Below are 72089 nucleotides of genomic sequence, written 5' to 3' on the forward strand. Positions count from 1 at the left end.
ATGTTGAAGCTCTCGGCTGGTTCTCGTCTGGATGATTAGTTTTTGTTTTACTTTTACTTTTTTGTTTATTGATGAAAATAAGAGTTTTTCAAAATTGGTGATGTAATTGCAAAATGGTACACGCATAATTGTCACAGGAGAGAATAACATTTATGAACACTTGGGGGCGCACTTCGCTGCCACTATTTATTTACACGGCGCTCAATGGGCGGGCTAGTATTTTTGGAAAAAGGATGAAATATGCGTAAAAGGGATTCCTGTAAATTCACATATGTGTTCTTTGAAACTTTTCAATAAATCTTGGCCATGAACCAATGTGATCCAGGTATGAGCCCAAAAAGATATTCGTGATTGTTTACATCGACGTGTGAGCATGCTTGTATTTCTGTTTTCCAAAATCGAAGGGCAAGGGTTATTTTCGTTCAACGTAATTGCAATATTTTTTTGTTCGTACTACGTAAATTGAAAAAATAAATTCCGTAGTTCTGTAATCACAGGCTAGACGTACAACGTAATCGATCAAATATTTTTTTCGTACACTGTAAAAATGTGTAATTTTTCTCGGTTCGTACAAGAATTTACATCCAAATAAAAAAATCGTAAAGAATAATCCAGGGAAATTACATTTTAGAAACTGTAAAACGACTAGATGACACAATTCACTACAAAATTGAATGTCAAGACGTAAAAGGCCCTCTAACCGAATGAAGAGCACGAGGGTAATATGCGCATGCGTCTCTACACACGGCGCAGCAATGGCGGAGAATTTGAGCCGGAGAGCTCTTCGGACCATTCAATGTTCCTTTTTTTAACACTGTAAACTGTAAAAACGTCTTTTTTCCCTTGTAAATTGTAAAAAGCCCTTTTTATTTCCCGTAAAACCGTACCAGCTACCCCCCTTGCCTCCCCTCATGAAACCATAGACCTTAGAAAACAGGGACATGCAACTTCTGTCTGAGACAAAAGAAAATTCAGTTTCCTGTGTGCAACGTGGGTTATAATCTCCTGTATAGATAATCCCATTGATACATATACCTATACATCTGAAACATTTTTAGTTCTTACCTTTCTACGCTTTTTTATATGTTTGATAGGTTATGCTGTGCCAATATTCATATTTGTCAGTGTATAACGGGTGCACTATGCTATATCTGTTCTAAATATGAAGAAAAATCCACTAGTTATAATGACACAAATTTTGACAGGTCATTGTTTACTTTTAGGCAGTTTTGTTTTCTTGTAGAGAAAACTGACCATTTTTATTTCCCGTTCCTGTTTTCATAGTGGAATAAAAACTGTTAACTTTGAAATTTTTAGTTTCACCCGTATCAATAGAATGGACTTGGCTATTCAGTTTTAATCAAATGTAATTTTTCTGATTATAATCATCAAGTTCTAACTACAAAGTTGGCTCATTCAAGTTTTGTGTAGCTACTCCCTGGCAGCCATTTTTGGCTTATGGAACAAAAGAGGATGTAAAAGTGGTGTTGACATAGCTTTATTGTCAGTTTCACTAAGGTTACATGAAAGGGATACCTACAGTAGCATGTTGTCGGAGATTCATAATATATATTTGTATTCGTTTTATATTGCTATTATTATTCTTATTATGTCATTTCGCTATAGTTAATTCGTTTACCTTTCGCATGAAGGATTCCTCTGAGTAATTCTCGACCAATTAGAATCATTTAATTTCAGCCAATCATTTCACTCTGTATTGTATCTTTTTCTCCCGCGTACTTGCATTTTGTATTTCCCGCTTACGTGTTTTCTCTCACGTTCGATACGCACCTATATAAAGGGCTAGTTTCGGAGTTTCGGGGCTCCTTATTCATGTGTTACATGTTTCTATGCCAGTTTATCCACCAATAAACCATACCGTGTTTTGCATCCACATTGACTGTTTATTCTGCCATCAAGTTCAACTGAAGCGTATTATTATACCCCACATAATTTGGTGACCTAGACCAGGATATCTCAGCTCAACACGATGTCAGAAGAGCAGCCACCACAGAACGCCGCTGCTGATGCCCAAGCAGTGGAGACGACAAACGCATTGGCAAAACTGAAATTGAAGCGAAGGAGTCAACGAGGGCAGCTCACACGACTTTTCAACAAAGCCGAAACCCAGAAGAAGCAAATCGCCGACGCGGAAGGCCGGGAAAATAAGCTTACAGAGATTGAACAACTCGTCGCGCTCCACTCTCTCCTGACCGACCGCTACGCAACGCTCATCACGCTCGAAGAACAAATTCTCGAACTCACTGAAGAAGCACTCTTTGATTCAGTCAGCGAAGAGAGCTCCGAATATACTGACGACGTATTCTGCAAGAATCACGCTCTGAACGTTTTCATTAACAAGATGAAGAGAGAAAACGAACCGCTACTTGACACCGCAAGCATCGCGTCCGCCAACTCATCTAGAGGCACCTCATCGACAGGTACATCGTCTACCTCCTCAACAAAGACCGTCTCGCTACCCAAGATCGTCCTACCACAGTTTGAAGGTGACGTACTGGAATGGGCTAGCTTTTATGACATTTTCAGATCTTCGATTCATTATGATGACACTCTCAGCAACGTACAAAAGTTCACCTACCTACGCACCATGCTAAAGGGCGAGGCAGCGCGAACTATTGCTGGACTATCTCTCACTGATGGTAACTACCACCACGCTATTGAACTGCTCTTGGAACGATACGGACGTGATCACCTAGTTACCGAAGCACATATGACTTCGCTCTGGCAATTACAACAACCCACCAGCGACATCGAAAGTCTGCGTAGATTCTATGACGCGCTGGAAGGACATATCCGTGGTCTACAAACACTCGGAAAACCGGAAAGTTCTTACGGCGACCTCCTCGTTCCGATCATCCGCGACAAACTACCGGCAACCATTCGAAAGCAAATCGCTCGCGAAATCGGGGGAGAAGCTTGGAGTTTACCTAATCTACGTAAAGCACTGCTACGCGAAATAACCGCGATCCAATCCGGGAACCCGCTCGACGAATCGTCAATCAACAATTCACGGTATCAACCGGACATTACTGCTACATTTCATACAAATGTGCGATCTCCGAAACGCGATCCGAAACCGCGTAACGCCAGTGCCAAATGCACCTACTGTAAAGGAACACACTTCACTTCTGCATGTCGCGTAGTAACGGACATAAACAAACGTTGGGAAATAGTCAAACGTGACAAACTTTGTTACAATTGTTTGGGAAGACATCGAGCATCGGAATGTAAATCTAAGTTCAACTGTCGTACATGTAAACGAAGACACCACTCAACACTACACCAAGAAAGCCAACCCGCGACGCACGTTGCAACATCTGATACGAATCCAAATTCACCGATTCATGTGACATTGACAAAACTCAACGACACCCACAGGAACTCGCCAAGTAATACATGTCTGCGTCCCGTACTTCTCAAGACTGCTATTATTCCGATATCTGTAGGTAATAGCCAGCCACTACAAGCTAACGTACTTTTCGACGAAGGGGCAAGCCGTTCATTCATCTCTCGTAAGTTTGCTAACGATTTAAACTTATCTCCTACACGCACTGAACAAGTATTTCTTTCTACATTTGGCGACAATACTGATCACTCACGAGCGTTAGACTTTGCTAGTGTCACAGCACACGATTTGTCGGGACATACTTCGAATATTGACGTACTGTTCATCTCCGAAATATCGACTAAACTGACAAACCACATCACTGAATCTATTCACCATGTTGATTATTTGCGCGGACTAACATTTGCGCATCCAGTCACAGAAGATAAATCATTCTCTATTGATTTACTTATCGGCGCTGACCAGTATTGGAATTACGTCGGGGATAACGTTATCCGCGGCAATGGTCCTACAGCGGTTTCGTCCAAGTTCGGATATTTATTATCAGGGCCAGTTGACAAGAGTCAAAGGTCAACGAACGCAGATGTAAACATACTACACGTGTCTACCGAATCGCAACAACTCGACAGCAAACTCCAGCGTCTCTGGGATTTAGAAAGTATCGGTGTGACCGACGACCCCTCCGCAGAAATACGTATGGATTTTGAAACTTATCGTGACACTCATTTGCAAATTGAAAACAAAAAATACATTGCGAGATTACCATGGTGTGATAACCACCCACCGTTGCCTACCAATTACGACGTCACAGTTAGTCGAACGCGCGCCATGCTCAGACGTTTGTCTCCTGAGTTACTCGACGCATACAACTCTATCATCGAACAGCAACTCAACCGCGACTTCATCGAAGAAGTCTACAATGATGACAATACTGTCGGACATTATCTACCCCATCGCTCGGTAGCAAAGGACTCTACTACAACCCCGATTCGCATTGTGTACGATTGCTCTTGCCGCCGAAACGCCAATTCCCCGAGTTTGAACGATTGTCTCCAAACCGGGCCTTCTATGATTAATGATTTGCCAGCCATCTTAATGAGGTTCCGTGCTAACAATATTGCGATCTGTAGTGATATTGAGAAAGCATCCCGATGAACGGAAATTTACCAAATTTCTGTGGCTGACAGACGTGAACAATATCGACAGTCCACTCAAAGTGTATCAATTTAAATCTGTGCTGTTTCAAGTTGGTGCTGTGTGCTCACCTTTTATCCTGAATGCTGTGATCAAAACTCATTTGGATAATAACTGTGATATTAATACTGCCAATCAAATGAAAGACAACATCTATGTCGATAATGTCATTGATGGAGTCTATTCGGAAGCAGATGCTGTTAAATGCTACAGTGAATCTACGAGCCTCATGAATTCTTGTGGATTTAATTTACGTGCTTGGTCATCGAATTCTCCTGATTTGTGTGAACTTGCTACCCGAGATAACAAATATGAGCCCGCCGACGAAGTTTCTGTGCTTGGTATGCGTTGGAAAATTACACCCGTCGTGTTGACACATTCTCGTGTTAACAGTCAACCTCAAGTCGCGTCGTTTATTACAAAACGTGACATTGTAAGTTTCACAGCGAGTGTATACGACCCGCTTGGATTAATTTCACCGGTATTGGTACGCGCCAAACTATTTATTCAACTTTTGTGGAAGTTGAAATTGGAGTGGGATGAACCACTAAGTCCTGAACTTTACGAACAATGGATCTTAATTGCTGAGGATTTAACCGCTGCTCGTGATAATCAAATCAACCGGAAATATTTTGACAAGACTTCTCCAGGTGATACCTATCAAATGCACACTTTCGCAGACGCGAGCACTTCCGCGTATGGTGCTGTTGTGTTTCTTCGTCGCCAGCACGAAACGGCTCTTGTCATGTCAAAGACACGAGTCGCCCCTAAATCGGAATTATCTCTGCCGAAATTGGAATTAATGGCTGCACTGATCGCTACGAGACTCAGTAAACTCGTACTGAATGCTTTATCGGACAAATTCAATATAACTGAACATTTCCTGTGGTCCGACAGTCAAGCGACCTTGCATTGGATTAATAGCAGTAAGAAGTTGCCAGTATTTGTTCAAAATAGAGTGCAAGAAATACGCGACTTCACACAAGAATATAAATACTGTCCAACCGTGGACAACCCCGCTGACTTACTAACGAGAGGTATATCAGCTAATGACCTCCGTTCAAACCCCAAATGGAATTATGGGCCGTCATGGTTACCAGATCAACAAATGTGGCCAACATGGGATGTGAACAATGCTACTCAACTACATGTCAACATCATGAAGGAAGATGACGACCTCGTCAACCCGGATACTACTTCGCCAGTCATCAACGCACAAACCGCTCGTGAAGCGACTGATGAAAGTGACAACTCCGGCGTTCAACGCATTATTGACATCATCCAGCGATGACACAACGCAACCCACTGCCACAGATGGTATCACTAACATACATGATGAAATCAACATGTCTACCAGTGGAAGTACAGATGATGACACACCATTGCCACAACGCAGATCACATCGTGACGCCGCAGCTGCCGCCAACGTCAGACTCAAAGATTTAATCTGAACTTTAGTGAAAATCGCACTAGATCAGAAGTTTACAAGTTCAATTTGTGTTCCCCTGAACTTGAAAAAGTGAACTAGTAATTATTAATGAACTCTTTTATCAATCGTTATTCGTTTATTCACACACACATATATATATATTATTCCTGAATGTGTACTTTTTCTCAAAGTCGGGAGAATGTCGGAGATTCATAATATATATTTGTATTCGTTTTATATTGCTATTATTATTCTTATTATGTCATTTCGCTATAGTTAATTCGTTTACCTTTCGCATGAAGGATTCCTCTGAGTAATTCTCGACCAATTAGAATCATTTAATTTCAGCCAATCATTTCACTCTGTATTGTATCTTTTTCTCCCGCGTACTTGCATTTTGTATTTCCCGCTTACGTGTTTTCTCTCACGTTCGATACGCACCTATATAAAGGGCTAGTTTCGGAGTTTCGGGGCTCCTTATTCATGTGTTACATGTTTCTATGCCAGTTTATCCACCAATAAACCATACCGTGTTTTGCATCCACATTGACTGTTTATTCTGCCATCAAGTTCAACTGAAGCGTATTATTATACCCCACACATGTCCCTGTTTTCTAAGGTCTATGTTAAAACATACATGTAAAAAAAAAAAAACTCTTGTCTCTCTTTATTTCAATACAAAAATAAACAAATAACAAATACTTACACTGCCATACTTCTCGGTATTACTTCAGGTGCAAGTTGTATACTTTTGTGTTTATCGATGAAAATAAGAGTTTCTCAAAATTGGTGATGTAATTGCAAAATGGTAGACGCATAATTGTATGTTTACAATCTCTCGCCCTCACCGACGCAATTCCTAACCACGCTCGTTTTTTTAGCCGGACGAAGTTGTTGAGAAGGGTTATGCGCACGCCACATTGGGTCGTATCTGGGAGCTCTCAAATAGGACCTCACGAATACGACCTACTTTACATATTACCCATATTGCATTATACAAAATGGCTGGTAGGTTAGTTGTTAGTTTTTTTCGGTTTCTTCGCAGTGTGTACTCGATGTTTTGCGTTTACCAGTAATCGTACGTTTTCCTGACGCAGTATTTGAACCAATATCGCCTCGCGAGATAGCGATTCAGTTTGCATGTTTATTCATGTTTATGAACGTAGGATTTATTGGAATATTTATTGGCATCGGACTCGTTGCGTTGACCCGAATCTTCGACAGCTTGTTAAACGGAAGAATAACAAATAGATTTCCATACTCTTCAGGAGTAAAACAGAGCTGTAACTTAAGCCCAACATTATTTAATCGTTTTTATTTTATAAATGCTCTCCAGACATTTTTGCTATGAACACTTGTGACCCTCCAACCAGTCGGAGCCCAGGAACTTTGATCAACTGTACGCAATCCCTATGAGCGGGGGGGGGGGGGGTTATCGGCTGGTATCTAGTTTAAGAAATAAGGGATGAAGGCTCCAGCCAGCTCATATTTTTTAAACTCGAAAAAACAGTCAAACGGAATGAAAAAATAAAATCTAAAAAAAAAATACCAGCTTGAAGAATATTGGTTGCTGTTTAAAATTTCAAATTTGATCATAGTTCCTGTGCTCCAACACGGGGGGGGGGGGGCTCCTTTTACCAAAACCACCACCCCATACCACTCCTAGCCCAATTTAATTGCGTATGTCCCTTCTAAGGACGCCTATAGTTATCTAGAGGGGGTATAGGGAAGAAGGCTTATTACTGAAACAAACGTACACTAGTACAAGTTCGTACTAAAACAAACACTCAATTCTGTCTCAAACCTCAAAATAAGCATAGCTCTAAACCTATTTGATAAATTGATAGCACCCATCATTAGCTATGGGTGTGAAGTATGGGGAGAGGAAGTCACTAAAAATAGCGATATTATTGAAACTGTTAACTATTCTTTCTTCTGATTACTCCTGAGGGTTAAAAAGAATGCTACTAAGCTTGCAATCTTAGGGGAATTGGGAAGATACCCTCTTGCCATAAAAATTATCACACAAATAATTAAATTCTGGCTCAGATCAAAACTTCCATAGACGCCCAAGTTAATAAAAAGCACCTTTGATGAGGTCAATACAGTAAAAACTAGGTGGACAAGAAATGTCGACAAAATAATCAGTGACAACAATCTTGATAAGGCAATAAAACAACAAATAAAAAAAAAGAAACCACACCAAACCAAGACTATCTCTGCTTTACTGAAAGAAAATTATAAAATAAAATGGAAAGAAGCTCTATTTGATGACAACAGAGCAAATGGTGGAACAAACAAATTGGAAAATTATAGAACATTCAAAACACAGTTTAAAATGGAAAAATGTTTAATAACAATGAGTAATATTAAACTGAGACACTCCCTATGCCAGTTCAGAATCTCTGATCACAAACTTCATATTGAAACTGGCAGGCATTGCAGAACTCCAAGGAATGAAAGGGTCTGTAAACACTGTGCTAAAAAGCAGATTGAAGATGAGATACATTTCCTTATGGACTGCAGTCTGTACAATACACACAGAATTGAATTATTCAAGTACTGTAAGGAAATTATACAAAATTTTAGGAAGTTAAATGAACTAGAAAAATTCAATGCAATCATGAAATATTGTTCAGGAATAAGAACTGCACAATACATACAAAAATGTATGCAAATGAGATGTGAGCAGCTCCACCAAAATTAAAAATATTCTTTCCACCATAATTATGACTAATGTGATTTTAATGTGATTTTGTTACCTCTTAATAATATTAGCTAGTGTATTGTATTGTACCGTATAAGTTTATTATGATCTTTTGCGTGTTTGTAATATTATTTAGCTTTATTTAGCATTCTGTGTAGTTGATTAACATTACTGTATCTTAGTGTAGTTTATTTTATTTTATCTTATCTATTTTTATTGTTATATGACCATAGAACAACTCACTGTAGTTCGTTTTAGTGTTGAATAAATAAATTATTTGACAAATTAATTTATTTTTTAATTCAGCTAATCCTTGTTTGAGGTAGTGATGTCTGGGGGCATTGAAGCATGTACTGTTCCAATGTACTATTTAACATCTAGTATGTTAGCTTGTAGCATTTAACTGGTACAATTGTATAAAACCAGTTTAATTCCTCTCCAGGAATTTGACATGTTTCAATAAATGTAAGGTTATCCTGATATTACTTGTTCTAGACCTGAGTGTTTTTGGGTAAATTTTTTTTCTAAGATTGGGGAACACAGCATTAAAGAACTGGGTAATATTCTTTCCACATTAGACGTAAACAAATTTCACTGGCTAACTCAGGTGACTGTGTATTATTGTTGTCGTTAAAACAATACTTCATACCTTTGTAATTTTTAAACATTATTATCTTGGTATAGTAGTGGTTTATACCCCGGTATAAGGAGCAGTATAAATTTGATATCTTAGAACATAACATGTTTCTGTTTTAGCATGTTTGGTCTTATATTGCTTCAGTGATCAAAACATTCAATCCCATTCCTATACACAAGACAGAACCTATATTTCAAAACTGTGATTGGAATAAACATCTTTCATGATGTTGAATAGTTCCTTAAAATAAAAGGAAGACAGTGATTGGTGTGCTTACTACAGGCTAATTACTGCAATGTATTTTACAACAACTTTCTTTTGGTAACCATCAGGTGCTACAATTTTTTTCTCAATAATGATCAATGTATGTTTCTAATTTGTGTTTATTGAAAATCAAATTATTTTACTAATAGATGTCATCTCTATTACTTATAATAAATAAAATGTGGCTAATGATTTTTATCAAATTTACCGCTGCATGTACATAAATCAGATTAAATTATTACCAGTAGCTGATTTGGATGGCTGATAGACAGTATGAACCTAATAAAATGGTCCATGATTTAACAGTAGAATGTATAGTTACCTTTCTCAAACAAGTGAATTTTTAATCTAATGAATATTTCTATTTAGTATCCGCTGGAATTCAAACCAGTGAATGTTTTTTAAATACACAGTGCCCTCTATGGGTTGCTTGGAGAAAGATACAAAATAATGTGAACTACCCCCAGTAATTGAAATTGAAGATTACATAGCAATTGTTAGTTTTTTAGAAGTTCAAGAAAGATTAATGTCTGATAATTTTAAATGTAGTTCCACCTTGTTCAAATTCTACCATTTAAAATCATGAAGTGAAGAATATCATTTTTCAGGCATGCCTTAATATATTGTGTGCACCATAGTTTTGGAATCAGCTGTCCTGAAAATTCATTTATTTAATATTTTAATCATTCATATTGTGAAAGGTGCAGCATTTGAATATTGCATAATATTGCATATATAAATACAATACTGTATCTTATTGTTCACATTTGTCCAGCCATCCCTTTGTGCTAGGCAGCATTATTCAATTTTTGAGACTAATTGAATCCCACATCCCAAATGCCTGGGTTGAGATTTCTCATGGAAGGAATATTGTTTTGAAATAGAAAAGTGATTGTGTTTACAAATCATTAACATACCATTGTAGCTATATAAGGGGATTATTAGGTTTGGGCCAATTGATATTTAAGGTAGAGATGCAGTTTACCAGACAGGTATTTTAATTAGTTAATTAGGCAACCAAGATGACCTCCCTTGTCCACATAACTATATATTTTTAGAAAGCTTATTGTATGAATTTTAAAATTTTGTAAGTATTTTTTTTATGGACATTGTAGTTTGAAATATGCACAAAAATGTTTTTTTTTTGGTCAAAAGTGATTTAAAACAAATTCGCCTTTAAACCATGTCTCTGTTTCCTGTCAAAATTGGTTTACGGGTACATCTGTTTACTATGAAGAAAGTTTCGTCTTGAAAACTGTCTACCTGGGCAGCAGCTCAAATTTCACTAATTCAAGTTTATGCATAAATTAACACCCAGGCTAGTTGTCTGTACGATTGTTGTAACACTGTTCAACCAAAAACAATGCCCCTACGGCGTTTTGAAGATAAACACATTGTCAATCATTTGTGAAAATTTCAAAACAAAAGGTCAAAGCGTAAAGTTTATAAGAGACAATTGCTAATTTGTATATTTTATAGTTAAGTAAAAATATATGCTGATTTACATTGCTATTGGATTTAACAGAGTTCCACTAAAAAATGCTCGGCACCATCTAAAAAAAAATTGTTATATATATATATCTGTCAGATTTGTTAAATTCGTGTAAAAATATGGAAATTTAGATTTTAAGTGAATATTTTTGTCATTTTTGGTAAAAAATGTTATTTTCGACAACTAGTTCGAAACCATAAGTCCAAATGCTTTCATATTTCCAGCAATGATACGTTGGATGGTCAAATTTGTTAAACTGGTGTCAAAATAAGCAAATTTGGATTTTTAGTGCACATTTTTCTCATTTTTGATAAAAAATGTTATTTTTGACAACTGGTTCAAAACCGTAAGCCCTATTTACAGAGAGCTTTCAACTAAATATAAAACATAATACAGCTTTAAAGTATACTTTGAATATGTAATAGCACAAGTGAGTTAAGTAACTGGTATTTTTGATGAAAAATGCGATGATTATTCTGCTTATATCAGGTCCCTTAAATTGCACACATAATAATTTGGACGGTCATTATAAATAGAACATTGATACAGTCATTAGAAACAACTTTTAGATCTTCTCAGCTTATTTCAGAAGCCACCACATATATGGCACAACAATTGATCTTGCATTCAGCAATGTCTTATGTAAAACTGGAGTACATTTGTAATTGACTCTTTTATACCTGATCATAAGATTATTACTGCACAGATTTATTGAACATTTGTTCTTGGGTGTAACAAAACAATTACATATATGTACAACGTATCAGGAAAGATAACATTTCAAAAACATGACCACAATTTTCAAACAAAAACATATTTTTTTTTTCTCGACCATTTCTCAGGTTTTTGCACATCCATGATTTCTTAAGTTTAGCCTCAATGATGTTTGTCCAATGAAATGCACTATCCTTATGAACACTATAAAAGTTCATAATTGCAACTGCAAGAAACTGTAACTGCAATGTTTTCTAAATGACTGACTATGAATATTACAACCACAACGCCACTTCACTGATTCTTGTTCCATGATAATGAAGACAGCGGACCTATTTCGACCGTCAGGTCGCTTGGTTTTCAGTAGATTAATGATTTATTTCACAGCACAAATCATCACTGTGTACATGGTATGCTATCAAATCACATATGCAATCTATAAACGACAACCATTACAAGTTCTGAGTATTAGGGTAACATCCATGTGAAATATAGGAATCTGAGTCTTTGATTTGCACAGAAGATCTGAAGTTTGTGGACTCCTAGTGATACGTCACTCAAAATAGGGAATACTATATAATAGCTTGTGTTGCATGCTCGTTGAATTATGTTTCTTTATTATTTTACCTTTTGATCTTAAAAATTATATTATGTTGTTCCTGATAATAAAATCAACGAAGATCCCATAAATTTGCATGCACAAAGTTTCTTAAAAGTGGGAATAAATATAACCACAGTTTGGCAGTGCCATATTTACAATTAAATAATTGTATTTAATGTATTCATGGTCATTAAAGCATTGCTGCGCATTCCCTGTAAACAAATGTGTATTTTACACGTATTGTGTATGTCATGAGTTCCATATTGATTAGGACAAGTAGTAGTTTGACCAATCATTTTCATAAACAGATTAAACAGCAAATACAGTGTTTATGTTAGCAACATATTTCTTAAGAACATTTCCCATCATTTCCAATGCTACTACCAGTACTGCAGAATTTACAGTTGATGGAAAATGTTACTGATATTAAAATATACAATCAATAGAGTTTTTCTCTATTGGTGCATTAAAATTGTTGTTCTCTATTTCTTTTCTCTAATTTTTTTGGAGTATAAAGAAAACTGGTAATTTTTTTTTTACAAAATTGACCATCACATTAAATGTTTGCAGTTTTCCCCATAGACCACCATGTAAACTGAAAAAGGGTGTATAGTAATGAAACATTTTATTTAGCCATTTCTGAATACAGTCTTGAAAATGTATTGGTCACCCTTAATTTCTGTGCAAATGAATTTATTCACTGATTTTACCTCAAATTTGGTTGTTTTCCAGACTTTTACAAAATTGTTATATAGGCTTGTACATATGACTTACATATGAACATCCATTTGTGATACAGACTTATTTAACATGGACAAACAGTGGCAATTTTAGTGCTAAAAATACATCAAAATTCCCTGTTTTGGCCATTTCAGAAACAGATCTTGGTAATGCATAGACTGATTACATTCAAACTTGGTACAATGAAAACGAATAGGACCTTGATGCACAAGACATGCAGATATAATTAAAAATGGCTTACTGGTGGCCATTTTGTTTTACCAAATACAGTTCCAGGTCTCTATATTGGAAACACTGGAATGGTCAAGTTCAAACTTTATACAAACACCATACAACATGTGCTACTACTTGATTCAAGATTTAGTACTAAAAATGCATTAAACTTATTTAAATTGGCCTTTCTGAACTAATATTGAACCTTGATGCGCGTCCTTTCCTTTTGATTTAACAAATATAATTCTGGTTCCATATCTTGAAAGTAATTGGATAGTTAACCTGAAACTTTAAACATGCACACAACTCGGGATGCATATTTTTTATTCATATTTGTTTTTGATTTGTTTTTTATTTTTAGAATAGTGTGTTTTCTTTTTTGTTTTTTTTTAAATTCTAGTTTTTAAATTTCTTTTTGTAAGACCCTTTTTATTCTTCCCTGAGGATTTTATGCATCTAATAAATATTATTAAGATGACTGCAGAAGGCCCCATCTTGGATGGATTTTGTTTTTTATGCAATGACTTAAACTTCATAACCAATGAGGACTGTATAACTTGTTAATAGTATTTTTGGGCAGGCAATACAGTAAAACTTGGGTTTTATCTATTTATAGCAGTTTAATTGTACCACAATAAGTCAAAGGTGACATTGTACACTCTTTGCCCAAAAACAATGTTTCTGGCCAAATTATTTTTTCAAAATTGATGCATTTCTTTACTACCATGGCCAACTACAAAAAAAAACATTTGACATGTAATCTTTGAGTGATGTGAAGGTGATCTGAAACATTATTTTGTTTTGTTGAGCTTTAACTATATATAAATCTTAAAAAACATGGCTAAGAAAACAGAAATTCTGTGGAACCACAGATAAATCATCCTTGTATATATCATGTGTGTTTGACATTCTGAGTGCATGCTTTTCTAGTTTGTATGTTACATTAGTATAGGAAAATGCAGAAAGTATTTGGTGTCCCTTGATGCCCTATTTTCACAGGTTCGTACAGAGTCCTGTCAAGAGCATTAGTGCATATAGAGATAGTCACACAGTGTTATAATGAAGACATTGCACACTAGACCTGATTAACCTATTTAACAAGTTTATAATTCCATAGTTTGTAATAAAATGTTGAGATGACGATGACATAAGTATCCACCACATTCCAGTATATTACTTACATGCACTGTAGGCAACTTTAATACAATTATGAGGATATTAGTGACAACTGATTTTCATTGATGTCAGTTCAAATTTAAATAGCTAATTATTGCTACTGCAGAACTGACACTTGCCATATTAGTCATCTAGAAGGCAGCACATTTACAGTTTTCAATTTTTTTGGAAAATTATCTTTACCTACTTAAGATACTTGATGAAATTTGTGGTGCAAATTTTCACTGGCCCTTTAAATTAGTTGCTCATAATTGTGGATGTACAGTTATTTATATTTTGTGGACACAAATCTCAATTGTCAGTTTTGCGCCTAAAATGTCACACAAATCATATGGACATTCAGAACCAAGTTTATTTAGTATGGAATAACACTGCAACCATTTACAATTATTATAAAACAAATTGTGTTTTATTAGAGAACCTATATAATATAACTGAGGATGCTGATAAAGAATGCCATATTTTTTCCTTTATATTCTTTAGAACAAGCTGTATGGAAACCAACATTACTGCACTGTATACTGGATATAATATAAATTAATGCTGGCTAACCTGGAATTATCAACATTGTTTAGATGTGGGTGCAACGTCAGGACAGACATTTTGCCAGATTATTTCAGTTTATAATGAAAATATTTTTTTGATAATCATCTTATAAGCTATTTTCATTTGTTAACTTGAGTCTCGAGTCCAGGAAATAATTCCCTTTCCTCGATGGGTTAAATAAAGTGACACTGAAACATTACAATGAAAAGAAATTGTTTCAGATGATATTTAAATGTTTTTCATATTAAAAGTGCTGATAATACCATGAACTAACAAACATTCATTGTCAGCTGGCTACACATGAAGCTCCATGCAATACATAACCCCCAAAATAGCTTACTGCGGAAGCACCCAACACTGTTCTGTACACTGTTCTAATACATTTGGAGTTATTGCTATATACCGGTACTGATAGAAAATTGCGTATTTCTAAAGATGCAATACAGTACAATTTATTAACTCGTAACAACCTACTGAAGGAGGTTAAAGGTTACAACAACAACAAAAATTACAGAAAAAAAATTAATCAAATTACAATGGCTAATAGTTTAAAGACAACCAAAAACAGACTAAAAACAGAATAAAAGTTAGTAACGGAAATATATAATAAAGTAAAATAAAACACAAAAAAAAACTATAAACTGAATATAAAAACAAAAACCCAATGAATAGGTGTAAAAAAAAATAAAAGAAAAAGTCAATGACTAAGTACCAGGGGTAGGTGCTGCTGTCTAATAGCAAAGCTGTATTTCAGATATTGTGCCAGAGGAATTGCTAAGTTATTATTTGACATTATTTTTATGAATTTATTTTCAGGTGTGAGATTAGTAAAGTCAGGAATAATCTTTTCAGCTTCATTGTATAAAACGACCCTCTCTTTACTATATACTGGGCATATTATGAGGAAGTGATGTTCATCTTCAATATCATTTTTATTACACAATTTGCAGATTCTGTCGCTACTTTTGATTCTGTTGTGTCTTTCTTTTTCAATTTCTAAACTGATTGCTCAGTCTGAATTTAGTTAGGGTACTTTTCAGTTCTTTATTTTTTAGCTTAATTAAGTAGTTTTCCAAAATGAAGTTTGTTTTAAATTTTTTGTAAGTCCTCAGTTTGTTTTTTGTATTAGTGTTTTGTCTGTTATCATCATTAATTGAGTTAATCCAATACTTTATAAATACATTTTTTATTTTATCGTATATCCGTGACATTTGTGACGATTTTAGCTCATTATTGTCAATATCTGATAGTGTTGTATTTGTAGATTTAAATACAGTTATTATTATTATGCGTCTTATATCTACTTCAAACAAAAGTAGCCGCTATTCATGATGAGAACTGGAAAACCAACTGTAACTTGGGTAGCTGGTAAACTGACCTAGCTGATGACAAACCACTATCAAAAAAACTTTCGACCCCATGTAGCCACGTACGGCCGTCAGCTATATGAACTGTACTCCGTCTACAAATGTTCATCTGCCGACACGTTATTGGACTTTCCCACCCACGATGACAACCAATAAATCATGTTTGTGACGTCTGGTCTGATTACACCCAGCAGCACAAGCTCTAAATCAGGGTCATATATTGCAGATTTGTATTTGAACAAATAATCGTGCATGGGCATCCTGTCTTCTAAGCTTTGTGAAAGCATAAGGTTTTGAAAGCATTGTGCATATTTACAACTTTCTAGCATTTCACACGTAATGCGCCATATACTGTAAAAGGATCAATTGTTCACCGGGTTTTAATTTGGCTTATTTCGCTGAATGAAAAATGCGCTAAATTAAAACCCAGTGAATATGTACAATTTAGCATAGAATACATTATCTAAATGACAAAACCGTGAATTTAAAACCCACTTAATATACCTGAAATGGTAAATCAGCGAAATTTAAACCAAGTGAAAATTAGTCATTTTACAGTATGCGTATCGATGTCGCCATGCCAACGTTTCGTTTCGTCCTAGTTGTGATATTTATCTGTAAATGTCAGACCATTGGTCTGAGGTTCATTGCAGACTCTATTTGAAAGGCTGCGGTTGAGGTTTCATGTTGATCCGTCGAAAATGGCAGTTACTTATCACACAACAAAAACTTATTAGTTACGACAATATTTTCTTAACATTTTATGGAAACAATTTGTAGTGTGCATAAACCTTAAAGAAACATAATAGACAAAACAGTAAATTTTAATATTACTTGTTCGTGCTGTTTTGCAGCACTGCGAAGGAAAATGAAAGATTACAACAATTAGCACATATGGCTGGAAGTTACATTTGCTCCGTTGTGTAGACAGGTTTCAACATTTCATCAGATAATACAATTTATATCCAATCATCTAGAACAAACTTTTCTAGAGAACACACGCGCACAAAGATTTTGTGTTCTCGTATTTGGGGGGGGGGGGGTCACAGTAATATAAACAAGGATACATTTTGCCGAGATTTTCAAATCAGTCGCTATTATGATTTACAGAGGCGGCGGAACGAAATACCCCATGGAGGGGCGAGATCTGCTCATCACCCCTCGCTTACTAGGAGGACCCAGGGGCATACACTTCCTTGAATTTTGAAATCTAGACCCTCTACAACCTAAGCTATTTCCTTCATTTTGAGGGGCAAATTGTGCTGACACAAAAGGTTTCAGCTTGATTTTCGATTGGCGGCATATTTTACGTGCCCCTGAAGTGGTTCTCGTTTTTAGAATATTAGAAATAAGTATCGGTCTTATTTCTGATCAAGATGGGTATGAATATCGGTAGTATTTTCCCAATTTGGTGTATTTATGGTTCCGTATATGAGCGAATATCTCCACCTCAGATTCCGGCCTCATATCCCTAGGTAACTGTTTTATTCGAAATAAACAGTGAGGACAGAAATGGTACTTTGGTATAAATATGGGTATAGATTTTGCCACTATCCAGTTATAAAATTGGCCACACTTTTGAGCACTCAGGGGCACTTCCCTACCCAGCTATGTATCAACTGCCCCCCCCCCCCGCGTGCATGCCCGTGAATGTGGTTATGCAATAGAAAGTAATGTCTACACGTAGGTAGGGTTATTAAAATCGAGAAAACAAAATACGGGTATATTTTTTCCGACATATAAGATAAACGGAAAAGAGGTTACTAATCAATCTTCAAGTTTTACATTTTTGTAATTTCTTCTGTGAATCTCTCCGGCGAACCTACCAGCGAATCTCCGGTAAGGTATACTTAGTAGTACGTGACGTTCAGAATTCCCCCGCCCCTGAATAATCGCGAAGAACAGACTGGCGTGTTAACTGCATAAATATGTATAATTTCCTTCCTGAATACAGAACTTAGTTGATCTAATCGTTAAGGCGTATGATACATTTTGATGTGAGTTAATTTGTAATGAATAGTTCAGCCAAACACTGAATTATATCATGATGGTGGTATGATGAATTATATTTTTTTCAAAATGATATTTCTGGATTTCATAGAAGTATATTTTCATTTTTTGGCCGGCTAATGTTGGATGTGCAAACCTCATTCGGGAACATGTATATTCGGTGTTTAGAATAAAGATGGGCAAAATGCTAACAGGGCAATCGTTTTTATTGATGTGTTGAAATTACGCCAATAGGGTATGCTTTTGATGTTTTTGTTAATTGAATGTTTTTGTTGTTGTTGTTGTTTTTAAAAAAATTGTGTACGTATTTGAAATTTATTTAAAAAGCTGAAGAACCCTTGTATCATCAGAGGGACTGTGCATCATCATAAGAATAGCGGATTTTGCAAGGAATAATGTTTACTTGCTCTCTTGACTGAACACTTAAAACCCAGAGTAAAGAATAAACTTTATAAAATAGTCGGATGGTTGAGGTGATCTACTAGTATCACATGGATATGTGTAGTATAGTCAGATGGTTGAGGTGATCTACTAGTATCACATGGATATGTGTAGTTGTAGTCGGATGGTTGAGGTGATCTACTAGTATCACATGGATATGTGTAGTATAGTCAGATGGTTGAGGTGATCTACTAGTATCACATGGATATGTGTAGTTGTAGTCGGATGGTTGAGGTGATCTACTAGTATCACATGGATATGTGTAGTTGTAGTCAGATGGTTGAGATCATATACTAGTATCACATGGATATGTGTAGTTGTAGTTGGATGGTTGAGGTGATATACTAGTATCACATGTATATGTGTAGTATAGTCAGATGGTTGAGGTGATCTACTAGTATCACATGGATATGCGTAGTTGTAGTTGGATGGTTGAGGTGATATACTAGTATCACATGGATATGTGTAGTATAGTCAGGTTATATACTAGTATCACATGGATATGTGTAGTTGTAGTCGGATGGTTGAGATCATATACTAGTATCACATGTATATGTGTAGTTGTAGTTGGGTGGTTGAGGTGATCTACTAGTATCACATGGATATGTGTAGTATAGTCAGATGGTTGAGGTGATATACTAGTATCACATGGATATGTGTAGTTGTAGTCAGATGGTTGAGGTTATATACTAGTATCACATGGATATGTGTAGTTGTAGTTGGGTGGTTGAGGTGATCTACTAGTATCACATGGATATGTGTAATTGTAGTTGGATGGTTGGGTGATATACTAGTATCACATGGATATGTGTAGTATAGTCAGATGGTTGAGGTTATATACTAGTATCACATGGATATGTGTAGTTGTAGTTGGGTGGTTGAGGTGATCTACTAGTATCACATGGATATGTGTAGTTGTAGTTGGATGGTTGGGTGATATACTAGTATCACATGGATATGTGTAGTTGTAGTTGGATGATTGAGATCATATACTAGTATCACATGGATATGTGTAGTTGTAGTTGGATGATTGAGATCATATACTAGTATCACATGGATATGTGTAGTATAGTCAGATGGTTGAGGTTATATACTAGTATCACATGGATATGTGTAGTTGTAGTCAGATGGTTGAGGTGATATACTAGTATCACATGGATATGTGTAGTTGTAGTCAGATGGTTGAGATCATATACTAGTATCACATGGATATATGTAGTTGTAGTCGGAAGGTTGACACGATATACTAGTATCACATGGATATGTGTAGTCGTAGTCAGATGGTTGAGGTGATATACTAGTATCACATTGATATGTGTAGTTGTAGTCGAATGGTTAAGGTGATATACTGGTATCACATGGATATGTATAGTGTAGTCGGATGGTTGGGTCATATACTAGTATCACGTGGATATGTGTAGTTGTAGTCGGATGGTTGAGTGATATACTGGTATCACATGAATATGTGTAGTTGTAGTCGGATGGTTGAGGTGAAATACTAGTATCACGTGGATATGTGTAGTTGTAGTCGGATGGTTGAGTGATATACTGGTATCACATGAATATGTGTAGTTGTAGTCGGATGGTTGAGGTGAAATACTAGTATCACGTGGATATGTGTAGTTGTAGTCGGATGGTTGAGGTGATATACTAGTATCACATGGATATGTGTAGTTGTAGTCGGATGGTTGGGTCATATACTAGTATCACATGGATATGTATAGTGTAGTCGGATGGTTGGGTCATATACTAGTATCACATGGATATGTGTATTATATGTACATGTCGGATATTTTGTCTTTTACGCCTTGATGAGTCTGTCACAGGGTTCACAAAGAATCACGTGTAACTGCCCCTTAAAAGAAAAATAACATTGCATACTCCGAGGTTAGTATTAAAGCCAATCGGCGATTTTGCAGGGGCTTATTGCCAGTAGCCCATATTCTCGAAACCGTGGTGAAATGAAACATTAAGCTCAGTGGTTAGTTTACGCATCTTTTAAATGTGTTTTGATTCACAGTGCATTCGGCAATCAACTGCAAGTCAGTTATGTGAATATGAATTGCATTCACTGGCAGCCGTACTAATGAACATGTTGAAATCGCATTTAACGGTAGAAATATGATAATTCTTAAAACATCTACATTTCTATGAAAGGCCTCAGTACTCTATATTGTTTTAATTTGTATGTAGCTGTTGTTGTATTTTCTGATTTAGTAGTAAGTGCAATGTATATTTCATTAAATGAGTGAAACAAAGACGTGGAATTCATCACCTAAACTGAGTATAATAATTTGTCAAAATAGCAATAGAAAATAATATTTCTTTGGCATTACCCAATCTCATTTAATATACTTATTAGACAACAGAAAGACAGACAATATGCAGGGTTACATCCTTAAATGACGATTCACCGTGAATGGAAGGGGTTCACTGCCAAGTTGAAGCTCCTTGTGTTGGAGAGGTATAGGTACATTCTGCGCTACGGAGTTCTCATTTCAAACTGTTTAAGCCCTCTTTTCAGTGTAATGTAGAACTATGTCTTATTATGACAACACATCTTCATCAAAATGTCGAAATTTGAATATCCATTTTAGTACAATTTACCCAAAATGGAGCCTGAGTTTTAAGACCTTTTCTAATATAAATAAGAAGTGGAGTTTAGAACACCTATTAAAACATACCATCTTACATATTTCGACATTGATTTTGCAAATAAAACATTCGCTTGAATGGTATCATCACACTGCTGTCATTTGAAATAAAATTTGCACTCTGAGAGAATTTATAAAGCGTTATTAGTGTACTGGAAAATGCCATTCTCTGTAATAGCACGGACTGTGACAAAACCTGAAACCGTGAGTTCTATATAAGTTTGTTGAACGTAAATAATTCCATTACAGCATAAAAACATGAAACTTAGTGCTGATGGTCAATTCAAATAATGGGTCAAATATTTTTTTAGTCTATGAAGACGAATCATGTATATTTTATGTAATAGATTGAGAGTTTCCTGTCACCCAGATTATTTGGAAATCTGTTTTTCAAAGCTAAATTTAGATAGCACCGCAGTTCTATTCAACCCACACATTTATAATTATAAGCAAACGCTGTTTTATTTTAGAATTATCTTGCGAGCATCATTGTTTGTTGTCATCAGAGTACTTCGCTAGGACCTACAGGACTCTATAGTAAACGTGTCGCTCTCCATGACCAACTTCTACAAAGTACCGAAAAATCTAATTGTTGAAAACATCACTACCGGTAAGTTGAAGATTATGAACTGGAACTCGAAGGCCTCAAAACACATTCTGTGCCCAGGAATATAACGGCACACGGCGTTTGAATCAGTCACAGTACCGACCGTTACATCGCGAGTCATCGAATAGTAGCACCGCAAACCAAGGGTCATTCAATAACCAAACACTCCCTTGCTCCCTTGCTCTGTCCGACTGTGTGCGACCCGAGTCCACGTCGCGAGCTCAGTTTCTATTTACGAAATACCAAATATATTGATACTAATGGGCCCGGCAACGTTAAATTATAATGTGCCACAACGCCATTGAACAATCAATACGTCACTTCCTGAGTCCTATTCGTGAGGTCGTATCTGTGAGGTTCTATTCGTGAGGTATATAGCGTGCGCATACATCAATTGGAGTTGTTACCATTTACCATTGTTGACAGCGTGTAGTTCGATCTTGTAAGGACAGCGCCCTCTAGTCATTTTGTCAGTCTTGTTTCGGGTTTCTTTTTCATTTAAGACCAACATTAATAAATTTAATTTTAAATTCCATCCAGTAATTGTGTAATTTAGCCTTTTCTTCGTCCTCCTCTTTCAGCTGTACCTATTCATTAATTCAGTATTGATCACAGTCAGCTGGCATCGGTGTCGCTGGGTGTATATGATAAAGGGAAGTTGTGCAACCAAATTTGCCGAGTTCGCAGTTTTTAGCCAATAAAAAAATAACTGAGGCAAAAACTCACGGGTTTTCAGTATTTTTGTAATAAAGACATTATTCTCTATCAATAATCTGCCCAAAACAGGAACATTTCTACTAATTCTTGTGTTTTTTCGACGTTTTTCGAAAAACCTGCGATTAGGCTGCGAAAGTAGAATATTCCGGAGGGAGTGAAACTGCGAACTCGGCAAATTTGGTTGCACAACTTCCCTTTATCATATACACCCGTACCCAGCGACACCTATGCCAGCTGACTGTGGTATTGATCTATCTTTAAAGGTTTTTAAACAATACCTAACAGGCCAGAGTTCATAGTTCAACCATCTCCATCTGTCCCCCGCACTTGACCAGTCTACACACGGTGTGATCTCATACACGCAGGTAAGCGTCGACAGTCAATCTCTTTACAATTTTGTATAGTAATTATCACACACATGAACAAATTACACGATACAGTTGTAGTTGTTCACTACCACTTGTACACAAATCAGGACAACAACGGAAGTGATCTATGGTTGTGCCGAGTTTAGGTTTCAGTCGAGTCATGCCATGGGTGGGCGGTTACCATAAAAGTTCGGGCCAATGTGTATACATAATTTGAATTGTTGCTTCTTCATTCCATCCTGTTTGTCACATACTAGCTTCAAACCAATTTAATAAAGAATTAAGGGTTTGGCCATTGGAAATGATGGGTGGGATGAATTTTGAGGTTTGACCTGGGTGCGACTTGCACTGATTACCGCCGGTGACTCCTTCGATACCTTCCAATCACATGAAAATTACCTAATTAAAGCTTGGAAACGTGTCAGTTCGTACTCGTTGATCTGCGCAACAGTCAAAGTCGCCATCTTTGTTTATATGAGACCCATATATCTCGCACATGCGCAGCGTGACGACTACCGCGCTTTAACATGGAGTCACGGTTACTAAAAAAAACCGGTTAGGAAACGAATCATGTTCTTTTCATTGGATGCGTGTCGCGGGTAAACATTTGAAACAAAAGACGTACTAATCTGTGATAAATCATTAAAGGGGCACCTTCCAGTGAAGCTTAATTTCACAACAAATTTACTTTCTGGATTAAAATAACAATGGATAACAAAAGATAGATTAACATTGTAAACAACATAAACAATAGTGTCCCATGATTCTTTGGTGCAATCCAAGGGATTGAGCGGTTCCCCTTTAACATAAAATGTAGACAGGAAATCACGCAAATATGACGTCATTTTCCCCAGAGTTCATTGCAATCAACAACTGCACGCCATTTTATTGTGTCTCTGTCGATACTTTCGGTAATACTAAAGTGTAAGTTGTTAGAGTGAATCCTGACAAAACCTGTCGCTCGGTTTAAACTCAAAACAAATTTGCCTGTCGTGTATGGCATTTTTGTTTCTAAATAACAAGATCGACAGAAAACTGAAATAAAAAAACCAACAAAACATGATCAGAAAAAAAAACGTCAAAGAAACCATACAAGTGTTTATATTTCAGCCAGGCGAAAGTTTTAATGAGGAGCCATGATACCACGTACATCTTTTTTAGTAACCGTGATGGAGTATATGATCAGAGATATTTGAAATATGAGTTTTGTTTTATATTTTTAGACATAGATTTTCCAAAACCTCTTTGTTATCTATAGCATTTGTATATAGATAGGGCAGTCGTCGCTGCGCAGCGCGTGTTCGAATTTCATGTAAATAAACAATGTATTTTACACACGTTGTGTACATCGATGTGAGTCCCATATCGAAAAGACGCAGCGCGACAACCACTGCCATTTAAGGTAGAAGCCTACTCATGATTTCAAATACCCAGAATTTATTTGTGTTTTAATAAATTGTATTTCTGGGCAATATAAAAATATTGACTTAAAAAAAGTTGGTGGTCACCAGCTTAATTTTCAAGAAAATGATGGTTTTATTTTAGTGGATATATAGTGGTCATTTTGGCAGTATTATAGTGCTTTTACCATAGGTTACTATGACAGAGATATTATGCCATATCTCAAATTGTAGGCTGGTGACATAGGCTGAAAAAATCATATATTGTTAATGATGGGGTACTTTTTGTTTTCCTGAATTATTTTCAACATCTGGGTTTTAAAAAGTTTTGTTTAACATTTTTGAAAAATACTAGGACCAGTTTCCCCCAAAACATCACTGTATTACACAAAAGAATGCTATTTCACTGTGTAAGACAATAGCTTCATGATTTTACACAATAAACCAATGAACACTGTCATGCGACTATCTAAAAATTATGAGCCTTCTACCTTAAGTAACATCTGAGATTTTTTAAAAATGAGTGTCTGCAAATTATGTATTTATATTTATATATTTCTCACCATTAGGGACACAGAACTGAGTGAGATTATTGCCGTATTCAAAAAACGAAATTAATACACTTGTGGTGAATAAACAAGGTCATAAGCAAAGCAATCAGGGATGAATAAAAGTTCTATAATTTTGTTGTGGGTCTTCAATTTATTTGACATACAGTACATACAGTACATGCATACCATATCACTTGCCTACCCTCATCGTATAAAATCCTTGGTACATATATGTTTATATTTAAAATAAAAATAGACACAGATAGCTAATCCACAGAAGTCAGCTAAGACCTGGATATTTTTGTTATAAATTAAAGCGGGAGGGTCGTCACCTGCACATGAGAATTGAGTCTCAAACGACGATAACAACGCAAGGTAAAAACGCAAAAGCTCATGGGTAGACACTTGTTTGTAAACAATGACACCTGACGCATGCGCAGGTGAAGATTCCCCCGCTTTAACATAAATATTTATAAACACATACAACAGATACATGTACTTTGTTTTGACGTTGGACGTTCTAACGCATTCAAATGTCTGTAGTTAATCATAGAGAAAACAAAGACAGATACATTTGTATAAAGAGAAAAAATAATAATAATAATAATTTTTTTTATTCAACATTGAAATCTACTACAGAGAGAAATGAGACTTGTCTTGCCTACAACATTATGAAATTTCTATGCAATTCGGTGGTCATTCATGTGTTAAAAAACTGTTTTCAGTAGTCGGTATAGTCAAATTTAACAAAGCACAATAGCAGAATTGGCCGTCAGGTAATCCCTTAGACAATGGCATATGCACAACCCTATTCACTTATATCGAAGCTTTCAGATGATGTATAGTTTGTTAAAGCACGGTGGTTGGCGTGCAGTGCGTGTTCACATTTCATGTAAATAAACAATGTATTTTACACGTGTTGTATACGTCGCTATGAGTCCCATATCGAACAGGACGTGGCACGACGACTGCCACCCTTTAAAGTAGCATGCTTAGTAATCTTTATAGAATCTTAATTACAAAGCAATTTTTTTTCGTCTTTTCCCTGTATCTTTTAAACACCTCAGACTCAAAAACAATTTTTTTTTCTTTAGTCCAATCACTACTGTTTCTAATTCGGTGTACTTTCATTTGATTAGCAATTAACAAATAGTAATATTTGTTTTTCATTCAAATCTAAACAAGGAACTGTATATTATAAATAAAATGCTACACAACCGCTCAGCTTCTTTATTATTTCATAATTGAATGCATTAAACGTAGCTTGCCATTTATAAACAAATATAAAAATGAACAGTAACTATTATGGAAACAAGTATTCGTGTTATATACATTTCAAAATTGTAATTCTTTGGCCTGCGTGTGAAAGTTTTTGATTACACACAATGCATGCTATGGCAATTTGTGGGATTACTGTAAAATCTGTATTAAAGGCAGCGGCTTCTATTAAAATGGTACAATGCAACAGAGGGGATGCAGCTTCTATTAGAGCATCTACACATATGAGAATCGGTTAATTTTTGGGTCTCAAAAAATTGGTGTGGCTTCTATTGGGGATGCGACTTTTAATACAGATTTAACATTAATTTTGAGGAAATATAATATCAATATTTGAGTATATTGGTCAATGAACACAAGTAATTTGTAAGTATGATCAGAGGTACATTACTTGGGGTTTGCAATGCGCATAGTACTATATGGTGACGTCATGCCAAGATCTCATTCAAGTCTCATCTCGCAGATAGCGAGACTGATGCTACGACCTTCTGACATGACATAGGTGGTTTGTAATAAAACAATAAAACATGTATTACCACATTCATAGTGAAAAAATGTAATACATCGAAAATGTACAGAAAATATCGTAATCCGTCATATCGTGAGCAGCTATTTTGATCCACCTGGACATCCCAGTATCCTAGTTACCTCGGGCATACGCATTTGCATTTTTCTGAGTTGGAACGCTTATGCGAGAGCGAGATTGAAACGGGATCTTGGTATCATGTCACCGTAGTTGCAAACCCCAAGTAATGTACCTCTGTATAATTCGTTGCTAGTGTATATCCCTGTAATATCAATACTTCTCGGATTGTATGATGTCAAACATATCTCGTAAGTACGTGCAGTGAATGTTTGGCCGTAACTGATTATTCGCATTCAATAAATAATAAGGATGTATTAGCTAGCTACTGCTGTTATAATAATGTTATAATGTGTTTCTTTGTAAGAAAACAACTTATGGGAAATGTTGTCATCGCATAACGTGAGCTTCATTCTGATCAGTGAGCGATATTTGTTTTTGACATTTGCATACTGGTTGATGAAAATAGAAATGTATGTAATCAAATAAAGTCACAGTGTGAAAAAAGCCTATGTTTCCGTGATGAAATTTGGTTTATAGCTTTCAAGTATTTACTAATATTGGCATCTCATTTTTATTCTTCAGCTCTGATTTGTCAGTGTCACTTACCCGACAAGAATCATGTCAAAGGTCGGGAAGGTAAGGAAAACTCACTATGTTCTTGTTGTGATGTATCACCTTTCTTTTAGGGTCTATGTTATCACCTTGGTATTGATTCTATATTAAGAACATGCCAGCAAAGAACACAATCCTTTATATGTACTTGAACTTCAATTCTGGATTACATTCTGTCTGCCATTAGTCGTAATCAGACAAAACCATTCCGGCATATGTGTACTGTAAAAGGGGTTAATTGTTCACTGGGTTTTGATTTTGCTCATTTTGCTGACTGGAAAATGCGCCAAATTAAAACCCAGTGAATATGTAAAATTTAGCATATAACACATGAATATGCCTGAAATGGTAATTCAGCGAAATTTAAACCCGGTGTGTTCACTCACAGGACGAAATGGCAGTTAGCACAGGCTATGGTATGGCCAAACTTACGAAATATACAAATGGTATGGCCAAACTTACGAAATATACAAATTTTTAGTTGGCTATGATAATTACTCAGTACAGTAACTAGGAAGGTATACATGTTATTCTATATGGTTATAAAACAATACGAAAGTAAATTCAGAAAGTGCACACATTGTAGAATAAAAGGAATTAAGTAGTACAGAGTCTCATTTTTGTTTCAAAAACAATGATTTTCATGTTTAAAATAAATAGTTTTGAATGTAATAGTAAACCTTTCAAAAGGACATTGAATTCAATGGTGTTTTACAAGGGGGCACTTAAATCCGTACTTAGCATTTTTTTAGCCAGTATATAAAGTGATTGTGCACATCCATGCTAAGAAGCTGTGGTGAACGCAACTATTATTACAGACTGCAGAGTTTGCTGTATCACAATAATACATAAACATTGTAGTGTTTCTGAATTTTTAGATTTCTTCTTTTCTCTTTAATTTGAAGACTGTACCATGGATTAAACTAAAAGGCCTTATAGCGGCTCCGTCAACACCTTTTACAAAAAATGGGTAGGTTATTTATGTTTTAATATTTTGTATATTTCAAAATTGCACTTAAAATTTACATCAAAGTCACAATTAGTTAGAGTATTAGAATGATCAAAAACTTCATTCAAAAACCCTTACTTGGAATTTTAATCTCCTTATTTGGAATGTAAAACACCTTATTTGGAATTTATATCTTCTTATTTGAAATTTAAATCTTTTTATTTGGAATGTAAAACTCCTTATTTGGAATTTATATCTCCTTATATGAAATTTAAATCTCCTTATTTGAAATGTAAAACTTCTTATAATTATTTGGAATTTAAATCTTCTTATTTTGAAAGTTAAAAACTCCTTATTTGGAATTTAAATCTCCTTATTTAGAATGTAAACTCCTTATTTGGAATTTAAATCTCCTTATTTGGAATTTAAATCTCCTTATTTGGAATTTAAATCTTATTTGGAATTTTAAACTCCATATGCTTCACTATTTGGTGTTTTTAGTTGTGCTTTCCTTTTTCTTTTGTTATTGTATCATCCTTTTTTTATTTATACATTTTTTTAAAAAAGTGTCATTTTCATGTATGTACATTATATAAATATTTTTACATTCAGAAAATCTTTGGATCTGAGTATGATTGGAGCATATGTTGATAAACTTATAAGCGATGGCGTGAAAAATGTTTACGGTAGGTCAAAGTTCATCATTACATATGACAAACTGAATTTAAATGCCACGATCATTTGGATTTCAAAATCCAGTGAAACTTTGGCGATGATAACTGTTAGCTGCTTTGAATGTGTTTATATGCAACACCCTCAATACAGTCTTAATTGGACCCTGAAAAATTGTTAGTTAAACAATGTTTTGAATTTGTGTTAAAGTAAAAGCATTTCACTAATAATTACCAGACCTAATCTTTACATATAACCGTTGGCAAATAACATGTATGTGATTCTTGCAATTATTAAAGACGACGTATTCAATTAATATTTATTGTAACCTAGCATTTGTGGATTTATGCTATTGGATTACTGAGAACAATAATGTGGAAATAATGAAGATTAACTAATTTCAGTCTTCACATGCTGCGTAGTGTTTTCTATTACACCAAATACTGTAGATAAACACTTACAGGCAAAAGTACTAAGTGATTAATTCTTATTTTCAGTAACTGGTACAACAGGAGAAGCTTACTCATTATCTGTTGAAGAAAGAAAGAAAGTTTGTGAAGAATGGGTAAAATGTGGAAAAAACAAGTAAGGATGAACCATTTAAAATTTGGGTGAGGGATTTGGGGGCAGATTCTCGAAAAATTAAGGGGTGGGGTCAGGTAAGTGTGGAGTAAGTAAGAATAGATTACTACCGGAGGGGGTGTAAGAGTAGACCATCTAACATTGAATAGGGTTGTACAATATTTGACAAAATTCATGGGGGTGGGGTAAACGATCTCAAATACCTGTGACAACATTAGAGCTCAACCACAATGAAAACTGTTTATACATCTGCCTATTGTTTGGAATATACATTTCAGGAATCTGATTGGTTCTATTGTGATTGTCACTGTGCCACCGGTGATTATCACTATTCCACTGGTGTTTGTCACTATGCCACTAGTGATTGTCGCTATCCCAACGGTGATTGTCACTATGCCACTGGTGTTTGTCACTATGCCACTAGTGATTGTCGCTATCCCAACGGTGATTGTCACTATGCCACTGGTGATTTTCACTATGCCACTGGTGATTGTCACTATGCCACTGGTGATTGTCACTATACCACTGGGGAATGTCACTATGCCACTGGTGATTGCCACTATACTACTGGTGATTGTCACTATACCATTGGTGATTGTCACTATACCACTGGGGAATGTCACTATGGCACTGGTGAATGTCACTATGCCACTGGTGATTATCACTGTACCATGGGTGTTTGTCACTGTACCACTGGTGATTGTCACTATACTACTGGTGATTGTCACTATACCATATGTGATTGTTACTATGCCACTGGTGGTTGTCACTATACTACTGGTGATTGTCACTTTACCATATGTGATTGTCACTATGCCACTAGTGATTGCCACTATGCCACTGGTGATTGTCACTACATATACCACTGGTGATTGTCACTACACCACTTGTAATTGTCACTATGCATCTAATGATTGTCACTACACCACTAGTGATTGTCACTACACCACTAGTGTTTTTCACTATCCCACTGGTGTTTTTCACTATCCCTCTGGTGATTGTCATTATGCAACTAGCGTTTGTCACTGTACGACTTGTGATTGTCACCAGGCCACTGGTGATTGTCACTACACCACTGGTGATTGTCACTACACCACTGGTGATTGTCACTACACCACTTGTAATTGTCACTATCCCACTAGTGATTGTCACTATCCCACTGGTGATTGCCACAATACCATGTGTGACTATAACTATTCCACTGGTGTTTGTCACTATGCCACTAGTGATTGTCACTATGCCACTAGTGATTATCACTATCCCACTGGTTATTGTCACTATACCACTGGTGATTATCAATATTTCACTGGTGTTTGTCACTATCCCACTGGTAATTGTCACTATCCCACAGGTAATTGTCACTATCCCACAGGTAATTGACATTATGCCACTGATGATTTTCACTATGTCACTGGCAATTGACACTATGCAACTAGTGTTTGTTACTGCACCACTTGTAATTGTCACTATGCCACTGGCGATTGTCACTATACCACTGGTGATTGTCACTATCCCATTGGTGATTGTCACTATCCTGTTGGTTATTGTCACTATACCACTGGTGAGTGTCACTGTACCACTGGTGATTGTCACGATACCACTGATGATTGTCACTATGCTACTTATATGATTGTCACTATGCTATTGGTTATTGTTACTATGCTACTGGTTATTGTTACTATGCTACTGGTGATTGTCACTAGACTACTGGTGATTGTCGCTAGGCCACTAGTAATTGTCACTATGCCACTAACAATTGTCACTATGTAACTAGTGTTTGTCAATGTACCACTTGTGATTGTCACTATGCCACTGGTGATTGTCACTATACCACTGGTGATTGTCACTATGCCACTGGTGATTGTCACTATGCCACCGGTGATTATCACTATACCACGAGTGATTGTCACTATGCCACTGGCAATTGTCACTATGCAACTCGTGTTTGTCACTGTACCACTTGTGATTGTCACTGTACCACTTGTGATTGGCACTGTTCCACTTGTGATTGTCACTATACCACTGGTGAGTGTCACTATACCACTGGTGATTGTCACGATACCACTGATGATTGTCACTATGCTACTGATATGATTGTCACTATGCTACTGGTGATTGTCACTATGCTACTGGTGATTGTCATTATACTACTGGGGATTGTCACTATACCAATGGTGATTGTCACTATACTACTGGTGATTGTCACTATACCATGGTGGTTGTCACTATACCACCGGTGATTGTCACTATACCACTGCTGTTTGTCACTACACCATTGGGGATTTTTACTACCCTCACTATTTCACTCACTGGTATAATTCATGCATCAAGTGTTCAGTGACATTGCATGCTTCCATCAGATTGTTGCACTAATATGTTTGAATGTGAACTTTATGAATGGCACTGCAAATTTTTAGTTACTAATCCTTCATCTGAAATACATATTTTTCAGTGTGATATTCTATATATTGTCTTCTTCCATAGGTTAGATGTGATTATTCTACAGGTTGGAACAGGTAGCCTCAACACAACACAAGAGTTGGTAAGAGACAATGAACATATATCTGCTACTGACTATTTTATCTATTGTAGAATACTTTATTTTCACTTGGAATTTATTTTTGCTATTTTTGCTGAAGGGATGTTTCAGTGAAAATAAAATCCAGCGCATATACATTTTTCCCCTATATTTCACATGCAACTCATCAAAAATAAATTTCATACAAAACACCCAAAAAGTCTTTTCAGCGAAAATTAATTCCAGCTGAAATAAAGTATTTTACAGTAGATTACTTTTCAATTGAGCGCCGGCCATCACATTCATGCTTAAAAAATTTGACGAACTTAACAGGAAATATTGTTTTCTAATTTTATTTCTGCAAATAATATATTAATTTAAATAGTACAATAGGTGGTCTGCATGAATTCATGTTTTTCGTTTTATACTTAGGCCAGACATGCTGAAGAGAAAGGAGTAGATGCTATTGCTGCAATTCCAACAGTTCCTTTATTGCCAAACAGTATTGGTGAGTAGTAATACCATCTTAGAAATAACATATTGGATAAAGTGATGGTATATGCAAGTAGACTGAAATGTGATCAGTTTATCTAAATGTTTGTCTGTTGTGTATACAAGCCTGCTATGCCCACTCAACTCTCAACTTGCACATCTAGACTACAAATTCAGGAAGGGACATCGTTGTCTACAAGAGCCTGGATGAATTTTTCACCACCAGACCTTCCCGCCCAAATTTGTTGGCACTTAATATATTCATATATATTTCTGGAAATGCACCCTTATTTTGGAGCCAACAGACAAAATTTAAGTCAATTTCTAGTTCTTACTTACAAATGTATATTAGAAAAATGTGGCTATTTTTGTTCTGATCCTGTGAAGAAATGTGCAGACTATAAATGGGACTATTTTGTTACTATTAAAGTTATATAACAACATGGTGAGTTCCTAATGTTGTTTTAATTACTGTCTAGATAATTGTTAAAGACAACTACTGGAATTACTTCTTAGAGGAAGAGATACCCAAATATCAGTTCTATTACACGTTTATTCACCGTATAGCAGAACCCAACAGTGACAAATACATGCATGAGTTGTTAATCACTTCTCATTATACTGTTCAATTCTGTGAATAGTACGTATGCCCCATTACAGTGTCATATGTACAACAAGCAATTGGTGCTGGCTGAAACTAATTTTGATTCTATCGAATTCATATTGTAATATGCAATATGAAAAAAATTGCTTTTCATTTTCGTTTCGTCATTGTCCAAGAACAGAGACTTATGGATTGACCTTTGTCCATCTGCAACTGTATTTTAGACAAGGATAGGCCAATCACTTTCAAACTTCACATGTATATTATGTATCTTTGGATACGTATGCAAGCTCATTCATTTCTTGATCTGACTCAGAATGTTTTAATGTTAAAAGTCATCAAAATCAAGCATTTATGCCATTCCAGAACTGAATCCTGGTCATGCTTAGATGGGTTTTATTCAAATTTTGTAATGCATTGTAGATATTATGGGATCTTGATGTATGTCGACTTTGTTTTCCAGGTCTAATTCAAAATTGCTGACATTTAAAGAATGTATTTCCAGGGTCAATCTTTCACATTGCTTGACTGATCATGTTCAAACATCATGTCATATCTTATAGTTAAAAGTGTCTCAAAATCAATCATTTCAGCCATTCTTGGCCCAGAGTTTGGTTATACATAGACTGCTATTGATACATATACATTCAACTTATATATATATATAACAGGACCATAATGTTTTTTTCAAAACAGATTAAAAATGGCCGAATACAAATGCTATTCTAGAGCCATGTCTTTGACATGCGCATGTGTGACATTTATGTTGATAAACATTGATTTTTCCACAATCCAATGGGTTCTACTAATGGAAATCACAAGTATGAGGTTTGACCTGGGCGCGACTTGCACTGATTACCGCCGGTGACTCCTTTGATACCTTCCAATCACATGAAAATTACCTAATTAAAGCTTGGAAACATGTCAGTTTGTACTCGTTGATCTGAGCAACAAAGTCCCTATCTTTGTTTATATGAGACCCATATATCTCCTGCATGTGTGACGTGACGACTACCGTTCTTTAACAACTACCTTATACATCACGTCATTTGTTTCAGTTTTGTTTACTATTGAACCAACAGGGGCTTTGTCATGACATGACTTGTTTTTGTTATTTTCAGATGATGTTGTTGAATACTTGAAGAGAGTAGGTGATGCTGCTCCTAAAACACCATTGTTTTATTATCACTTTCCTAAGCTTACTAATGTCACATGTGAGTAACTCTAAACATTGATTGGTTTAAATTGTCACATGATGAACATTGATTGGCCACTGATATCACATGTCATGAACTTTGAACATGGATTGGCCCCCTTATGTCACATGTAATGAACTCTGAACATTGATTGGCCACTGATGTCACATGTCATGAACTCTGAACATGGATTGGCTCCCTTATGTCACATGTGATGACTGTAAACATAGCTTTATTCCACATTAAAGAATAGATTAATTGTCAACTGAATTTCCAGAAAATAATATAATTGCTTTAGATTTTAATCTTACATTTTAAACAACTGTTTCAATGTTATTGGAAGCAAATACAAATTAATCAGCATGATATACATATACCTTATATAATAAGTTCATTTTAAAGTCTCTCTTCCTTGTATCTCAATCTCACTGGTCCTTAGTCCCTATGCCTCATTCAATAACACCAAACACAGAAAGCACTGCAGTATATTGATGCTGGAATTTGGAAATGTAATAAACTGAGAGAAGCATTTAAATACATTTTATATTATTATAGTTTCTGGGGTAACACTATTGGATGCAATTCAAGATAAAGTTCCAACATTTCATGGAATGAAATTTACATCCAATGATCTCTATGACTTTGCTCGTTGCATGGATCACCCAACTGGTGGAAAATACCAGGTGTTCAGTTCATATGATCAGGTATGTCATTACACACAATCTGGTGGCCATTTGGACAGTTGTACTACAAATATAGTGGACATTTTGATTCCTACAAATTTACACTACAGTCTAGCTACATAATATTTTTTCATTTCAGCTTCTGCTGCCCTCTCTTGCTCTAGGAGGAGAAGCATTCGTTGGCTGGTGAGTAAATATTTTCATTTTTTTTTATTTTCCAAAACAATTGATGGCTGGAAAAACTGTTTCCATTTTGTCCAAAAAAATAACAAATTATAGAAAAATATAAAAAAACATTTATATATGTTATTTATAACAAATCTAGACACATAATAAAGCTTGCAATAAAAATTCTTCAGCAGTTTCAGTCATCACTTTGACCTAACTGTACACTCAGACCTCCCAAAAACTTATTTCTGGTCTAATTGTTTTTAAAAAATGGGGTAATTGGTTCACACTTTTTTGGTGGTACATACTCTGATCAAAAACGTTATTTTTTCAAGGGTTGTTTTCCTAAAATAAAAAATGTATAAAAAAATAAAAATTTAATATTTTCAAATGATCATTATTGCAGTTCACATGTGTATTTCGAAAGTTTAATGACTCTTGTTTTTTGTTTCACAGCCATTATAACTTTATTGGTAGACATGGCAACAGAATATTGGAAGCATATAAAAATGGTGATATGAAAACAGCACAAAAGTTACAGGTGAATGATTCTTCAAAATCAATACTAGTATATTATACAATTGAATGTCCAAAAAAAAAACTCAATAACACCATTGAGAATTACTGACACATGTGGCAAGCTTCATTCATCTACCGTGTACATATCAATAGGTTGATCTAGCAATTATATCTCAGTATTCAGTGATGTAATTCCTTCAACTTCCCTATCATGCATTAACAATTTAACTTGACTATCTTGATGAAACAGAAATAACATTTATTTACAAGAATGTGAATTTATCTTTTATATTTCAGTATCAGACAAACAAACTGGCTAATCTGATGGACAAATACGGTAGGTACAGTCAATTTTAATTGTGTAGATGTTAGGTTAAAAAAAATATTAAAAAGTTGTACTTGTATTGTACCTCATCGTCCGCCTGCACGGTGTTGTTCCGTTCGGATATTCCTCCCACTACAACACCGTGCGGTAATTCTATTCATAAAGGTGTATGTCACGTGGTTGCACGATGGAAAATTTACCGACCAATAGAAAGCTTTGTTACAATGAATGCCAGAAAGCGCTTGGAGCTTTGCATTTCCGATGTCTTCGGCTTCATTTCTGTTGATATATGTTGCAGTGACACCCGACAGGTGGGGAGGGGGGCTACTTGCATAGAAGTGCAATACGGGTATGTGCCGCTCGACTTGGGTGTCATTTCACGTTATTTTGTTTAGAAGTGGGTGGTCATTTATCAATGGTTTAGTTTAGAAGAAGTGAGTATGGTTTACGAGAGGTGGGCTTCCCCCAGGCAGTGACATCATGAGCTTTGAGATATAACACCTACTCTATTATTTCCAGTGCGACTAATAACGAACACACCAGTCTCGGAACTAAGTATAGTTTGAATAGTTTTGGTCTGAACATCAGTATGGATATCGTCGCTGTATTGGCCCATCGTGATTGGCCTGACATCCAAGCCAACACAGCTTCCACTGTGCGCAGCGACATTTATCCCCCCCCCCCTCAGACATTTTCACCACCTGGCAACCATCATGGTGAAAACAAAGGCAAATAAATTCTCAGAAAACGGTATTTTGGGATGGTTATTCAGGATTTAAGTTTGTGCTGTTTACTCAATTTTAGCTATTTCACCGGCTTTTCGATCGGTGTTTCACAGCAGCTCGCACAGAGCCCATAGAAACACATGTATTTACATGGGAGTGGTGCGCGTCTTAAATAGCAATGTGGAGCGTCTCGTGACTTGCTCCGCCTCAAAGATTGTGATAGCTTGGCCAAGCGCGTTGAAGAAAGAAGCAATACGATTGGCTGTTGGTAAACTGATTCTAAACTGTGAGGGCATTGTCACATACACGTAGTCCTAATGAAATACTTCAAGGTGATAGTGGAGTGCTTCGCCGGAACATTCGCCTTGAAAATTCAAGATGATTGTACCTCTGAAATGAACACATTGGCTGCTGACATCATTTTTAGTCCCTGTTCAGGCGTAGCCCCCTTTATGTCTCCAACATTTTCTCAGAAATTCTGCAGCAGATATCAATGAAACTTGGCAGGTTTATGAACAAGTCTCTTTTGAATATGCACATAATTTTTTTTTTCAGATCTGAAAATCCTATGTTGATCTTTTTCAAGATTTTCATCCAAAATTACTTCTCCTTATTGCACTGAGAGAACAACTGAGCATGCTCAGAATAAAAAAATTAGCTTAGATTGTAATGCAAGGTTTTTATGTTTTAAGTTAATGTTTGCTATCGAGGCTTTTAGCAAGCAACCTGTATCTGTTCCTTTTAGTGGACATGGTCAACATGGAGTGAGTGTTTGAACAGATAATTTTTTGTTCACTGCAAGTTTTTCGTTCACTGTGAAATCAAACATAAATACAGAGTAAAAAATTCTCATAGCATGCTATGAAGGACATTGTGTTAAAATGTAATCCTCGGGTTGGAGCTACGTCACAAGGCATTCCCTGTTACTAAGAGGTGCACCACTACACCATGTATTTCTATGGGCTATGGGCAAGCTGCTGTGGAACACCGGTAGAAGAGTCGGTGAAAATAGCTAAATTCTAGAAAACAGCACTAAACTTACTTTGAAGTAATCCTCGACAACCAAATTTATATATGTTGCATATGCAAGTATAATCTTCTTACACAAATCCGAGGAATTTCAACAACCATCCCAAAGTATCGTTTTCTGAGAGTTTTCAGCTTTTGTTTTTACCGTGATGGTTGCCAGGCGGTGATGTCAGCCCCCAAAAATAGAACAGCACTATAATTCTTTGAAGTTATGTCAGTTGAAAATGTAACTGTTGAGGCACTGCCCTTTTGTAGCAAATAACATTTAGTGTTCAATTCACACTTTTGCAATGTTAGCATGTGCCATGTGACACTATAGAGGGCGCCATGCAGCTCACCAGTGTTGTTCATTTGTGCCTGTAACAATCAACATCAGTTTCCCGATGTGAGTTGCACCCAAACTATCTGTTGTATAGCCATCTTCTTTTGTCTTCAGATTGATTATACATTATGCATGCTTGTTATTGTTTACAGGGCATCCTGGTATCAGTAAATACCTTCTTACAATGGTCGGTTTTGACTTTGGACCCCCACGTTATCCAAGTCAGATAATGAATGAGGATCAAATTACTGAACTTAGGAAAGAACTGGACGCTATTGGTTTTTCTGATATGCAAAAATAATATATACCATTATTATTTAATATGGACGTATAATTATCATTTAAAATAAAACATATGTTCTTTGATTGGGTCACTGGTTTGATGTTTATATCAGTAATGTGGGATAATTCTATGTTACTTGTTATTTGGCAGTCATTTTAAATGCAGGCATATCAACAAAAGAAACTGGTTGCAACCTTACCACAAGTTGGCTATGCTTTCAACTATAACTCTTCACCAGTCGCCAACTATTTTTAGATCTGATCATATATGTAATTAAAATGTAATTTTTGCCACCGTTGAAAACATGAATTTCAAATCATTTATTACACCGAGAAAATGAAACCTGCGGTTTGGGTTACATATGTTATATTTTTTTCCCAATTTGTATGTAAAATGGTTACAAGAAAAATAATGCAGTGAAAGCCACAAGGGCTGAAACTATTCAATTTTTTTGCAGAATCAATCTAGTTTTCATGTATAAAGATTCATTATTAAATTTTGATCGTCTTTATGTATAAAGATTGGTCAGACATATAAAATAAAATGCATGTGCTGTATTTGCTCTCTTAAAAGCCCATGTACTTATTATTGCATTGTAGGTGTGTTTTTACGGAACAAATAAATCATATATTGATGGTACTTTATACAACTTTTTACTGATACATAATACACCAAATCAGAGTCACAATTTCATGCTGTCTCATGAATGTTACAGCGGGGGAGTCTCCACCTATGCATGCGTCGGGTGGCCATAGCGTGTCATTGTTCACAAACAAGCATCTACTTCATGAGCCTTTGTGTTCTTAGCATATGTTGTTATCGCTGCGTGGGACTCAATTCCCACGCATGCACAGGTGACGACTCTCTCGCTTTAATCAAAACTGACTTTGAGGAGGGGTGGTGAGTTTTTTCAAATGTATGGTATTTGTATCTAATATTTACAAATAATATAATACTAATAAAACATTTATTGTCAAAATAAAATTGATTGTTTTCATTTCTACAAATGTATTGTTCTTTTCACACTATCAGTTGTAGAAGTTTGCATAATGTAGGTTATCTGTTTTTAGTCCAAAAACGGGGACTTATAATTCGGTCTCCGTCCGTCCGTGTGTCCGTGCGTCTGTGCATCCATGCATCCGTCATATTTCAGAATCCCTCAGACCGATTCCGTTCATTCTTTGCATGTGCCTAGTACTTTATGTGGGACATATGCACATTCAGTGGTTTAGCGATTAGATTCAAAATGGCCGACTTGCAGCCATGTTGTTTTTTGAAAATGTTGTATTTTGGACATGTTTTATCAGTTGTCATTCAAACTTGGTACATAGATTATACTCATTAGGATACATGTCCATGATGATTTATTTCACAATTGGATCAAAGATGGCCGACTGGCAGCCATCTTGTTTTTTGAAAATGTTGTATTTTGGACATGCTTTATCAGTTTTCATTCAAACTTGGTACATAGATTATACACGTTAGGATACATGTCCATGATGATTTATTTCACAATTGGATCAAAGATGGCCGACTGGCAGCCATCTTGTTTTTTGAAAATGTCGTATTTTAGACATGCTTTGTCAGTTTTCATTCAAATTTAGTACACAGATCATACATGTTAGGATACATGTCCCGACCGTCCCTGAGTTCCTGAGTCTGTCCGTCCGTCCATCCACCTATGTGTGCGTCCGTCTATGCGTCAGTCTGTCCAGAGTCATATTTCAGATTCATGTAGACCAATTCCGTTCATTCTTTGCATGTGCCTAGTACCTTTTGTGGGACATATGCACATGCAGTTGTTTAGCGATTCGATTCAAAATGGCTGACTGGCAGCCATCTTGTTTTTTGAGAATGTATTCTGGACATGCTTTGTCAGTTGTCATTCAAACTTGGTACATAGATTATACATGTTAGGATACATGTCCATGACGATTTATTTTGCAATTGGATCAAGGATGGTCGACTGGCAGGCATCTTGTTTTTTTATATGCGGTATCTTGGACATGCTCTGTTAGTTTTCATTCAAATTTGGCACATGCATTGTAATTTATACATGTTAGGATGCATGTCCATGACAATTTGTTTCAAAATCTTGTCAAGGAAGGCCGATTGACAGCCATCTGACTTTTTGGCCTTACTACTATATTTCCACAATTTATGTACCATTTTCATTCATATTTGGCACATACATCATACATATCAGTGTGTTTCATAATCAGATCAAAGATGGCCGAATAACGGCTGTTTTTATTTTGGCCATATTACTACTACACGGAACATGTGTTTTGATGTAAATAAACAATCTGTTGTATATGCCACTTGGAACTCAAGTTTCAAGGACACGCTCGCGACAACCCCTCCGCTTTAATATGACGAGCACAAAGAGAACTTTCAAAAATTTAACGAGGACTGTCATTTTCAATGACTTGTTGATTTCTATTTATACAGCAATACAATCTTAAATAAGATGTTTTTATATCATTATAATGCCCCTTGCATGTAATAATTATAAATGATGAACCATTTTAAAGTGGTATATCATTTAAGAACATTTTGAAAAATATTGCAGGCAGCACTATACTAGCAGGCAAAAGATTAAAGGGTGACAGTCGACGCGCTGCACATGTATGACATTTGTATTGATAACTATTCTTTTTCCCATAATCCAATGCGCTCTTCTAATGGGAATCACAGGTATAGGGTTTGACCTAGTCGTGAGTTGCACTTACTAGTATTAACGTCGCAGACGCTTTCGATACTTTCCAATCACCTAAAAAATCTATTTAAATCTTGGTTACGTCTCAGTTTGTACTCGTTGGTCTGCACAGCAGTCAAAGTCGCCATCTTTGTTTATATGAGTCCCGTATATCTCGCGCATGCGTGGCGCGACGATTACTGCCCTTTAAATTTGCAAATCTGGCAAATACATGCAGCTGGACTCAACATATAAAGGGCAAGCCATGTTTAGTTTGAGTATGTTTAATTAAATTAGGTCTTATTTGATTTCATTTTGCCAAGATCACTGGGAATGACAAGTAATTAAAAATTAGAAGTTAGCCATCAATAATGCTATTGCTATTTTCTAGTATTATTTCTAGTCCCTGTATTACGAATGATCATTAATTAGATAACTGAAAAGAAAATGAATATGCAAATTTGGATATGCATATATGTGTTACAGTATTGACATTTGAATACGGCTAGAAACACCATGATTTACCAGAATCACACACTAAGTAAATTGCATGAGGGCGCTATTTGCACCCAGTATTGGAAATTGTTCTTTCAAAAATATAAAGAATGTACATTGGCTTACATCACTAAATTATTATTATTATTAAAGATTTTATTGCAGGATATAAAGTGGAAAAGTTCGTACATCCCATATTAAAAACAAAAAACAATATATATGAACAAACAGAGAGAAAAATATATATATAAAAAAGACGTGACTTATAAATTCATTGTTCTAGCGTAGCCGTGGCGTATCCTCGGGGGCGGACATCCGGGCAATTTCTACCGCCTGGCAACCCTCGCGGTGAAAACAAAGACCAAAAACTCGCAGAAAACGGTACTTTGGGATGTTTGTTGAGACTCCCCTGAACAGTGTAACAAGATTAGTCCTACGTGTGTAACATATATAAATTTGGTTGTTCAGGATTACTTCAAAGTAGAGTTTGTGTTGTTTTCTCGAGTTTTCACCGGCTCCACCGGCGTTCCACAGCAGCGCGCACAAAGCCCATAGAAATACGTGGTACAGTGGCGCGCGTCTTAGTAACGTAGAACGTCTGTGACGTAGCTCCGCCCCCGAGGATACATAAGTTTAAAGCACAGAACATAAAACTTCGAACATAAATTGATAATAAAAGCACTACAACGATCATATCACTTTTAGTTAGACGCGTATAGAGTGAAAAAAAGCATGTTTCGTCTAAAAGCATCAAATGTAGGAATGTTTGAGGACACAAACATATTGCTAGCACTACAGTCTCTTGGTCGACCCAGGAATAAACGAAATGCATTATTAAACACAACACGGAGATCACAAATACTTTTACGACTATGTTGAAACAAAAGCTGTGAACAATACATCTTACAACAAAAGGTTGGTACATTTTTTCTCGGTAACATATGGTGAAAATATATAATAATAATAATAATTTATTGACACAACACCGATATAGTACAATACGGCAGTATGGCCACTAAATACAACTATTAACTACATTTAAAATAGAATTAACATATTTGGCGAAAGGTATCATAAGATGAGTATCCATAGCACTTAATAAATAAATAAATTTACATTCTTGATTTAGTTTTTCAAATTCTGGAAAGCTAATATTGTGAAAACAAATTTCTCTATTTGATTTAATATCTGAGTTTGAACAGTTCATAACATAGTGTTTTTCATCACCCACTTCAGATGAGTCGCACAATTTGCATATTCTTTGTTGTTGATGGATATTATTGTACCGCCCTTTCTCAACTGGCAAGTTATGGATTGAAATTCTTAATTTTGTAATTGCTGATCTTATTTTATAATTCAAAATTACTTTTAGATAATTTTCAAATTTGTAATTTTTCTTTACCAGTAAGTATGTCTTTAATTTGTTGCCAACATTTTGATTGTTGTCTTTTTTGAGTTACTTCATCCATTCATTATTATATGTATCTTTAAGTTTATTTTGAATAATTCTTTTTATGTTTTTAGAATTTAGATTATTAGCTTCCCAGAGTTTGTTACATTTAAGTGTTTCTAACATGTGTTTTATAAAAGTTACAAATAATTTCTGTCCTTGTTCGTGTAGATCCAGTTCATTTTGTAAAGCTATCTTTGTCAGAATCAAGGACTTCCCATGTGCTATCCTTGCCCAGTAGGAGAACACATTGTTAATTACCTCCAAATGTATGGGGTATCGACCTAATTCGCCCCGTGATGCAATGTTTGAGCTTCTCCTGTGGACTCCTAATGTATTCTTGCAGAATTTTAAATGTAGTTTTTCATATTCTAAATGGTCATTTGTGATTGATTTGATATATATATATATATATATATATATATATATCTGCTTCTAAACTACCACTGTATGCATATTATTTTACCGTCCCCTTTAAACAGATTTACAGCGAACCAAAAAAATATACATACTATCCTCGGGGGCGGAGCTACGTCACAAGACGTTCCACGTTGCTACGACGCGCACCACTGTACACGCATTTATATGGGCTCTGTGCGCGCTGCTGTGGAACGCCGGTCGAGCCGGTGAAAATTCGAAAAAAACACCACAAACTCAACTTTGAAGTAATCCTGAACAACCAACTTTAAATATGTTACACACGTAGGGCTAATCTTGTTATACTGTTCAGAGGAGTATCAACAGTCATCCCAACGTACCGTTTTCCGCGAGTCTTGCGCCTTTGTTTTCACCGCCGCGGGTTGCCAGGCGGTGAAAATGCCCGGATGTCCGCCCCCCCCCCCCCGAGGATAACAAACTTGGCGGTATGTTTGGTGCAATCATTATGTTAGATATTTTTTTTGGGGGGGGGGGGCAAGGGTTATTTTCGTTCAACGTAATTGCAATATTTTTGTTCGTACAACGTAAATAGAAAAAATAAATTCCGTAATTCTGTAATCACAAGCTAGACGTATAACGTAATCAATCAAATATTTTTTTCGTACACTGTAAAAATGTGTAATTTTTCTCATACGTACACAAATTCAAATCCAAATAAAAAAATCGTAAAGAATAATCCAGGGAAATTACATTTTAGAAACTGTAAAACGACTAGATGACACAATTCACTGCAAAATTGAATGTCAAGACGTAAAAGGCCCTCTAACCGAATGAAGAGCATTACGAGCGTAATGTGCGCATGCGTTTCTTCACACGGCGCAGCAATGGTGGAGAATTTGAGTCGGAGAGCTCTTCGGACCATTCAATGTTCCATTTGTTAACACTGTAAACTGTAAAAACGTCTTTTTTTCTTCGTAAATTGTGAAAAGCCCTTTTTGTTTCCCGTAAAACCGTACCTGCTACCCCCCTAGCCTCCCCTCATATTTGTTATGGTAGCGAGATATGAGGGTACGAATATTCGGAGATCATCGAGAGTATATAGACAAAATTTTGCAGATATCTAATTAGTGTTAATAGTTGTACAAACAATGTAGGGCGTTGGATGAATGTGGAAGGCTGTCATTATGCTGTGTTTATTTCAAGCGTTGTATATCCTATTGGTTGAAATTACTTGAAGTAAAAAATAGCTGGAACCCCAAAACATGTTATATAATGCTTAAACGATTAGACGAGACCGACAGACTTACTTGGGATATCCACATGTTCAAAAATATGCTTACGGCTTGGGTATTGTCACACGCGACGTAATATTACCGTAATTGGTATAGTACAGGTGTGATGGTTCAAATACCAAAATGGCAACAGTAACAGAAAGACTTCCCTGGCGGCGATGATAAAATACGAATACGGAGCCAACAGATGAGGTTTCAACTGGTACTGGTATTATTATACTCTGCAAACATCAAGTACAACTCCACTACTCCAATAACTAGATACTTAAACTCCAATACAATTCAACGAGATCTCCGATCTGATCTCAGTCTATAAATAGACCATTACATCAGCATACATAATGAGTATTGAACTTACTACAAATTTCTAGAATGTTCCATCACCCTCCATTGCCTCCTACAGTGTTCTATTACCTATTCAACCAGTTTCTAAAAAAATATAGAATATTCCACCCAGACACAGTACGGTTCTAGAACATTCTCAGTGACACGGAAGTGGTAAATAAGTCGTATGCGACATGCTTCCCCTCTCAAGAATATTATAACATATAATATTACATGACTAGCAACGACGTCAATAATACGAATATGATAACAATTTCAAATAAAACAACAATACAATATATCAAATCGAAATGAATAAAGCTCTGAGTACATAAATTCGAAAATCACATACAGTAGAATATAATAAAATATGAAATATAATCATAAACGAATAACATTCTACTATACTGTTCAAAAGTTCAGGTAGTCAGGTAGGTGACGTCTCCCGCTCAACATACAACTTTAACATATTTACATGATACATCTTCACTTTGTCACCTACCCTCACTCGATAATCGTTTTCACCTATTACCTGCTCCACCACATAAGGACCCTTCCATTGCATCAATAGCTTGTTGTTGTCAGTTGGCAGCAAAATTAACACCTTACCTCCTTCCTTAAGCACTCGTTTCTTCGTTTTACGATCATAGTAACACTTGTATCGGTTCTGTGCCTTTTGTAATTCCTCTCGAGCAATCTCTAAAGTCTGTTCTAACCGATTTCTCAACTCAAACACATACTGGTAACTATTAACTATCTCAGGAGTATCGCTCTCTTCGGTCCATAACTCTTTAAGGATCTTCATTGGGCCTCTAACCGTTCGACCATATAACAGCTCAAATGGGGAAAAACCAGTTGACTCCTGTGGTACCTCTCTATATGCGAAGAGTAAAGCACTAATATACCGATGCCATTGCCTTGGGTGTTCATGGCACAATCGCTTTAACATCTTCTTCAAAGTACAATTAAACTTTTCCACCAGTCCATTGCAGATGGGGTGATAGGGCGTAGACATCAGTCTCTTAATGCTGAGCAATCTTGATACTTCTTGCATACATTCTGACACAAACTGAGTCCCCATGTCACTTAGTACTTCTTCTGGAACCCCCAATCGGCTATAAGAGTCAATCAACGCCTCGGCTACAGTCTCCGTATCTATATTTTTAAGTGGAACCGCCTCTGGATACCGTGTAGCATAGTCCACCATAGTTAAGATGTATCGATGACCCCCATCACTGGCTGGCGTAATTGGTCCAACCAAATCTATAGCCACACGCTTGAATGGCATATCAATTAAAGGCATCTTACCTAATGGGGCCTTCACAACTGATCCCTTTGAAACAGTCTTTTGGCACACATCACACGACCTACAAAAACTGGTAACATCCTGATGTAGCCCAGGCCAATAAAAGCTAGTCACAATCCGGCCTTCTGTCTTTTTTATCCCCATGTGTCCACCAAATATTGAATCATGGGCAATCTCCATAACAGTTTCGGCACAACCACTTGACGTACCGTCTTGCCTCCTGGAACTGAACGATCCCTATACACACGATATAGCAAGCCTCCATATACCTGGAACTCGGTTGTATGGTGCCCTCTCACTTCTGGTTCTCTCTTATTATAATACTTCTTCAACGATGTGTCTGCTTGCTGCATCTCGATTAATTTGTCTTTTGTTACATGTGCTCCAGTCTTTACATCACACACTTTGAGCGGCTTCAGCTTACCAGATTTCTTCGCTTGCGCTCTGGTTGTTACTGCTCCACTCACATTCCACACTGGATCCGGGTCATCTGGTGGTCTTGCTCCGGGCACATTCCCAACAATTAACTCATAGATTGGGTCCTGCACACATAATGCTTCAACCGTGCCTCTCAAATATGGCGTATCAATTTCCACCATGGCAACTGGAACCTTTCTTACAGTACGATCAACCATCAATATATGACCCATCTTTTTTGTATACTGGTCAGCTGGTACCAAGCTCTTCTTGACTATAATGCCATTACACCCAGTGTCTCTCAACATGGTCACAACTGTGTCACCAACCTTCCCTTGACCCACAGGCAAAGTCCTATCCTCCACAACGCCACTCCGTTCCATACATGCACCATTCACAACCTTTAACTGCTCCCCCGATGCTAACAACAAATGGTCCTTCTCAATCATTTTAGGCACATCACTGCTAATTTGAACAGCACAGCTAGCACTGATATTAGACTCCTCTTTAACCACTGCAGCTGCACCAGTTTGCACCAGTGCTGGGTTTGACACTCTTTCTTTCTTGACCCTTGACCCTTGTGTTGTCCACTACGGCAGAACTTAGCCACATGTCCTATGTCACCACACTGAGGGCACTGTTTACCTTTGTCATGGTTGACATCAGTAACGCGGGATGGACATTGTGCTGCTCGATGACCAACACCCTGACATACATAACATCGGATACTACTACCCTGTCCCACATCAGTATTTCTAATGGCAGTCTTATTATCGTTACGCCTCACCTGGTCCTTTGTGGATAACTGTCGACCATGTGCCACTAGGTACTGCTTTGCTATTACTGCCAACTCATCTAAATCTTTGGGTGCTCTTTCTTTAAAATAAACTGCAAGATCTTTTGTACAGGTACCAATAAACTGCTCCTTCACCATCAAGTCGGTAACACCATCATATGTTGCTGCAGTGCCTGACAACTCAACCCATTTAGCAAAATAATTCTTAAGCCGCACAATTACTGGTCAGGACTCTCGGAACTTTCAGGTTTAATTTCACGGAATCGCTTCCTGTACCCATCCTCTGTGAAATCGTATCTTGTCAACAGCGCCACCTTCACACGTTCATAGTCAACTGCATCAGTGTCGGACATCCTGGAATATACTTCCAGTGCTCTACCAGTCAACAGCGCACTCAATTTTGTGGCCCATCCATCTCTATGCCAACTCGCATTCGTTGCAAACCTCTCAAACCGCAATAAATAACTATCAAGTTCGTCCGTACCATCAACAAATGCAGGCAACTTTGGTGACTGTGCATCACTGACCACGTTTCGTTGACCGCCAAAATCAGCCTGTTGGAACCCCGGCATTGCTGCTTGCAGCTCTAATTTCCTCAACTCAAATTCTCTTTCCTTTTCTCGCTGTTCTGCTTCCATTCGCAATTTCTCTCTTTCGCCTGCTTCCGCTTCCAGCCGTAACTTTTCCTTTCTTTCCTCAATCTCCATTTTTCTTACCTCTGCTTCCCTTTCTTTTTCTCGCTGTTCTGCTTCCGCTTCCAGCCGTAACTTTTCCTTTCTTTCTTCAATCTCCATTTTCCTCACCTCTACTTCTATTTCCATTTTTGCCTTTCTCTCTTCCCTCGCCGCTTGTCTGTCAGCCCGCTGAGAACTCAATTGCTCCAAAATAAATTTCCTTTTGTCTTCTCCAGTCATTCCCAGTTCATCCGCCCATTCCATCAACTCTTGTTTCGACATATCTTTTATCTCGCTGGCCATGTTGTCTTCTATATGTCTTCACTGTTCCCGGACGAGCCCCCAGATGTCACACGCGACGTAATATTACCGTAATTGGTATAGTACAGGTGTGATGGTTCAAATACCAAATTGGCAACAGTAACAGAAAGACTTCCCTTGCGGCGATGATAAAATACGAATACGGAGCCAACAGATGAGGTTTCAACTGGTACTTGTATTATTATTATACTCTGCAAACATCAAGTACAATAACGCGGTAAAACACCACTACTCCAATAACTAGATACTTAAACTCCAATACAATTCAACGAGATCTTCGATCTGATCTCAGTGCTGAACAACTCCCCTATATATACCCGCACTGTCTATAAATAGACCATTACATCAGCATACATAATGAGTCTTGAACTTACTACAAATTTCTAGAATGTTCCATCACCTTCCATTGCCTCCTACAGTGTTATATTACCTATTCAACCAGTTTCTAAAAAATATAGAATATTCCACCCAGACACAGTACGGTTCTAGAACATTCTCAGTGACACGGAAGTGGTAAATAAGTCGTATGCGACAGGTATACTGTAATTTTTTTAAAGATATTTATTCGAAAAATAAAAGATTGTTGTCAGCAAGAATGACATGCTTCAATTTCACAATTACCCAAACTGTGTACTTACGGAAAAATCAAAGTAGTATTACAAATATACCGTTAGATCAATACATTTTTAGGTTTTGCAGTAATACGTTTGAATTTAGCATGGTAAAAAATGAAATTCACTTTGTTATTATATGTCCATTTTATTATGATCTAAGGGCTGATATTTTTTCAATAACCCTATGCAATTATGTACACTTCACAAACTGTCACACCATATATCAACTAGCCCTGTATATTTTAACAGTTTTCAAGCGACGAGATGAATATGTATCCATATGTTTACATGGATGTTGTATTGTTTTAAAACGTGTTATGTACTTTTCTACCCATTACATTTTGTACGATGGGCTGAGGCCCTGTACTGAGATAGATAATAATAAAATAATAATAAATTGACTAATTGTACCTTAAAATGCTTAGACAATAATGCTAAGATACGTGCAATATTGTCTTTTTGGTGTACAACAATTTGCCGTAGTAGATCCAGGGTGTGCGTGTGTTTGTCTGTGAATTTAAAACAGAGAATATAAAAATGTCTGTAACAGAGCTCTAAAATACTAAAGAAATTGCACTTTTTTGAAAATTAAAAAAATCACACGTTTCACATCAAAAGTATTATTGTTGTTTTCGAACCCCCTTTTCAAAAGTGCTGGCTACGGGCCTGTGTTGCACCTACCAAAACTTGCTTAACAGTCTCTACACTCATTGCTGTATAATAATAATAATACAAAACATTAATTAATGCGTGTCGACCTTTCATTTAAATAGCAGCTCATTATGGAAAATCAGTGTAGCGAAACATGTAAACAACACTAAATTATTAAATAATAGATTTGCATGAATTTCCAGAAGACTGATTACATACACATGTATACGCCTGGATAACCAGCGTGATGATGACTTAATTAGAACACTGTACCCTATACTGGGACATGAATAAGTAATGCGCACCAATCTTATCAGCGTGTGTGCTTAAATGGCGGTGGTCGTCGCACCGCGTTCTGTTGGATATGGGACTCATAGCGAAAAATACATTGTTTACATGAAATTCGAACACACGCTGCGCGACGACCACCGCCCATTAAAGCGGGAGGGTCGTCACCTACGCACGCGCGGGAATTGAGTCCCAAGCGACAATAACAACACACGCTAAAAACGCAAAGGCTCATGGGTAGACGTTTGTTTGTAAACAATGACACGCTATGGCTATCTGACGCATGCACAAGTGACGACCCCCCCACGCTTTAACACTATTCGGGACTAACATTCACTGTGTTCTTTCATTGTGCTATATTAATATATGAATATTTTATGATGATACACCACAGATGTCAAGTTCATCTTCCAGAGAATGTAAGACCTAAAAATAACTAGTTTTTATTACAGTAACTAAATACAACTTTGTGGCTCGTTTCTATTGTTCTGTCCACTAACCTAGTCGATAACACACATTTTTTTTTCAGAACTTGCCAGGAAAGTACTAAGTAGTCTTTCTTCTAAACACAGTCCCTCTATCCATAGAACTAACCATTTGTACTCCATTCTTTATCACAAAGGAATGTTGTTCTAGAAGGAAAAGACGATTTTTCATAACGATTTTGTTTTCACATTGTCCGAGTGGATAGTACATTTTTTTCTTTACTAAATAAAAATAGAACGTTTTTATAGCAGCAACCTCCTGGATTCGAACGATTTCTGGGTCGACAATTTCTACTGGTCATTTGCCCGTTTTCCTTAATAGGTAGAGCGACTTTAATATATATATATGTGTTTGTTAGATACAGCACAATAATTTACTTTAGGTCTGCGTAAATAAATGGTTTTAAATTTAGACGATAAACAATTCTCCTTTCAGTATCGTCGTTGTTGTTTTTTTAACTAAATTGTACGGTCCAGTACCCTAAACACTTAGGCATACTGTTAACAACATTTTTTAAATTTATTCCCAGCTTTTTATTCTTTAGAAACCATCAGTTGCTACCTACTGAATCGGTCGATCACATAATTAAATTTTAATTATTCATACCCGGTCATAGATCTCACGAGCTGACATAGCGCTACAAATACTAGACGATGACAACCTATCACAAAATACAAAGCGCATAACTTGTCACATTTTAAAACAATTTGATTAAGACTTGTAGCCAATGAGAGTCGAAGCATATATACAAGGCGGTATTTGATACGCCGACAAAAATGTCAACACACAAGCTGCTCTCTGATTGGTTCGGTGTTACGGTTGGGCAGCCAATCAGACACAGTAAATGGTTTAGTATCGACTCAAACGCATAAAATAGAATACTAGTATATAGAAATGTGTAAAATGTTCCCCCAACATTTTTGGCGGGAGAAACTGGTGCTTACATAATCAAAATTGTGTAGTATGTAACAAATGTAGATACATTTCGTAGTTATGTTGCGTTAAATTTCATATAGACAACCAACATTTTTGTCAGTCACGGGTTTCAAGTTAATTTGATTGGTTAGTGGTAACTAATCATTGGTTTCAAATTCTAGCGTTTATAATTACATGGATCCAGTTCAGTTAATTAATTTATATTGGTGTAATACGCAATTAGCTTTAATTGCCTGGCGCTTAATTGTTCGATCTCAGGCGTTTGCCCCATAGTCTATGTGCACAATAGTGTGACTATAGTACTGTAACGTCGATGATTGAAATATCACGCGCACATTGATGTTACTTTTCGTACGTGAATACGGACTACATAAACAGACGTGAACCATTAATTTTCATGGACAGAACTGTAAAATAGACTGGTATAATTGTAAGTACAATTATTTGTTATTTTTTTTTATAGCAAAGTCATTATTTACATTGTTATTTACATTTCCAGAAATGCATGCTATTCAGGGAAGCGTTATTGGCATTCAATAATTCAATTCCTTTTTTTGTCGACCATTCGAACTGTCCTCACAGATCATGTATAATTATGAGAAACAAAAACGTTAGATGAATGCTCGCTTTCTTGTTCTGGCTTGTCAGCCAAACTGTTGGGCTCCGTTATTGGGTGCTCGAGCTGCCAAAATTAAGTTTTTCGTTTTTGTATAATTACTGAAAATTATCTGCTTACAGCTGATTTTTAATCCGTTTTGGACACTGCTTATCACATTTAGGTCTGAATTGTTAAAGGGAAAAGAGATGTATTTTTAATATCTCTTCCGAGTTGTTCATCGACTTGTGTACACCGAAACAACAAATGATTACTTTTCAAGCGAGCGGCGTTAGATAATGATGCTTACTTGTAGGGGAAGGTGTGAAGCCCTGATTTTCATAAAGCGACTGTGTCTGCAGCTCACTTGTCATATTGATACCTCGCTTTTGTTCTATTTATCTGTTTATTGAATTCTGTGTTATCTCCAAAATATATATTAAAATAAGATCTACTATTCGTGGCTTAGTTGTCGGAGTATTATAAAGAGTAATTTGAAATTGTTGTTAGAGTTTCAACGGATTTTATATCCATTAATTTTATTTGTTGGTAATAAATGCACTTTTCCATGGGCTAATATGTGAATTGTGTACGTTTCCGACATTCAATGACCTGCATAGAAAACCTTTTACTGTAACCATAATCCGTTGTTTTTTAACAAAAAATATTGGAAATTTTTCAGTGCTCATCATAACTCCCCTACAGTTCTTTCGGCGTAAGCCCGGAGTAAAAATCTTGTTCACAGGGCCCAAATTAACAGGGAGTAAAACACAGTATTGGAAGAGCTGTCCATGCATTGACCAATCGCACGAGAGCTCACAAACACCAAAGAAATATTTGTTGTTGTACTTAACGAAGAAGATTGACACTATACACAAAGAAATGTTTATAGACTTAAAGTAGGATTTAGATCGTGTTATAATCCAAATCTCCCTTAGAAGAGTTGTAAGCAGAAATTTTCATATAATAGACAGTCACACTGTCAACATTTCGAAGAATTGCCACACAAAGAATTTATTAAAAAGGGGAGATTTAAATATAATAAAACACTAAGGCATGCATGATTGTATATGTTTTAAAATGGATATTATCACCGATTTGGTTCCTCGGTCGGTGTGACAGTTTCAACCCAAATTGAGTTTGCGTTTATTGGATTTGACATTTTCTCACTGTGTAGTTGGTGGCGTGTCTCGAGAAGAGTGCGTCCATTTTGTTTTATGTTGTGTTTTTCTCGGACGATGAGTTTAGAAGCATTGAATAAGTACCTTACATACCTAACACACTCGTTGTCACATTGTACAATACACACTATCATCCATCTCAGTTTTGTAGATCACCGTGACTAATACGTGTTAGTACGTCCATGGTGAAAGTAAACATTCGCACGCCATCTCCTAATATAGCCCTCATAAAATGTTATTATTAGTAAAATACATCCCGACCTCACATTTCATAATCAAATCATACATTTTATTTATGTGCAGCCTTGCAAAAATACATTGTCGCACTTTTTACTTTTTAATGCCTAATGAATAATGTTGTTCCTAATACTCCAGGATAACATTTTTAAAGGGCGGTAGTCGTCGCGTCACGCATGCGCGAGATATATGGGTCTCATCTCTTTTATACCTCCATGGTCTCATATAAACAAAGATGGCGACTCTGACTGTTGCGCAGATCAGCGAGCACAAACTGAGACGTTACCAAACTTTAATTAGGTAATTTTTAGGTGAAGGTATCGAAGGAGTCACCGGCGGTAATCAGTGCAAGTCGCGCCCAGGTCAAACCACACATGCGCAGCGCGACGACCACCGCGCTTTAACAATGTGAGCCAAAAACTGCCTACAAATGCAAATAAACAAAACCAATATTAGGGATGAGAGTTCCAACGAACCAGCATCTATATCTCGAATCAAACCATTGCAAAATACATGCATGTTATAGTATGTATTCAATGTAGTAAAGCACATAAACTCAGCGCTGGTACTGCAGAACTAGAAACCGTTTTTAATAAAAGTGAACTGTCTTCACATAAAAATGTTTTTTTTTCCTTCACAAAACTGCCTTGAAAAATTGTTGGTATATTGTTATAGAACTCAATACAAATGAATATAGTTCTACAGGTATCAATGTATAGATATATTGCTATAGACGTCACTATATGGATATAATGCTATGGAAATCAACATATATTTCTTTCGAAATCAATATATGGATATATTTCATTTAAAATCAATATATTGATTTATTTCTTTCGTAATCTATATATCATAATGGGTATATTGCTTTAGAAATTAATGCATGAACATATGCTATAGACATAAATATAGAAAATCAATATAAACATGTTTAAACAAAAAAAAACAGGTTACAGGTTAGTCTAAAAACTTTTGTCATGATTCCATGACACTAATTAGGGATTGTTTGTCTAATTTGCCCATGACTGCACAAACTGTAACTGTTCTATAGTTGTGAAATGTCTCCTACCATTAGACATATTATTTCATTTCTTTTCTCAACGCTTACATGAAGGTTGTTTCCTCTTGTACGTACAATATATTTAACACCCACCCCACGGACATACCAGCTAAAGAACCTGCAATTGAAAAAAAACATTTGCTACGAAGAATAAAATCCTCTTCCTATAAGTATAGGCAAATGTTTTTTCCTCCTTTCCTTTCATTTATATGTCAATATCTGGTTATACAGCTATAGAATATATATTTATATAGGCACGTATATATTTACTAGTATTATAAATAATAGTTAAACATCTGGTCTCCAGTACTGGGCCATAATGATATCTCTTCTTGATGGACCAGTACCGATCTTCAGTAATGAACTACAATGACAGCCCTCCATAACGGTCCGGTACTGTAGAAGGAGCTTATGAACCCGGGGGCAGTTGATACATAGCTGGGTAGGGAGGTGCCCCTGAATGCTCAAAAGTGTGATCACTTTTATATCTGGATAGTAGCAAAATCTATACCCATATTTATATCAAAGTACCATTTCTGTCATCACTGTTTATTACAAATAAAACAGTTACCTATTTGCTCTATTACAAGAGCATCTCCAATAGAAACACATGTAAGTCAAAAGTTGCATTGTAATTTGATTTATTAAAATATGTATTTTGACCATGGAAACACCTCGTTAGCACTGGAGCAGAATGGAGAGGCTTCGTTATGGAAAAATTCGCGTGTTCCGAGATAAAAATAGATTTATTTTATGATCCGTTTATATAACAAATTACAACAAATTAATTAGCTGGAACGTGTTAAGGTAGCAACAAGGGGAAAACGAGTTAAATAAGTGATTTTCCGTACAATTGCGAGATCTCGCGAGATGCATGAAAGACGCGCGTCGAACGTCTGCCGCAAAAATCGAACGATTTGATTTTGAACTCGAATTTCTTTATTTCGTAGCTCACATCGACCGGCCGATCTCGACAGAGGAATATTGCTTCCAAATACCCTTATTTAATCGAAATTGCTTATCATCAAATGTGGACAGCACATTATTAAGCATGGAAATGTCCCCCAAAATACCTTCGCGTTTGTCGAATCCCACGCGATGTTTGACACCACTAAGACGCTATGTATGACCTTTGTTTGTCCTGTTTTTACGTTCGATTTCACGCATAACGCGTGATTCTCGCAGTGAACGGAAAATGGTCTATTGTTCTATGATTCAGATGTTTTCTAACGCTCCTAAGTATGTGGTACTATTAAAAACCTATACAATATCTGATAGCTTAGCTTATTAAAAGGTGAATAAATGACATACCAATGTTTGTATAATACTAGTATATCACGTGGTGGTAAATTTTGCTATCACGCTTTAATGAATATTTCGACTATTAAAAATACTTTGTTAAAACTTTCCATCACGCTAATGGCCCGTGAATTGCACAGCACGTTTGAAACGCTGTCGGCTAGACAATCGCGTCTCATCAGTTTTTTTTTCCCCGACTTTGTTGTCTGGCTACGACAAAACAACTTTCAGATGTATTAAGTTATTATACTATTATGATTATTAACTTTCAGACCAACATAACACAAATAGAACATTGTGATTCAACCTTCTGGTCAATGGTGCATTATATATGTTCTGTTTGTATATTTTCTTGTAGCTAGCTGCAACGATATGACGAGGACACTGATATCGCTCATGGTGTTGCTTGTGACAGCAGGTAACTATGGTAACATTGTTCATGTCACAGTATTCTTGTAGCGCATTCACAGTTTTATACCAACCAAAATGGGTTGTAACTCCAGGACGTAAAAGTGTATTGACTAAAATGTAGTCAGTAGCGCCCTCTAACGACGTAGTTGTCTGTAAGTACAGTAATGTCGTTCCATTGTTATGAAGTCGTTCGTCATTTTTATCATAGCAATCATCTGAAAATAGTGTTCTTAATTGACAAACAAACAGATGAAAACGATATGGACGCTGTGAACGACATACCTTGCACTGCTGTTTGCACGTTTGTGTCACAGATGCACTTCGTCACGAGAGGGCGAGAATAATAGAGACCGTGACAGTTTATCTATATTTGCCATTACTGTTATTTATCAGCAGTCCAGGGCGCCATTTACGCCAACTTGCCAGGCTAAGTTTAAGTCAGAGTCTTGGAGAACGCAACGCTGTATATGCTTTCACTCAGTCCGACTCAGTAAAAGAAACAGAGTTAGAGTTTGCGCTTGTTAGGCGGTGGCCTCGGCAACTATCCTCCCCGTAGACCAAGCGTCTATCCACGAGCCTTTGCGTTTTCAGTGTACATTGTTATCTTCGCCTAGGACTCAATTCCCGTGTGTGTGCAGGTGACGACCCTCTGCCCTCTTCCTCCGCCTGCTATAAGTAATACATATGTATATATATCATTTGCGAATTTACAGGAGAAACAGCTTCAAGACTACAGGTGGACATTGGCTATTTCACGTGGTACGATGTCGTGGACATATGTCGTGCACGAGGTGGTATGTTGGCGAAGGTACCGAACCTCGATGCCCACCAGAAAATACGATCAATGATGACCGATTTAGAGCTCCCAGTTAGTGTATGGGTCAATGCAAATGATCTTAATAGCGGAGTATGGCTGACTACAGACGAAGAACATGTTTCCTATTTTGGTGACGGCACGCAGGGCTTACTTGATAATACCATCGAAAACTGCGCCACTCTCGAGTAAGAAGTTATTCGGTTAACTCCTTGAGTACTATCCTAGTAATATCCTTCCAAAACAGCACGTTTTAGTCAAAATGTAGAATGTAAAACTTCTATATATGATAATATCCAAACAGTTTGTTACTAAACACCCCGGGGTTTTATCGCTTAAATATCGTTATCTATCGATTTTCAAGCTCTACGGTATGCATGTGCTGAATATAGACTCAAAAAGTTGACCCAGTTTGGCACCAGTGGCACTCCCAATAGAATTCGTCCAGAGAGTCTAACATTTTCTTAGTTGTTGGGAAACGAAAATACCCTTAGATATAGGCATTTAGTGGACTGTCATGCGACATCACAAATGTCGGTGTCGACGGAGGAGAACAAGATTTCACGAGAATTTCCATTCAGCGTAAAATAGTGCGAGCTATGCTTCACCGATACTGACCGCTGTGTGTTCACACTTCATCTATTACTCTGCTTTAAACGTAATTGCAATGCTGTCCACAAAGTTTCTGTAATCATTAAATACACTTTGCTATAAGTTGACATATGTCACCCCATTCACGTCTTTTACTCACACACACAAACAGTACAGTCATTCGCTGCCAAATGGGTAGTCATGACCCTGTACAATGTGTATCACATTTTTTTCTACAGTTTCCCAAATTACGACTTGTACGCTGACGATTGCAGCGATCGTTACAGTGAGAGAGCGTTTATCTGCGAACATGAAGGTAAGTTACTGTAAACTACGTTTTAATATGTAAATTGTTACTCTGTTTTTGACAAATCAATTATAATTGTGACGGGAATTATTGATTGACATGTCGGCAAACAAAGTTGATGCGCCCTCTACAACGACGAAGCGTTTTTATAGCGATAAAGTACAGATAAAAGAGATGGTTTTCGAATTAACAACTCTCCTTGCTTGTGTAGTCGTAATATCTAAATAGAAACACATCATTTTTCTTTATAGACGTTCAAAACAATATCGACGTGGATGGCGTAATTCACGCTAATGTGTGGTTAAGAAGCGTATATCGATAGAGGGCGTTTTTATATGATATGATGAACAAGTTGAAACGCATAGATACTAATGCGAAATTCAAAGCTTGGTGTCAGCAAGGACAGGAAAAAAAATAATAATTAAATTATGAAATGGCTTGAACAAATTCTATTCCGTGAGAACCCCACAAATAAAATAAAGTGGATAATAAAAATGCAAAAAAAAAGTGAAGATAATAATAACCATTATTAAATCATTCTGTAATCAGTTATCTGTTTTCCACTGTGTTAAATATTTTCCCCCAAAGATTCAGTCGTTACACATCCTTTCAGGGTTGGGAATTAGAGTATGATGTTTATTGTGGTAAGCGTGAAGGTAAGCTTCGTTTTGACAATGGGCTGTTATCAACGTAAAAATGTTTCTAATGGTACACGCCCCATCTCTCGGATGTCGGCGCAAATAGTAACATACTACTAACAGTTATGACAAGTGTAACACCCCGAAGAGGAATATACTAGCAGCTCGTTGATACAATGATATGGGAGTGCCACACACACTGGCAAACATAGCGATACGCAACTCAGAGGAATGCAGCTGGATACTTCAAAATACGCTTGAAATTTACTTCGTTATTTTCGCTGAGCGATGATTCACCGAAAACCAGTGAAAATAAATTCCATACAAAACCCAAAACGTTTTTTCGCCGAAAATTAATTCCAGCGAAAATAAAGTATTTTACAGTACTTGAAAATTGTGGGTGTATATCGCGAGAAGAAGATACTAGATTAACAGTCTTGGTTGACAGAGTTGAGAATATGCTCGTAAACGCATATGTGGTAGAAAGGGAGATTGTCATGATAGGAAATCTAAATATTGACACAATTCGAGCTCATGAAACTCCACAAAGGTGGAAGGATGTTATAGAAAGATTTTAAAGCGGGGAAGTCGCCACCTGCGCATGCGGCAGATGGCGATAGCGTGTCACTGTTTACAAACAAGCGTCTACCCATGAGCCTTTGCGTTTTTAGCGTGTGTTGTTATCGTCGCTTGGGACCCAATTCCCACGCGTGCGCAGGTGACGACCCTCCCGCTTTAATTATTCCAACTAATACTAGAACAAACAAGAGTTACGGCAGAGATAATCCACTGTTGGATTATATGTACGTATATCAGTGAATATCAAATACCAAAACTTGGAATAAGTGACCGTTTTCTTGCTTGTCTGTTACATAAAGCCAAATGCAATATTAAAAGGCATCATGTTTCAATTATTATGTTCATTCATTCATTCATTCATTCATTCATTCACTCATTCATTCAATACCTCTATGTTTACCGCCAAACAATACCCAATTATTTAATCAAGAAGCAATATCATACATACTCACAAATGTTAAAAGAATTATTCTCATAGCCTTTTTAAATAATATACCATTTAAGGACGTCTATGGGGAAGTGTAGTCAGTCATTTTTTATACATTGGTGTCCTTTAAGTTGTTTATTTTATCAGCTAGTTGTCATAAAAAGAGCTATGGACCCGTAGCTAGAGAAAACTATTTTGTTGGGATTGGAATTATATAGCAATATCTTATATTATTAAACATCTCAAATACAAGGACTAGAGTATCTGGAAAGTCACATGGATACGCATTGTGTTACTATTTTAGGTGATTATAATAAGACTTCGCCTGAAACATGAGAGAAACAAAATGGTGGATTTGATGACGTACAGAGTCGCGAATATCAAGTGTTACTGAAATTCACAAATTCACTGTTTATAATTGTTAATTCAGATTATTCTCTGGTAAATGTGGCACTGTGGAGACCAGTTAACCAGACGGGGTCAGAGTGTAATGGCTGCAGTGACAGCATGACTGTTGATGGATTACTGTACACCTTCACACATATTATGAAAGACGTGACTGCTTGGTGGACGGTGCAGCTGATGGAGCATTACATGATTTGGAAAATTATAATTTATCAGCCAATACCAGACGGATATGAGGGTAAGTATCGTGTACTGACCCGTGGTGGCGGCACCGGGAGGGTCGGGAGTGGGCTGACGACCGCACTCCGAAATTAAAATGCGCGACCACTACGGGGCACAAGGGATGGTGAGCAGATTCCGCCCCCTCTTATGTACAATTTCGTGCCGCATCCCTGCTGACGTGGGACTAGTCACAGTGGTTTAATAGCCAGTGTGCATAGTATATTATAACAGCTGGACTGGGCTGAACTTTTTTAAAGCGAACCTCAATGCGGCCTTAATGTATATTTCTTGTATAGTATATTCTGAACTGTATTTGAAAAAAATGGAACGGTTTACATTTTTTTTAATTATAACTGCTTGGAGAGGCATTTCTAATGCTTAAAATTAAATCCCATGGACGCCATCCATAGAGGAGGCAAATAGCGAACAAACATGTTTAACATCCGGGTACTATTCAAAGCTATGACGTTTGACTATCTGATCACATGCTCATACGCCATTGTACATAGCTATTCATGCAGCTTAGCATTGTGTACTACTAGTATAAACTCATCTTTTATATGCACAATGAGCTTTTTAGAACTTGGGTTAGAAACTCATGCGTTTGGACCACAGTATTCTGATAGTGAGATACCCACCTGCGAAGATAAGTCCAGTGTGAGTGACGTGAGTCTATCCAATGTCGACTATGCCCTTTGTTCCAAAATTAAAACAACGCGAAATACAATACCCCAGTCAAAACAACACTCACTCACTACTGACCCACGATCATACAATAAATAATAAAGTACATTGTACATACACACTAGTTTCATACAATGACTGTGATTACCGTAAAATCTTTAATTTATGCGTAATTTTTCAAACATTTCAACACAGTTCCTCTAGAGGGACGTGATTTCAATCTTTCCTGACACCTTAGGCCTAAATCATAGTCTAAATTAAGTTTTACCGTAGTCATTGACGGATGATGTTTATTCAATCTGATTAAAATCTGATGTAGTGTACGGGCTTTAATTATTTTGGCTATAAACTTATTTTAATTTTATTTTTTATTACTTTTGTTATTAATGCCATTTTATTTTATTTTATTTTATTATTTTACTTTGATTTTGATTTTGTGATTTTTTTAATTCCGCCCTATCTACATCTGAGCCGATGCCTATGTAACGAGATTTCAACGAGACCCACTATCGACGATTTTAGTCAACGAATCACATACCTCCTTCTATAGCGCACATGATGACGTCACCGGGCGGAGTTGGGTGGCAAACACACTCAAATAAAATGGCGGATTATACCGACGTTAGCGACCGAGAATAACACGGCTTTTCGGTAAGTTTATCATTGTCAAATGCATCGAAAGTCATTTTTATGTTAATAATTGTGGCTCGAATGGTTCGACTTCAGATCGTTATTTTGCATAGTTATTCTGGGAGTGACGATTTTGTTTCCGCCGTTTCGACCGAACACCAGTGTCTTTTTCCAGTCGCCTGCCCTGGAGACGGGTGATGTTTTGTTGAAGATCGGGCCAACATCGTCTACGGTATTGAAACCGTAGCTGTAAATATTCATCAAATTGTATCATCATTTTGTACATTATACAATAACTCTTTATTAAAGTAATTGAGCTGATTTGGACTGGAATAAAATATTTTTTATTTTTTATCGCAATTGATCAGGAAATATTTTTTTGCTCCAATTTTCTGCGTCGATGCCGTGGGCCGGTGACCGTTATACAATTTAAAATCAGTTTGCATTGTTTACTATAGCTGTTTACAGTGTTCTAATCATTACGATTTACTTATTTTTTTGTTTCCATTCTAGATAATTATGCTCAGTGGTGTAAAATTGAAGCGATGACTGAATGAACGAACCTTGGTTGGCGAAGATGTATCTGGAAGTGTACACATTTGTTGGAAGTGAAAAACATATTCAATGTAATGACAAAAATTGTAAAATGCTGTGGAATTTCTTTTGCAAATAAAAATATACTAGCAATTTTCTATTAATGGTTTATTCAAGTGGGCAAAATATAATGTACAGAAAGATTGCCCGTAGAGTATCGCTACACTGAAAAGTAAGCAACCGACAGCCTGCATAAAAGGGGGGCTGTGATTGGCTGTTACTTATGCGAGATTTGAACGGGACTTACATAGGCGTCGGATCAGATGTAGGTAGGGCAGAATTAAAAAAAAATCACAAAATCAAAATCAAAGTAAAATAATAAAATAAAAGGGCATTAATAACAAAAGTAATAAAAAATAAAATTAAAATAAGTTTATAGCCACAATAATTAAAGCCCGTACACTACATCAGATTTTAATCAGATTGATGTTTATTGTGACTAGCGTGGATAAGTAAGCTTCGTTTCGACAATGAGCTGTAATCACGAAACTAATTTCTTGATTTAAAAAAAAAATCATGCTGTTTTCTCATCAAAATCAAAGCCAAAAGATCGTACTACAACACCAGTAAATATCTTCCGTGTTGCGTTCGATAACATTAACATATTTAAATGAACTATGGTAATTTGAACACGTTGGCATCATCCAACATCTTGATTGGTCAATTCGCTTAAGATTAAACGATTTTTCTGTACGTTATTATAATCACTACTGAGTAATATAACTCATGCGAGTGTTTGCTTTATAGCAAGATGGCGTGGACGGAAGTCCTTCACAGTTTTCTGGTTTCTTATACTAGTATTAAACCAACTCTGAAAATAATCTTCATTTAATTTTTGTTTTCAAATTTATAATCAATCTACATAACTTAAGAAATACAAACACAGAATTAGGCTCTATTTAGTTCCTCGTTAACCAATGCACTTCTATAACATATATATTTATATGGTTTCGGCTGATAAATTTACCTACCCCAGACCATTCGTCCCGGTGTTATCGCTATCGCCACACGAGACTCCAGCTTGTCTCCTATACAATTTTCCTTCCGCCCACTTAATTTTAATATTCATATGACCTTTGCACTGACATCGATAGCCAATCGCATTCGACCGCGGACGTCACTCTAAATAAACAACTGAATAAATTAATATACCATATTTGGAAGATAGCGGGTAAATTCAACGTTGTTGGTGTGTTCCTTCGGGTTCCGAAGTCGCACGAAACGAGTTCATGTTCCGTTATCTTTCGCAAGTAAAACAGGTCGATATGTATTAAACATGGCATTTGTTTTCTTGTTTTAACACCCTTATTACGCAAGCTTCCGTCGAAGTGGTGTTTTTTTCGACGATTTGTGGCATGTTGCAAAACGAACGAAACATTGCGGCATTCTTAGCGGTGGATAAGGGATCGACTATGTCGTCACATTTATGTCTCGTTTGAAAGAGAATAAACAACCGCTCAGAAAAATATGTTGCTAATATTTAAGTGCGGTGCCTTGAAATCGCCTGCCCGACGTCCAAATTTCAAAAGGATGTTCGATTTGCAATGACGACCGTTCATATGTACTAGGCGACGTTACTAATTACTACTAGGGTCGGTGTTTGCATTAAGAATTATAGAACAAAAGATCAGCAAAGCGGTGCTTTTGTCGGCGATTTTGTCAAAGGGAATATTGATAAAATGTTGCAAAACAGAATCGCGAGTTGGGTGAAAAATTGCGCCGGCGGCATTCTCAGCGATGGCGACACCCGAGAAACACCGTGTCACCGTGACGGTGCATTCGTGCATCAGTACACCGAAGAAATACATACATATTGTTGCGGACGACTATTGTAGACTGTGTTCGTGTAGTCTTCGAGTTTGTGGACAGTTAAAGTCGTGTGTGAATTTATTCAAGCCAGGAAAAGCAGGAGGGATAACTTATGGAAATCGTCTTTCCAATTTGATCCAGTGCGACGTTGTGAAAGGAGCGACTCTGTCGTCTCATCTATGTCTAGTTTGTAATAGAAAGATTGATAGCGCAGAAAAATCCGCCAATAATGTAAAACAGTGGCGTGAAATTGTCAGTCATTCTAATATCTCCCAACCTGTGAACGAAAGGGTTAAGCGTGCTGCCTTGAAATCGCCTGCCCGACCACTCAGATCCGATGAACTAATCAAAACTAAAATGGCGCGTGTCACGTGATTTTGTTTACTAAAGATAGCGTGGGCGTTTGATTGACACTCAACTCATTAGTATTCCACCAATCACAGCTACATCTACTTTCTGGATGTGCGCAGTCAAATTGTATAGGAGACAAGCTGGAGTCTCGTGTGGCGATAGCGATAACACCGGGACGAATGGTCTGGGGTAAAATTTACCAATGGGTGTTCTTGAATTTTCGTAGTTATAACTTAGTTATTGCATGGTATATGAGATCAAACTACCAACAGCAAAAAATATGGAACAAATTGGGCACAACTTAAAGCGGGAGGGTCGTCACCTGCACACGCGCGAGAATTGAGTCCCAAGCGACGATAACAATACACGCTAAAAACGCAAAGGTTCGTGGGTAGACGCTTGTTTGTAAACAGTGACTCGCTATGGCCTTCTGACGCATGCGCGGATGAGGATTGCCCCGTTTTAAGCTAGGCATATTTACAACAACAGTTCGATTGGTTGAAACCTAGCTAATCATAAATAATACATGATGCATTTATGGATTGTATCAATCTGATTAAAATCTGATGTAGTGTACGGGCTTTAATTATTTTGGCTATAAACTTATTTTAATTTTATGTTTTATTACTTTTGTTATTAATGCCTTTTTATTTTATTATTTTACTTTGATTTTGATTTTGTGATTTTTTTAAAATTCCGCCCTACATACATCTGAGCCGATGCCTATGTAACGAGATTTCAACGAGACCCACTGTCGACGATTTTAGTCAACGAATCACAGACCTTCTTCTATAGCGCACATGATGACGTCACTGGGCAAACACACTCAAACATAAAATGGCGGATTATACCGACGTTAGGACCGAGAAGAACACAGCTTTTCGGTAAGTTTATCATTGTCAAATGCAACGAAAGTCATTTTTTTATGTTTATATTGTGGCTCGAATGGTTCGAGTTTGGATCGTTACTTTGCGTAGTTATTCTGGGAGTGACGATTTTGTTTCCACCGGTTCGACCGAACACCGGTGTCTTTTTCCAGTCGCTTGCCCTGGAGACGGGTGATGTTTTGTTGACGATCGGGTCAAAACCGTCTACGGTATTGAAGCCGTAGCTGTAAATATTCATCAAAATGTATCAACATTTTGTACATTATACAATAACTCTTTATTAAATTAATTGAGCTGATTTGGACTGGAATAAAATATTTTTTATTTGGAACACATCGCAATTGATCAGGAAATATTTTATTGCTCCAATTTTCTGCGTCGATGCCGTGGGCCGGTGACCGTTATACAATTTAAAATCAGTTTGCATTGTTTACTATAGCTGTTTACAGTGTTCTAATCATTACGATTTACTTATTGTTTTTGCTTCTATTCTAGATAATTATGCTCAGTGTTTGATGTAAAATTGAAGCGATGACTGAATAAACGAACCTTGGCTGGCGAAGATGTATCAGGAAGTGTACACATTTGTTGGAAGTGAACAAAATATTCAATGTAATGACAAAAATTGGAAAATGCTGTGGAATTTCTTTTGTAAATAAAAATATACTAGCAATTTTCTATTAATGGTTTATTCAAGTGGGCAAAATATAATGTACAGAAAGAGTGCCCGTAGAGTATCGCTACACTGAAAAGTAAGCAACCGACAGCCTCTATAAAAGGGGGCCTGTGATTGGCTGTTAATTACGCGAGATTTGAACGGGACTTACGTAGGCGTCGGATCAGATGTATGTAGGGCGGAATTAAAAAAAATCAAAATCAAAGTAAAATAATAAAATAAAAAGGCATTAATAACAAAAGTAATAAAAAATAAAATTAAAATAAGTTTATAGCCAAAATAATTAAAGCCCGTACACTACATCAGATTTTAATCAGATTGGGATTGTATATTTCTATTTGATTTTTTTTAAATAATCAAAATTTATAAACATATTTTTGTTATAAAACCAATGAATTGAATTGATCGGTACTGAAGTGAATGTACTTTAGCTATAAACAATGCCCAGAGCAAATAAGTGATTTAACCAGGAATTACTGAATGCTATAAGTCACGTGACATCTGATAATGAATATGGTGGTGTATTTTGTACTCAAGTATAAGTTTGAATTGCAGATTCATATCTTATCGGAGCTGACGTCAATATCATAGAAGAAATCCCTACTGCAGACACAATAACACACCACTGTGCAACGATCAGCGAAGAGATGACAGCATCAGAAATAGTCCTGTTAAACTGCGGACCAATCATAGGGAGACACATTGAAATATCATCTGACAATTCAGACTTGATGATTCGTGAAGTCGAAGTATGGGCAGGTAAGGGGTCGACCATTTGAAATTATGGGGTGTGGTGTCGATAATTTGGTTTTATTAAAGCACAATAACTCATGACCATCATTCTGTTATGAATGAGATGAGATGGAGGTAATAAAATATAATATAAAAAATAATAGTTATATAGTTTATACTAGTAAGTAAAAAAATAATATTGTTTTATGTGCATCTCATCGTTTTAATCATTTATCGAAATATATGCTCGTTTTTTATGAAAACAAGATGCATTTTCAAAAGTACTTATTTACCAGTTATTCACACTTTTACTCCAACGCATCTAATTTACAAATCACTGTTTGATTGTTAAATAACACGATCCATACACGTAACTCCGGTACATACCCCGATTGATTTGCGACGATAAAGGTGACTAGTGATATACATGTTGTTTATTACAGTTTAAAGGGGAGCAGAGGTGTGGCTTTTGACACTCTATACATGAAATTTGAGATCTATGAATGAATTCTGTCGATAAAAACAACTTGTATGTGCTGCGAAATGCCCTAAATATCGGGTATAAAACGGACTGTGAAGCAGACGACAAATGTCCGCTTTTCCTGGCGTCATTTCGCCTCTAGAGGGCCAGTCAAATGACGTCATCAGTAAACACTGACAATTGAACCCATTCATGCTAGTATGTCAATCCCATAGAAATGCCACTATGAAAGACCCTGTTAACTGACTACTTAAAAGTTGAAACATGGCGTATGAATGCCATAACGATTCATGTTAAGTTTAAATAATAACAAAATAAATATAATAAATAACAAAAGAATACTATTCGAATAGAAACATGTAACATTCAAATCACTGGTGAAAGATTATCAAAATATTTACAATTGACGTTGTTGATATGCATGGTAAATTCGTAAATGTCAGCCGAGATCTCGTTGAGTGACTATTCCAAAGTAGTGTTCCATTCTTTACTACCATCGAATCAACTGTTCCCTGTCTGGCTTACTTGTTATGGTGGACGCGATTACAATGATAGAAAGATTGGAACACAAAAACAAGTCTCGTCGTTCTCTCACTCACAACGAGATCTCGGCGGCCATTTATGATTCAGGTCTGTTCTAGTCAATGAGATTAATCTTGATTATCTTTATTATCACTCTTAATGCAATGGGATACCAACTATCACGAAATGCTGTTTCTAGATCACAGCAGATTTCAATTGATTCAGGAGAGAATGACGTGGTTTGACGCTCGGGAACACTGTGCCTCACTTCGCGGTATTCTAGCAAAAACACCAAATCAAGAAATGAAGATGGAAGTAAAACAAATGATAATGAGCACATTATATACGACTTTCAACGAAGGTAACACAAATTTTAGTTTGGCTTTTAATAATAGTGTAATGTAATTAGCGTGATATTTATATTTTGTATCTGATGTATATATATATAAATCATTAATATATAAACACCGTAAGTTCTGCCCTCTAGCGACAACTCTATTTTGTGACGTAATTGGATGTAAGTTACGCCGTTCGTGGTCGTTCGTCAATAAAAACTTTGCTTAGAGATTTTCTATATTATAAAAGAAGGATAGTTACACAAACAAACAAACAAACAGATTTGTATATGCGAATGACAATTCTTTCAGCCAATTATGTCATTTTGACGTCACTGAAGCGCTTCGTTGCCGGGGCGCGACTTATAAGAAAGGTGTATCACGTAATATTAAGTTCCCCTATACTAAATGCTTTGAATCATATAAGGTAATCTATATTTGTTCAGAAGTTTGGGTTGGACTACGTAGAGTTGGTGATCATTGGATGGAGAGTGATGGCACTGAATGCAAATATGAAAATTGGAACAACAAAATACCTTCTGGAGCCGGTTCATGTATAGCCACCAAGTATGTAGTGATGATTTTTTTTTATACAGAGTCACAATAGTGTTATTCACAAGATTTATTTCATCTGTTATGTTCTCTGAAGAATGTTAACAAAACATTTCGAAAGGTACTAATAACCATTTAGAAGAACAAAGATCGCTGACACTTCTTATGGGAAAGAAATTTGTTAACCTCAAGTTCATATTGGACTTTGCTAATGAATTGTGGGATAGAAAATTGAACTCTAGAGGGCGGTTTTAGGGGGGCTCACATCTTCCCTATAGAGCCCCATGTTAAAATAATGTTTTTACTTCTCCTGTTTTCAATCACCACGTTAGTTTTTTTAATATGGTTATATTGTTGGACTTTCCGTTAATCTTACTGGGAACGCCCTCAAGAGTACCATTTTCTATTCCACAATTCTATGCAAAACCGAATATAGAGTTACAAATTTCTTCCCTATAGACAAAATAAATAGCTAATTTGATTTATCTATAAGTCATTAAAATCTTGCAATCAATCATTAATTTGTGACCACTTTTCTTTTATTCATTTGCTCAGGCTTGGTGCACGAGAAGAGAGGCCATGTTCCCACAAGCTGATGTTCGTTTGTCAATATCCCGGTGAGTACTCACATATAGAAAACATGCACCACCTAACTTATTATTTGAAACGACTGGTATAAAAAAAACCTCAAGCGTCGTATTGTTGATGGCTTACTCGTTCAGCTACCACTTTTTGCTTTGGAAAGTTAAAGCGGGAGGGTCGTCACCTGCGTACGCGCGGGAATTGAGTGTTAAAGCGAACCTAAATGCGGCCTTAATTTATAGTTGTGTATATTCTAAACTGTATTCGAAATAATATTGCAGTGGTTTAATTTTGTTTTAATTATAACTGTAGCTTGGATAGGCATTTGAAGTGCTTGCCATGGAGGCCATTCATGGAGGGGAATAATTAACGAACGAACATATTTAACATCCGGGTACTTTTCAAAGCTATGACGTTTTAGTATCTGATCGCATTCGTATACGCCATTGTACATAGCCGTTCATGCTGCCAAGCATTGTGTACTATTAGTATAAACTCAACTTTTATATGCACAATGTGCTTTTTAAAACTTGGGTTAGAGCCTTATGCGTTTGAACCACAGTATTCTGAGAGTGAAAGCCCAATTGCGTTAAAGTACCGTACTTCCCCGATCGTAAGCCCCTCCCGAGTATGAAGCCCATCCCTATGTTTTTACTTGGTATTTATCGAGTTGAGGGCATTCACGATTATAAGCCCAGAGTGTTTTTACTGGGCGTCGACGATATTCTTTAAAATATGCGTGTAAAAGGTGTGTTTCATTTCATAATAATCGTTAGTTTGGTTCATGCTTTTAGTTTTATGAGAAAACTCGCATTAATTTCAAGTTCAGAGTGCATGGCGAACGTACACAACGTGATTCGCATCGTTTCTATTCTGTCATTTACTCAGGATGAACATCGATGTTGCAATTCTGAAGTAATCCATATTTCTTTGAGTAGTAGCCTTCGAAAAGCCAAAAATGTGATCGTCAAGGCGTGTACCTGGTTATTGGGCATGGTTTACTTTGAGACTATCATGGAAGGCCTAGGATTTGAATGATGAGACATGTTGGCGACCGAGAAAGGTGTTTAAATTCTTCTTCCACACTCAGTTTACCCACGGTTACTATTAACCGTCGTTTATATTTCGGAAATTGCGAATCGCCAGTTTTTAGGGGAAAAAAGTCATCGTTTTTTCGTTGCAATCAGTGCTACAGATCGCATTTTAACATTGCGGTAATTCACTTCCGCATCGCGCTAAAAAATCATCGTCAATAATCGGAAAATTTCATCATTACGACACATCATTTTGATTGGTTAATGAAAGACATGACCTGTTATGTCAAAGGAAGTTGTTCCAGGTCAAATCGTGCTGAAAAACCTCATGGTGGAAAATTGTTTTGCGTCGAGATTTTGCGTACGATCGAAAACATACCAAAACGAAGATAATGATAAATGCCTTCGTCCACTGTTTCCTCACAGACCCTACCCATTATTTCACCGTAAATTCAGACGGTATGTAAATCGTATTGTAATAAAATGTGTGTGTTTTTTATGAACATGTTTGTTTCTTCATTGTAAGTATCGTTCAAATCAATGACGCATTTTTTTCAAAAATAAGTATTATTTTCCCGAGCCCGGCGTGGTGAACGAATATTTTTTTTGGATAACTTTTCGTTGTTTGCAAGATGGTTACAGTGTTTAACCCCAAAACAAAATCATTTTTTCTGAGTTGGTCCTCGAGTACAAGCTCATCCCTTACTTTCCCTTTACGTGTTCATGCCTCCGGGCTTATGATCAGGGAAGTACGGTATACTGTTACGATTCAGATCAGTGCAGTGTGAGTGATGAGAATATATCGTCGACGATGCCCCTTGTTCGGATGAAAGTTATATTTCAAATTACACGGAAGTCTGTGAACAATCTGCTTGGTGTTCCTGTGACACTTGTCCCATGATTTGCCAGTGCAGCCCCGTGAATACATTGACGAAAATGTTTCCACCACCACCCTACGAACTCAAGATTGCATACTCCAGCATCCATACTTTGAATAATTTGCACGCCGCACAGTGCAGTACTGGAAACAGCATTTATTAGACAGTTAGACAAAAAACAAAACAAAATGCCTGTCTCGATCAATCGCACATCCATAATGTTTGTATGTTGATATGCTTGTAAATAACATTAACGTAAAAGTCGAAACAACCTAGACTAGAAGTCAATTCACCAGTCCAGCCAGCTATGGCTCCCTAAGTTGCTTATATTTAATCAGATACTATTTCGTCATCATGCTTTGTTACCTTACCTGTTTATACCTCATGAGGGCGTTTTTTTATGGCAAGATGGCGCAAACGGAAGTCCTTCGCAGGTTTATGGTTTCTCATATTTAAATTATCATAACTCTGAAGATAATCATTTTTTTTAATTTTTTTTTTAAATTTATAATCAATATACATAACTTGATAAATACAAACACCAAAATAGGCTCTATTTAGTTCCCCTTTAAGCGACGATAACAACAGACGCTAAAAACGCAAAGGCTCATGGGTAGACGCTTGTTTGTAAACAATGACACGCTATGGCCATCTGACGCATGCGCAGATGACGACTCCTCCGCTTTAAATATGAGCTTCTCGCTTTGAAAA

At 36.6% G+C, this 72089-nt stretch overlaps 3 protein-coding genes and 2 long non-coding RNA genes across 6 annotated transcripts; all 5 read left to right on the plus strand.

Annotated features, from left to right (window-relative positions):
• The first annotated feature begins 1990 nt into the window (after positions 1-1990).
• LOC146734021 (uncharacterized) lies at positions 1991-4522 on the plus strand. Its single transcript, XM_085508487.1, has one exon. It carries the CDS (start codon positions 1991-1993, stop codon positions 4520-4522), a length of 2532 nt encoding a protein of 843 aa, XP_085364613.1.
• A 178-nt stretch (positions 4523-4700) lies between these two features.
• On the plus strand, positions 4701-5852 carry LOC146734022 (uncharacterized). The gene has a single exon (XM_085508488.1). The coding sequence runs from the start codon at positions 4701-4703 to the stop codon at positions 5850-5852; it is 1152 nt and encodes a 383-aa protein (XP_085364614.1).
• Positions 5853-23123: 17271 nt separating this feature from the next.
• On the plus strand, positions 23124-39081 carry LOC102804820 (N-acetylneuraminate lyase-like). 2 transcript variants are annotated; one of them, XM_085508314.1, is made up of 13 exons: positions 23124-23242; positions 27643-27696; positions 28578-28642; positions 29234-29307; positions 29791-29878; positions 32360-32417; positions 32826-32901; positions 34611-34703; positions 35241-35389; positions 35508-35554; positions 35993-36077; positions 36353-36392; positions 38609-39081. In XM_085508314.1, exons 2-13 carry the CDS (start codon positions 27679-27681, stop codon positions 38755-38757), a joined length of 942 nt encoding a protein of 313 aa, XP_085364440.1. In that variant the 5' UTR covers positions 23124-23242; positions 27643-27678; the 3' UTR covers positions 38758-39081. The 2 variants fall into 2 exon arrangements, with proteins under 2 accessions (XP_085364440.1, XP_085364441.1); XM_085508315.1 differs by having other exon boundaries at positions 36353-36396; positions 38609-38827.
• A 22734-nt stretch (positions 39082-61815) lies between these two features.
• On the plus strand, positions 61816-62632 carry LOC146734023 (uncharacterized). The gene is made up of 2 exons (XR_014931695.1): positions 61816-61966; positions 62459-62632. It is a non-coding gene; the product is annotated as an uncharacterized LOC146734023 (long non-coding RNA).
• Positions 62633-65252: 2620 nt separating this feature from the next.
• LOC146734024 (uncharacterized) lies at positions 65253-66259 on the plus strand. The gene is made up of 2 exons (XR_014931696.1): positions 65253-65583; positions 66082-66259. It is a non-coding gene; the product is annotated as an uncharacterized LOC146734024 (long non-coding RNA).
• Positions 66260-72089: the final 5830 nt, after the last annotated feature.

The sequence above is a fragment of the Saccoglossus kowalevskii genome, chromosome 15 (genome assembly GCF_978046115.1).
Source record: "Saccoglossus kowalevskii chromosome 15, keSacKowa6.1, whole genome shotgun sequence".
Lineage (NCBI taxonomy): Eukaryota > Metazoa > Hemichordata > Enteropneusta > Harrimaniidae > Saccoglossus > Saccoglossus kowalevskii.

Coding starts and splice junctions, on each gene's coding strand:
- LOC146734021 (XM_085508487.1), top strand. CDS start 1,991: ATGTCAGAAGAGCAGCCACCACAGAACGCCGCTGCTGATGCCCAAGCA.
- LOC146734022 (XM_085508488.1), top strand. CDS start 4,701: ATGAAAGACAACATCTATGTCGATAATGTCATTGATGGAGTCTATTCG.
- LOC102804820 (XM_085508314.1), top strand. Junction 29,879..32,359: donor GTAAAATGTGGAAAAAACAA/GTAAGGATGAAC, acceptor CTTCTTCCATAG/GTTAGATGTGATTATTCTAC. Junction 35,555..35,992: donor GGAGAAGCATTCGTTGGCTG/GTGAGTAAATAT, acceptor TTTGTTTCACAG/CCATTATAACTTTATTGGTA.